This window comes from Molossus molossus, unplaced genomic scaffold, assembly GCF_014108415.1.
Source record: "Molossus molossus isolate mMolMol1 unplaced genomic scaffold, mMolMol1.p scaffold_m16_p_13, whole genome shotgun sequence".
NCBI classification, from domain to species: domain Eukaryota; kingdom Metazoa; phylum Chordata; class Mammalia; order Chiroptera; family Molossidae; genus Molossus; species Molossus molossus.
In genome coordinates, this window is record NW_023425348.1 from 6,837,351 (window position 1) to 6,906,770 (window position 69,420).

General features: G+C 50.3%; 1 protein-coding gene across 1 annotated transcript; it reads right to left on the reverse strand.

Moving 5' to 3' along the window:
• Positions 1-7,121: 7,121 nt before the first annotated feature.
• Positions 7,122-40,926, reverse strand: TMPRSS5 (transmembrane serine protease 5). Its single transcript, XM_036258194.1, has 13 exons — positions 40,809-40,926; positions 40,360-40,458; positions 39,952-40,071; positions 38,764-38,899; positions 38,353-38,466; positions 37,111-37,154; positions 36,292-36,454; positions 34,707-34,885; positions 33,055-33,153; positions 32,470-32,612; positions 32,129-32,281; positions 7,917-8,042; positions 7,122-7,193 (listed from the first exon to the last, which is right to left on the reverse strand). Exons 1-13 carry the CDS (start codon positions 40,924-40,926, stop codon positions 7,122-7,124), a joined length of 1,566 nt encoding a protein of 521 aa, XP_036114087.1.
• Between the last annotated feature and the right edge of the window lie 28,494 nt (positions 40,927-69,420).

Consider the following 69,420-nt stretch of genomic DNA (forward strand, 5'->3'; position numbering starts at 1 on the left):
TCACTTAGTAAGTAAGTGAAGTAATACCCTCTAGGTCCATTCATGCTGTGAAAAGTGGTAAGATTCCATTCCTTTTTATGGCCGAGTAATATTCTATTATATGTATGTATTGCTTCTTCTTTATCCAGTTGTCCATTGATGGGCATTTATGTTGCTTATCTTGACTGTTATAAATAATGCTGCAACAAACATAGAAGTACATATATTTTTTGAATTTGTGTCTTGGATTTTTTTGAATAAATACCCAGAAGTGGAATTACTTGGTCATAAAGTAGTTCTCTTTTTAATTTTTTGAGGAAACTCCATACAGTTTTCCATAGGGTCTGCCCCAGTTTGCAATCTCACCAACAATGCATGAGGGTTCCCTTTTCTCCTCAGCCTCACCAACACTTGTTGTTTGTTGATTTATTGATGATAGCCATTCTGACAGGTATGAGGTGATATCTCATTGTGGTTTTCATTTGAATTCTCTGATGATTAGTGACCTTGGACATCTTTTCATATGTCTATTGGCCAACTGGATTTCCTTTTTGGAGAAATGCCTATTCAGGTCCTCAGTCCATTTTTAATCAGATTGTTTGGGGCCCCCTGAGGCCAACCACCATCTTGCCTGGGGCCTGTGGAGCGCTGGGAGTTTCTAAGGAAGACTGCAGTGTGGGCTGTGGCCAGCTGCCTGCTGCTGAAAGACTCTGGTGGTGCACAAGTTGGGTGAGGCGCGGTCTTGAGGAATTGCCAGGTGGGGGGAAGTAGTGTTCACCAGGTTAATGCAAGTTTAGCTTTGGCTGAGTGGACAAAGGCTCAACACAGGAGCAATGGCAGCTGTCCTTCTAGCCCTTGCCTTGAAGCCACACAATTAAGTTTCTACCTATATGTCTCTGGAGTTCCTGACCTGCTTTTCCTTCACTGAAACCCAGGATAAGTGTCTATGACCAAGTGAGTCTGTACATGAGCCCTTTAAGAGGATGCCTTGGTTCCCAGAAGTCTTCACTCTCATTCAAACAGACAAATACCTGCTGATTTTCACAACCAGATTTGTCAGAGTTCCTCTTCTTAGCATTGACGCTCTTGGCTCGGGAGTCCAGTGTGGAGCTTGGACCCTCACTCTTCACTGGGGACCTCTGTAGCTGAGATAGACCTCTGGATTTTTATTCATAGCACATGGGTGTGGGGCCAACCCATGCTGCATTTCTACCCCTCCTACTAGTCTCGACATGGCTTCTCCCTTACATCCTTAGTTGTAAGATTTCTGTTCAGTTAGTCTTCAGATTGTTCTCAGGTAGACTGGTCTATAATTTAGTTGTAATTTTAATGTGGTCATGGGAGAAGACAAGCACAGTATTAACCTACTCTGCCATTTTGACCAGAACCCAGAAATGTGAATTTTAATCCCAGCTATTCTGCTTCAAAATTGGTGACATTGGATACATCACCTTTTTGAGTTATAGTTTTTTAAACTGTAAAATATAGATAATAATATTGTTTTCATTTACAAGATTAAAAGAGAAAGTGATTTGTAAACAATATAGATCAATGATGGCCAGACTTGTGTGAATATTAGAACTACCTAGATTAAAAGTCATATAGATTTCTGGAAGGAAGTAGATGTACAAGTCCAGGAACCACAGAGTCCCAAACAAGACGGACCAAGAGGCCCACACCAAGACACATCATAATGAAAATGGCAAAGGTTAAAGAGCGAATCTTAAGAGCTGCAAGAGAAAATCTGTCCGTTATCTACAGGGGAGCTCCCAAAAGACTGTCAGCTGATTTTTCAACAAAAACTTTGCAGATCAGAGGGATTGGCACAAAACATTCAAAGTGATGAAAAGGAAGGACCTACAACCAAGATTACTCTACCCAGCAAGGCTATCATTTAAAATGGAAAGAAATAAAGAGCTTCCCAGCAAGAAAAAGTTAAAGTAGTTTGTCAGCATAAAACCAGTATTGTAAGTAATGCTAAAGGGACTTTTTAAAGAAGGAAATAAATAAATAAATAAATAAATAAATAAATAAATAAATAACAAAACAAAACATAAATATAAATAATAAAATAGCAACAGTACCTATCAATAATCACTTTAAATATAAATGGATTAAATGCTCCAATAAAAGACATTGGGTGGCTGAATGGTTAAGAAAACAAGGCCTATACATATGCTGCCTACAAGAGACCCACCTCAGATTGAAAGATAGACACAGACTGAAAGTAAATGGATGGAAAAGATATTTTATGCAAATAGAGACAAAAATAAGCTAGAGTAGCAATATTTATATCAGGCAAAATAGACTTTAAAACAAGGACCCCGTAATTTCACTTCTTGGTATTATTCAGAGGAACACAAACCACTAATTAGAAAAGACATATGCATTCCTATGTTCATTGCAGCATTATTTACAATAGCCAGGATAAGGAAACAATCTAAGTGTCCACCAGTAGATAAATGGGTAAAGAAGATATGGTGTATATATATCTTGGGAAGTGATTAAGATGTACAAATTGCTAATTATAAAAAGTCATAGGGAGGTAAAATACAGCACAGAGAATATAGCCAATACTATTGTGCTTACTATGTGTGGTGTCAGATGGGCACTAGACTTAACAGGGTAATCACTTTGTAAGTTATATAAATATCTAATCACTATATTGTACACCTGAAACTAATGTAATATTGCATGTAAACTATAATTGAAACATAAAAAAATATTAAATTTCTGGAAAGACACAGCTGCAATTAGCAGGACGGAGCAGTGGAGTTGTTTGCTCTTCCGTTCAGATTCGCTGCCAGTGTCCCTGTATTGACTGAACCTAATCTGAAGCTGGCCAGCAAGGGATCTGGGTGATGCAACTTGAGGGATTCCTTCTCCTGGCGCATACAAACAAGACAGAGAACAATTAGCACTTCAAAAATGTCCAGTGGCTCTCTCCACTGCCTCCTTAATAAAGCCTAATCTCCCTAGATGGCCACGTGAGCTTCTTCCAGACTCGCCCTCCCTTCCTGCTCACATACTTAAGCCTGAATGGCCCCACTTGTATTCTAGCCCAGGTGTCTCCCAGGTCATTCCACCTGCTGCTGTGTTCCCCAGCCCCGCCTCTGTCAGGAGATCCTCCTCAGCCTCCATCCAAGGACTGCCTTAAGCTGTCTTCCACGACTGCATCTCTGATCACCACTGACCGGAAGAATCCATCCTTCTGCTGCTACCGATTTCATTTGTACCACTTTCCTGATTCGTTGCTCACCATCTCAGACCATCCCCACCATTCCTCGTGGGGATGTTATCTATGCCTGTGGAAGCTCCCGAGGGTAGAAATCATGCTCTATATGTCTTTGTGTTCCCCAGTTCCCAACATTAACCAGCTCAAGATCCCTCTCCTACCTTTCCCCAGCTCACAGACCCCTATGTCTCCTTTAAGATCCAGATCAAGCCCAGCTGGTGTGGCTCAGTGGTTGGGCGTCGACACAGCACCAAGAGGTTGCCGGTTTGATTCCCAGTCAGGGCACATGCCCAGGTGGTGGGCCAAATCCCCAATGGGGGCATGCTGGAGGCGGCCAGTCGATGTTTTCTCTCATCAGTGTTTCTATCTCTCTCTTCCTCTCCCTTCCTCTCTCTCTAAAACCAATAAAGAAAAAATATTTTTTAAAAATATCCAGATCAAATGCCAACTCCTATATCTCCCAGAGAAAGAGCCAGTTCATCTCTTTCTCCTCCCAAAAAAGCTGTGTAACATTGAGAAATTTAGTTAACCTCTCTATGCCTGTTTCTTCGTGGTACCTATGTTAGCAAAAGAGTTAATATATGTAAAGCATTTAGCTGAGCAGATACATTAAATGCTAAACGAATGTTAGCTATTAATATTGTTACTTGATTCTAAGCTCCTTGAAAGTAGGATTTGTGTCTTGATCTTTGTACATGTTTGTGGATTGCATGAATAAATAGGATTTAATATTCAATCTATATTGGTTGGATGGATGGATGGATGGATGGATGGATGGATGGATGCATGATCAGTCAAACAGTAGGTACTTTGTTGTCCGTTGGATGCATGAATACGTGAATTAGCAGGTATTCAATATATATTGGCTGGTTAGTTCATTGCTTAAAACAAATGAGTGAATGAGGAAATGAATGAATAATAGGCATTTAATAAGAAGGTTGGTTGTTTGCACAGCTGAATTAACAAGCAGATTTTCCACAAACAACAGATGTTCCATAAATGTTGACTGGTTGAGTGAATGAACAAATATCCCTAATACATAACAATAGCCTGGAGCCAAAGCCAGAGAGGACACAGCTAGAGCATTGGTGGGGGGGGGGGGGGATGAAAGAGCCTGCACCCCAATAACTATCTCAGAGACAGTTTTCTTGTCTCTACTATTTCTGAAGCTCTCTCCCCACACCCAACTTCTGCTTCTACTTATTACCTGGGGCTACAATATGGGGGATATGGGAACCTGGGGTGGGGAGAGGCCTGGAGATGAGCTAGCCCCACCCTCTTCTCTCCACTCGGCTTTGGACCAGTCCCTCCTGCCCTGTGGCCCCAGTGCTGGCCCAGCCCTGGTGAGGAGGGGCCTGCACCTCAGAGCACGTAAGGAGCAGATGCTGTGCTCTCTCCATCCCCGGGGACAGGCATGAACTAATGGTTCCCACATCCTTGCTCCCACTCCCTGGCCCTGCTTTTCCCCTGAGACAGTCCCAGCCACACACATTTCTAGTTAATGAATTATTTTGCAACACGTTTGGAAATGCATTAAGTAGAAATCTTACACATGTTGGAGGAGCTTGCCATCTCCATTACATATGCCATTCATTTGGTGGGTGATTAAATGCAATAATGGGCTCTCATTTCCATCTTAAATGACTTCCCATGAGCAGCAGAAAGGGAGCTGCAGGGTATAATTTTCTGGAACAGCCTTTCCCCCTAAAGCTTTTGAGCACATAGAAGAAGGAGGAATTGAGTAAAATACAGTTGTTTTTGTGTCTATCTGCAATTATCCCCGTTGGGATAACTGTAACGCAACGGCAGAGTCCTGGGGCTGTTTGGCACCTGAGCTTGGCGGGGAGGAGACAGGTTGGGCTGCAAAGGAGCTGGTGGTGTGGGGGGGAGGCGGCCTCGCGTGACCCCACAGACCCCACATTTTTGCAGAGACCCTAAGTCTGAGGCTCAGAAGCTTTCCTTCTCCTCTCCATCCTTCCCACATCATACATGTGTGTTGTATGTGAACACACACACACACACGCAAAGGATTCACCTTCTAGCTCTAGAAGCGCCAGTGTGAGCCAGCGGCAGGGAGGCCGCCAGGAAGCAGGAGGGAAGTAGAGGGGACCCTGGACCCTGCCACCCAAGGAATGGAAACACCAGGCGTGACACGCCCCCTCCTGAGGGAGCCACATGGGCTCAGAAGTAGGACACATCTAGGTTCAAACCCAGCTTCACCACGTGCTGCGAGCATAGGGTTTGGTTACGTAGCCTCTCGGAGCCTCAGTTTCCTCATCTGTCAGACGGAAGTACTCAAACCCGACTCAGAAGATTGCAGTCGAAGGCCTCGGCAGCGCCCTGGCACATGGTAGCAAGCGCTCACTAGGGCAGATTCCCGCCTGCTCCTCTGCCTGGTTGGCACGGAGAACGAGGCTGGCCTGGGTCAATGTCAATCAGGGCCCTGTGAATCGTGCCCCGATTCCTCCGCACCCCGCAGCCTCTCCCTCGGAGCGGCTCATGCTCCCCTCTCTTCATCCGGCCGTAGGACGCCTCTGCCCCTCGGTGGGGTGAGTCTCTTGGGCTTTCCTGAGGCGCGGCTGAGACGGGAGGCTGCAGAGGCCGAGAGAGCAGGCTCCCGGCACACGGGCAGCACAATGAGGGGACAGACGTCCAGGGCCGTCCTCACTTCTGCTGAGCTCCTGGACCTCCCGGTCAGGGCCTCACTCACATTAATTTGGAAGAGGAACATCCATCGGCCACTGAGCCACACCGGCCAAGCTGATTTATTCTCTCAAAAACATTCTTCAATCAATTTCTCAGCCAGTATTTCTGGATTGTCAACTGGACAGGAAGCAGACTATTCATATGCTAAACTCGTGGGTTTCAGAGGAGGCAGACTGCTTTGAGTCTCTTCTGTCCCTGCTGGTTACATGACTTTGGCGGAGCACTTGAGATCTCTGGGCCTCAGTTTCCACATTCTAGAATAGGATTGCCGTGGAAACTAATTGAGAAAATACCTACGAAGCGCTTAGCATGATGACTAGCACATAGTTTTGCATTAACTAAAAAATCAGTCTCCGCTGTTCTGATGAAGGCAACGTGCTAAGACTTAAGGTGCTCAGACATACAGCTGTCCCCTTGGGCCATCGGCGCATAAAATGCACTTAATAGATGCCCTGGCCAGTTGGGCTCAGTGGTTAGAGTGTCAGCCGGTGAACCAAAGGGTTGCGGGTTCGATTCTGGTCAAGGGCACCTACCTCGCGGTTTAGTCTCCGGCCCTGGTTGGGTTGTGTGGGAGGCAACCAATCGATGTGTCTCTCTCACACCAATATGTATCTTTCTCTCTCTCCCCTCCGACTCTATCTGAAGATAAATGGAAAAATATCTTCGGATGAGGATTAAAAAATAATACTCCTAAGGGAAAATTATGTCCCCCAGGAAGAGAACATTCTGTTCTTTTTGTTGCTCTAACATCCACGATTGTTTCACCCATGATAAGAGGGGTAGGTACTCGATAAATGGAGTTAAATTCCTTAATGACCAAGGATGAGCATCTCAGCGATAACTGATAGAGGACACTATTACCAGTAGTTGGAGCTTGGGCATGAACACAGACCCAAATTCAAACCATCCTGACATCTGGGAGTGGACAGTCCTCAAAGTTCACCTTGCTGGTGTGCATTTGACTGTTTCCTAGAGAAATGGGACATGAAGCGTTGCATGTAGGCTGTTAGGAGTTAGTAGCCAGCATCCATCTCTTATCTCTGCAATACTGGCAGGACGATCGCAGCTCGTGAGGGGAAGGGGGCCGTACTGAGGGGAGCCCGCAGGACTCTCAAAGTCAAGGGTCTACAACAGGCTTGGCAGCTCCTCCTGTAATCCCAGAGCGTGAGGGCAGGAAGGGACTGTGGAGGTCACCCTTGTCTCACACCTGAGAACACAGGTTCTCGGAGACTCTGTCGTGGCCTTCGTCACGCTTGTCCTTGCCCTGGCTTCCCTAGGCCAGGGCCGCGGCAACGGGCGTGGTCCCGACGCCACCCCGAAGGTCTCTGCTGCACCGGCTGCCATCTGTTCTGAACAAGGGCTCATCAGAGGCCAGCAGGAAGCTGCTTTCCTCCCCAGTCTGGCCAGAGGGACCCCAAGAGCATCACTTAGCAAGGGAGGGCCCAACACCTCCCGCCTCCGGCACTGCTTGTGTGGGTGTGTTGGGGACATGCATGGGGGACTCTGCTGCCCCCAGACCTGCTGCACAGATGACCCCTTCTCTGTCCGAAGCCACTGATGGAGTGTCCCTGGAATCGTCCGCCAAACTCCCCGGCCGAGTCCAAGGGTCCAAGACCATTTCGGCCGAGCGCACATTCCCTTTCCCGTGGGAACCTCCTTGTTTTTGACCAGCGTCACGTGCTCCAGAGGCCGCGCCCACCTCCCTCCCGTGGGGTGTTACAGGTTGTGGTTCCCCGTCCGGCCTTGGCTCCCTGCGACAGAACCTTGTATGTGCTTTGTGTGCCTTAGAGTCTAGGTTGTCAGGACGTCCCCTGCAAAATGAAAACAATGAACTAAACTGTAAATTTGATTGTTTTAACGTGAATGCATGATTAGTAACGTTTACATTTTGAAATAAAATTTGTGATTCATTAAAAAAAAGAGAGACCGAGAGAGGGCCAAACACAGGTTCTTTTTGTTTTTTTTTCAATTACAGTTTACATCTAACAGTGTGTACTGGGCTCAGGTCTACGAACAGCACTTCTTTCTGGAAGCCCACCAGGGAGCGGCAGCCCCGGACGGCCCCGCACCCGCAGGCGGCTTTGAGCAGGGCTGTGAGGTGTTTCATCTGCAGCTGGGCCAGCTGCACGGAACCGGAACCGGTCCTGGAGACGGCTAGAGCTTCGCCTGCTTCCAATGACAAGACAATGGCGGGTATTTGAGTCACAGTTCAGCTGCTACATTTATAAAAGGAAAAGGGGGTGGGACTGAGGGACGCCCCGGGGACTGCTGGGACAAGGCTCTCCAAGGGCCTCCTCCACAGGAAGCCAGCGCGGAGGAACCCACAGACCCCGTCTGCCCTCTCAGTGTGCCCAGCCCGGCGGGAGGACACCGCCAGCAGCGCTGCCCCAGAGGGGAGACTGCTCGGAGGTCCTTCGGGGCACGCAGAAACGGAGGTTGACGGACTTAGGGAGCCGCCTGTGGACTGGCCCCATCCTCTGTGGTTACTTTCAGGCTCTGAGTGTGCAAAGCTGCCACGCGGGCCTTCCCTGAGCTTGTCAGGTTAGCACGTGGCCCCTTTCCATCCACACGGGCTCCAGGCCCTACTGCGGGCCATGCACGGAGTAGGAGCCCATGAGCCGAGCCAAGACGCCGACGTGGAGGTATTTGAGCTTGAAAGCTTTCTCCACGGGGGCTGGGCAGGTGGGGGGGGGTGCTGTTGGTGGAGGACAGTGTAGCAGGATCGGTGGTGGCGACAGAAACAGCGGGAAAACAACACTGACCAAGGCGGTTTCGGACAGTGATGGAGCCGCGAGGATTGTACAGCTGGAGACTCTCGGGGGAAACAGGACGAAACGCACCCGTGGCGCCGAGGGCTAGTCTGCAGGAGTCAGAGCTGAGATTCCAGAGGGAGGAGCTCGGGGAGATGGTGTCTGAGACGCTCCGTGGCAGTGGAGCCTCCCTTGGGCCTGAGGAAGGTCAGGCCTGGGTGAGATGCAGGGCACAGGGTCTGGGTCTTCGCATGGGAACTCTAGGACAGGGCACTGGAGGCAAGGACCACTCACGGAGCCACTGTGCTGTGCCCAGCCAGGCCAGCCCACAGCCGTCAGCCCACAGCCGTCCACCCACAGAAGGGAGCACGCGCATGGGGGGAAGGAGCCCAGACAACCCCAGAGGTGAAGTAGGAGGGGCTGAGTGAGGAATGGGGGACCGGTCAGGGAGAATCCGGGTTAAGCAGACCCTAAACACCAGGTAGGAAGCCGCTCCTGCTCCCCGTGTGCCTGGAGGGCATCGTTTCAGGACTGCCTAGTCCTCACGCCAGGCGGGAGCAGGGCAGCTGCCCGTCACCACCATGGCCCCCAGACCTCCGGGAGGCTGATGAAAACACCCTGCAGGGCACGGCCTCCAGGGTGTCTATCAACAGGTCAGGGTCAGGCCTGCGACTTTGCATGTCTGATGTGTGACCTTGTGATTTCTTGCTTCCTGCTCAACTCCTGGTGGGTTTCCCCCTACATTGAACAGAGCTGACTTGCGTGACCCATAGAGTGTTGTGGACGTGATGGTGTGTGACTTCCAAAACGCAGTTATAAACGAGATGGCAGCTTGCCGCTACTGTCCTGGGTGGTTCGCTCAGGGGAAGCGGGCACCATGTGGTGAGAACGGTCAAGCAGCTGCGTGGAGAGACGTCCGTGACAGACACTAAGGCCTCCCACCAACAACCAGCACCGACCCGCCAGCCAGGTGACAGGGCCACCTTGGAAACAGGTCCCCCAGTCCCAATCAGACTTCAGGTGCCTGGCATCAGCCAATATGTCAACTGCCATTTCACAGCAGACCTTAATCCAGAACCTACAAACTATGAGGGGTCAAATGGTTGTAGTTTTAGGCCACTATGCTGGGGGGAGGGGGGCTTGTTAGGCAGTCATAGATCATTAGCATGCCAGGTGATGCTGTGGTTGGTCCCGAGACCCCACTTTCAGAATGACCACACTGTTTTAACCTTGTACCTAGAATGTGCCCCGCATATTGAATGCACTCAACATGTGTGTGTTTTTTAATTAATTAATGAGTATGTAGATGGGAGACTGAGTGAATGAAGGTGACACTTAAAGCTACAAATATTGGTTTGAAAAATGACATGACATCAGAGATGTTTGGGGGCATTCGCTCAGAAGGGTCTAGAGAACCATCATGTGCTGAGTGACCCTGCCAGCAAACCGCCAGGTCAGAGAGCAGTCTCCACGCCAGTCTCCAATGCCTAAGCCTAGGAACCGCTGTGTCCGGTTCCCGTTCCAGCCGGCCAGGGCACCCTTCTGCCCCCTGCCTTCTGATGTCCCTCAGGGGTCGTCCACCCCTCTGCTGTCCTCTGTCAGCCCTTATCCCCCATGCTATCTAGTTCTCCTCCCTCCCTTTACCCCTCTGACACCCCTCCTCCCACGAGCCCTGGGGAGCGTCCAGCCTCCTGTGCCGCTGGCCCGTGAAGACGTCCCCTCCCCCACCTGGGATGTTCGGTCTCCTCCACGTTTTTCCCACGAAGCAGTTTACAGCACCAGCCCGGCCAGCACTGGGCTGCGATAGAGGGACAAGGATGACCCATTACACACGCAAGGTTCCATTAAAGACTTCAAAGTGCCCTGGACCAGCATCTCTGTCTCAGCCAAAACCCCTCCGTGCCACACTCCAGACCTCCTCAGAATCCCACACACGGGCACGCACACCCTTGCCTTCTCTTTGGGGCTGGTGTGGCTTTGCACCCACCGGCCTGAGCTGTGCCCCCTCCCCAGTGGCAGAAACACGTCGAAAAGGTTGCAATGCCTCCACCAGCGGACTTTCGATCACAACCCAGCCCAGGACAAACTCTCCGCTCCTCCGGATGCTGGATGACTGTGCCTGGAACTAGGCCCAGAGTCTCGGGAGACGGGCTTCACTTTGGCGTTTGGCCAGCTCTCTTGTTCTGTTGTCCAGCCCCCCGAGCTCGCGATGTGTGTGGCAGTACCGAGGCTCCAGCTGGGATTCTGAACAGCACAGTATCTGATCTCTACAGAAGACCGGGGTGTCTCCCACGTCTAACCAGAGCTGGGGATGCTGACCCACTTATTCTGAGCATCGTTATGGTTAGGTTTGGTGGGTCCACCCAAGGTCCCTCCTCCTCTCTGGGTCTCAGAGGTCATCTTCCGGGATGCCCAGAGCCTCCTGGGGGAGGAGCTGAGACCGGCCTCAGTGGGCAGCCCCTCCCACAGCCTTCCCCACCGTAGCTCTGGAGTCGCTGCTAGAGAAACTCTCGGTCCACACTGTCCCACAGGGAACAGACCACCCGTGTCTACTCGAGCAGTGTCCACCCCATTCCAGGAACATCTCGGCTTGATGTGTTCGGACTCCCAGAGGCTGCTTCTAAACCCCTCAAGCCCCTCAAGTCCAGACGGAACGCTGGACCCCCTCTGCCTGCTCCACCGTCTTTCCATCGCACCAACGTGGCCGCGTTCTCCAGGTGCTCAAGCCAGAAACCAGGATACGGCTCAGGCACCTTCTCCCTCCCTGCTCCCTCCGCCCCTTCATCCATTCTTTCACAAGCCCAGAATGCTCTGCCTCCAAACCACATCTCAGTTCATCGCTCCTCAGCCTTTGGCTGATTCCAAGTACAAAATACAGCTCAGTCCATGTATATATACAGGGTCATGGCGATAAAGGAGCGAGCTGTCCTCCCTTTCATTCCTCTGACATCTCGGGGAAATACCATCTCTCAAGTGGACCCGATCTAGTCTCTCAGCTCCCACACTTGTCCTTTTACCCTATTTCCGAGCGACCCCCTCCCCCCAGTAACTAGAATGAACCGTCCAAACCCAACCTGCTCATGTCGTTCCTTCCCGAAACATCCCACCGTCACTGAGAGAAGGACACATGTCCCCTCCCTCACAGCCCAGCAGACCCCCTCCCAGGCCACATCGCCCTGCTGTTGCTCCTTGCCAGGCACAGTCCCGTTCCCAGTCCTCCGGGCTGTGCTGTCCCTGTGCCTAGGGGAGGAAACTGGCCCAGGGCCACCAGGGCCCATCCCTTGCCTGGCTAACTGGCTGTCCCTCCGGTCTTGGCTTGAAGAGATCACACCATCAGAGGCCTTCCCTGACCCTACTCCAAATTCCGTCATTTTGCTTTATTCTCTCGTGTCAGCCTGTGCTTTTCCTTCACTGCTCACAGTTAGGTCACTGTGCTGCACACTGTTTAACATCCCTCACCAGATGGCACGGTCCAGGAGGGCGGGGCCTGCGTGTTGCTCTGTCCCTGTTCTCCCGGCTCGGGGGCTCAGTGTGAACAGGCCCTGCCCTGGGGGAGCTCACGCTGTCCCGGAGAGGACATCCGTGTTCCCGCCGGAGCTCTAAGCGTCGGCTTTGCGCTTGGACAGGGTGCTGGGAGCCGAGCAAGTCGGCCCAGCCCTCCGGCCTCACGAGGCGGCGCAGCCACAGGAAGGCTGGTCACGTGCCTGCTCTGCCTACAACTCCCGAGGGACAGCGGCCCGCCCGTGACCCGCTGCATGGGGCCCACGACCACGACTGCCCCCGGCTCCCCTGCTCGGCTGACCACAGCCAGGCGCGGACAGGCCACCCCCGGCCCTCCAGCCAGAGCTGCTCAGGATTTCTCCACGTGTTTACAATTGACAGCGGCCGCAGAAAATAATAAAAACCACAGAAAACTTTTGTTTATGTGGCATATAGATTTATTAGATTTTCTAATTCTAAAAATATTAATTCACTTGAAAATAACAACAGGAAATCCATTCTATCCTCATATAAACAGCGTGTTTTATGAAAAACAATGACATTTTCCAAAGCTTTTGGTGAGAATGGCACCGTCTGACAGTTTGACTCGTCTCCCAGGCTCCACAGAAGACGGCTTCTCACACTGCTCTGCCCCGAGCTGCTGGGATACGCTGTTCGCGTTGCCACAGATGCAGAAAACCCAGCCTCACACACACGTGGTTGGAAGGATGGGGGTACAGGAATAGCCTCTCAGATCATTGTGGATACTCTGTTTTGATACTTCCCCAAAACTCAAGAAGACACAGTCTTAAAGGTTAGTTGCACAGTAGAGCCTGAAACTGCATCCGTGAACTTTTCGTGCCGTTACTCCAAGTCCCTCGGTCCGTCAGTTCTCTGCTGGGTCTTGTACCCGCCCATGATTATGTAACATCGCGTCTTGGTCATTAGGAACGTAAGTTTACTGAATAATGTAGATTTTTCAAATAACATATTTTATTACTTAATATTTTAAAAGCCACACTCATTAATATCACCGCCAATCAGAAAAATCTTTAACTATTGGGTCAGAGAGGTCAGATGCCAAAACATCAGAAAATACAAAGTCGTGGTTACACAAGTGCCGGCTCATTCACTCCCCTCCTCCCGCCTTCGGGTGCGGGCGCACCGCACGTGCTCAGTGGTGGTGGCAGGAAAGGCGAGAGAAGAGCACAGGAAGAGCGGGGGGCGGGGGGGGGGTGATCTCCGAGGGTCCCAGCGGACGGTGGCAGGCAGAGGACTGGCCTAAGGGCAGTACAGGAAGGGCTGGGCTGACAAAGGAGGGCCTTTCCAAGCAGGAAGTGTTTTAAGAGGGGCCGTATCCGTGCGACCCTTCCCCCCACGAGGAGAGAAACGGACAGCTGGGGACCCAGGAGGGCTCCGAAGCCATCCGGCCTCCTTGGCTGCAGTGCTGAGCTGAGCCCGCAGTGACTTCCCAGGGCCTACCCAGGCCCATCACGCCCTCCCACAGTGCCAACACCACCCTCCGTCCCGTCCGGCCCTGCAGTGATGTGAAGTGACCGGAAAGGTCTGGATTCCAGCGGGCTGTCCCCTCCAGGGAAGGACTCTTGCCTGCTGTCCCTGCGCCTGGGCACCTTCCATTGTTCCCTGGAGCTTGGCTGGCTGCCCAGGCCTTGAATAAGACATTTCTTTCTTTCTTTCGTGTGCTGGCACACAAAAATGTTTGGCCTGTTACATGGTTTTCCCCGTTCTTCCCACGACGACCAGACCCCGCGAGGAAGCGTAAACGACTTCCCTCTTGGCTGAGTGGTGAGATCTCCATCCGTCCAAGCCCAGGATGTTTGGGGTCAGGGTTCTGGAGAGGCCCCCAGTGTGCGCATGGGGAGGACACCTCAGCGCAGGTAAGGCTGGTTGTTCTACCCCCAGGGGCGGCCTCGACGGTGCCGGTGACAAGTGCTATGCACGTTGGCTTTCGCCTCAGTTCACAGCCCTGCACGGGAAGGAGCGTGTGCTGGTCCCGCGTCATCCACCCTGCAGGCCGAGGCTCAGAAGGGTCAGATGGCCTGCCTGAGGTCAGTGCAGGGACTCCCTGAGGCACATTTTGGCCTGGGTCCCACTGGGACACTGTGGCGCCTGCTCCTCGGGTCGGGGAAGAGCCAGCCCTTCTCTGCCCAGGAGGCAGGAGTGCAGAGGGCACAGGCTTTGGAACCTGAGAAAACATGTACTTGGGCCCTATCTCTCCCCCTCACTAGTTGGGTGAACCTGGGCATATCACTTAACCTCTCTGAGCCTCAGTTTCCCCATTTGCATAGAGGAGAACAGCCTACTCCTTCGTAGTGTTTTTGTAAAGATTCGGGGAACCAACGTGGCAAACACCCGTGGCTCAGTGTCTGATACAAAGGACGTGTCCCGAAACACTGGCTGCCCCTGCTCCTCTGAGTAGGGACAACGGTTTGGCCACAGGAAAGTTCCCAAACACCCACCCCCAGAGCTCAGGTGAGGTCGGGACAAGTCCTTGCTCGTGGACTGGACTGAGCTGGGCAGGATCTGGGACGCTGGTGGTTTGAGGCTTCTGAGCGCTAAGGCAGGGGTTCAGAGCTTGGGGCACAATGCACGAAGCTTGGGCAGAGCATCCGGAACCTGAGCAGAAGCCCTGCAGGGTGACTTGGCAAATGGCATGCGCTCAGCTGGCTGCGCAGCGGCACGGGGGTCAGGGAGGCTTCCCAGTGGTGAGTCCATGGGCGAGGCAGCCCCCCTGCACCTCCCGACTCCCCTTTCGCTCGTCACTCTCCGGGAACTCCTACATGCTTCCTTGATATTTTCATTCTCTGCTGTGACCACCGAAGGTAACACGCTCATAGAACTGCTCCCAGCAGGATTCCTTCTGTCAATCCCGAAATAAACTCTTTCTATCTTCAAGCGGTGGCCACTCTGAGACCAGCAAACGGGTCAGCTGCCACCTGACCCTGACCTGCCTCTAGAGAGGGCTGCTCCTGCCAACCCAGGAGTGGCATTTGGTTCTTAGGACAGTCCGGCCTGGCCTGTCGGGACCTTCATTCCCAGGCGGTTCGCAGCGACCCCGCCCTGCTGCTTCCTGTCCGTGTAGCTGTTCTGCCCAATCACTTTCGGCCCAGCCTCCTCACACTGCAACCTCCTGCCTGCCCGGTGCTGACCGAGCTGCGTTGCTCACTGGGAGGGACCGAAGCCAGAGAACGGTGGGTCTGAGGAGGGTTCGGGAGCCAGGGAACCGCGGCCCAGCCCAGCCTCCCCGCCCTTTTGGTACCAGGTCAGCCCCACCCTCTCTGTCCTTTCTGGCTCACAGACCCCAGGACAGTTTGCTGACTTGATACCTGATGGCATCGTGAATCCAGACCATGGATGGCTCAAGCCCAGCTCCAAAGAGTACATTTCAAAAAAGTGCACATGGAGAGAAAAATGGCGGCGGAGGGGATGGAGCGACACAGACCATCTCCCAGGACCAAACTGGATTCACAAGGAAAATAAAGGCAAATCGTCAGGAAGCGGCAACCGAACGGCAGCCTGGAGGCACATAACCAGGGACACCGACTCAATCCTGGTAGGCTTGCGAGGATGCGAGAGGGGTCAGGGAGCCCACGGTCTGCAGTGGCCTGGGCTGGGACCAGGGGACTCGGCTGGGACCAGGGGGCTCGGCGGGAAGCTGCTGCCGCCTTGGCTGCGTGCTAAGCCCTTGGCTGGTGCCGCACAGACCCAGATGGGACCAGGGGACTCAGCGGGAAGCTGCTGCTGCCTCAGCTGCGACCAGGCTAAGTCCTGCGAACTCGGCTGAGTGCTACGCCCTTGGCTGGTGCCACAGACTCGCAGACTCGGCCGCCCTTAGTTGGGAGCAGTGCCCTTGGGTTAAAGTCCCAGGCGGCTCCACGACACAGAGTCTGGACAGAGGCTAAACTGGCAGCAGCCACTCACATTGGGCTCCGGCAGAGGGAAGGCAGACTGGACTGGAACTGTGTGGGGACACTCGGATTTGGAGGGTGCTCAGAGCTTTTGCTGAGTGCAGCCACACAAGACTGTGGTCATCTTACTCCTTCCCAGGGCCCTGGAGAGAGGTGGCGGCCCTTCCCTGGGAGATTCAACCCCACCTGGTGGCCATTGAAACGCTAATTGAGGCCCATTAACAACCAGCATCTGCCCCACCCTCGGAAAATCCTCTTACACTGAGCACCTGAGGAAGTTTTTCAGGCAACTCAGAAACCAAGGGTCTTCAGGTGACCTCTAGTAAGAGCCTCCAGGCAAAAAAAAAAAAAAGCTAGAGGAAAGCTAAGACGTGACAGTGGTGGTTAAAGTGGGTCCTCCCTGCCTCATCCAAACCCAGGAGAGGGAGCCACAAACAGCAGAACACCAACACCCACAGGGAAAATTTGGCAGACTCCAAAGCCCACTGTGATAGCCAAAATGGTGAAAAACAGAAAGAAAAGCGAAATGAAAGAACAAGAGACCTCTACCGAGATGAGATAAATGAGGTGCAGTTAACCAAGTTAACAGAACTAGAATTCAGAGCCATAATCTTGAGGAAGCTCAACATCATGTGTAAGGACATGAGCACCATGAGTAAAGACATAGAAATGTTGAAAATAAACCAGTTGGAAATTAAAAACGACATATCACAAATGAAAAACACATTGGAAAGTCTAAAAAGCAGAGTAAAGGAAGCTGAGGACCGGATCAGTGAATTAGAAGATAGGGTAGAAAAAAATCAACCAATCAGAAAACCAAAAGGAAAAAAACGACTAAAAAACAGGAAGACAGTTTAAGAGAACTGTGGGACAACTGGAAACGGAATAACATTCGCATCATAGGAGTCTCCGAAGAAGAAGAAAATGAGCAACGGTTAGAGAATATATTCAAAGAAATAGTGACAGAAAACTTTCCTAATTTGATGAAGGAAGAAGGCATTCAAGTTCAAGAAGCACAGAGAGCCCCAAGTAAGAAGAACCCAAACAGGCCCACACCAAGACATATAGTAATCAAACTGCCAAAAATTAAACACAAAGAGAGAATCCTAAAAGCAGTAAGAGATAAGCAACAGGTTACCTACAAAGGAAACTCCATAAGGCTCTCAGTTGACTTCTCACAAGAAACACTACAGGCCAGAAGAGAATGGCATGAAGTAATCAAGGTCATGAAAATCAAGGATCTGAATCCAAGACTACTCTACCCAGCAAGGCTATATTTCAAAATGGAAGGTCAAATAAAGAGCTTTCCAGACAAAAAAAGGCTAAGGAAATACATTAGCACCAAACCAGCACTGTAAGAAATGTTAAAAGGACTGCTGTAATTACCAGGAGAATTGGAAGAAAAATAGAACCTCACTAAACAAAAATGGCAATAAATAAGTACATATCAATAATCACCTTAAATGTAAATGGAATGAATGCCCCATAAAAAGACACAGAGTACCTGATTGGATAAGAAAGCATGACTCATCTATATGTTGTTTACAAGAGACCTACCACACAACAAAAGACTCACATAGGTTGAAAGTGAAGGGATGGAAAAAAATCTTCCAAGCAAACGGAAAGGAAAAAAAAGCTGGGGTAGCAATACTCATATCTGATAAAATAAACTTCAAAATGAAGGCCATAACTAGAGACAAAGAAGGCCACTACATAATATTGAAAGGATCTATCCAATGGGAAGATATAACCTTGATAAACATATATGCACCAAATATAGGCGCACCAAAATATATTAAAAATCTTCTGGAGGACTTCAAAGGAAAAATCGATAGCAATACAATCATAGCAGGGAACTTCAACACCCGAGGACAGCACTGGATAGATCCTCTAGACAAAAAATTAGCAAGGAAACAGAGACTCTAAATGAAGCACTAGAGCAAATGGATTTAATAGATATCTACAGAGAATTACACCCCATTCACATTCTTCTCAAGTGCACATGGGACCTTCTCAAAGATAGACCACATGTTAGGGCACAAACTAAGTCTCTACAAGTCCAAGAAGACTGAAATCATATCAAGCATCTTCTCAGATCACAATGGCATGAAACTAGAAATCAATTGCAAGAAGAACATACAAAGACATTTGAACACATGGAAGCTAAATAGCATGTTATTAAGCAATGAATGGGTCACCGAGGAGATCAAGGAAGAAATCAAAAACTTCATGGAAACCAATGAAAATGAACACACAACAACACAAAGTCTATGGGATGCAGTGAAAGCAGTTCTGAGAGGGAAGTTCATAGCACTACAGGCCTACCTCAAAAAACAAGAAAAATCTCTAATAGACTACCTAACCTCACAACTTAAAGAACTGGAGAGCAAACAAAAAGAAAACCCCAGAGCGCCCTGGCCGGTTTGGCTCAGCGGTTGGAGTGTCCGCCTGTGGTCCGGAGAGACCTGGATTCGGTTCCCGCAAAGGGCATGTACCTCGGTTGCAGTTTGTCCCTGGCCCTGGTTGGTCGTGCGAGTGGCAGCCACTCGATGTGTCCCTTTCACATTGATGTTTCTCTCTCTCTATCTTCCTCTCTCTCCCTCCCGCTCTATCTGAACAAAAAATGTCCTCGGGTGAGGATAAAAAAAATAATAACAATAAATAGAAAACCCCAGAGCAAGTAGAAGGAAGGAAATAGTAAAGATAAGAGCAGAAATAAACGACATAGAGACCAAAAAAACAATTCAAAGGATCAATGAAACAAAGAGCTGGTTTTTCGAAAAGATAAACAAGATTAATGGACCCTTAGCTAGACTCATCAAGAAACAAAGAGAGAGAACCCAAATACACAAAATCAGAAATGAAAGAGGAGAAGTAACAACTGACACCACAGAAATACAAAAGAGCGTTAACAACTACTATGAACAATTATATTGCAACAAATTCGACAATCTAAGAGAAATGGACAAATTTCTAGAAACACATAGTCTCCCAAAACTGGACCAGGAAGAGATAGAAAACTTGAACAGACCAATATCAACAGAAGATATTGAACATGTAATCAAGACTCTCCAGCAAACAAAAGCCCACGCCCGGATGGCTTCACTGGGGAGTTTTACCGAACATTCAAAGAAGAACTAACACCCATTCTCCTCAAACTATTTCAAAAAATTCAAGAAGGAAGACTTCCAAACTCGTTTTATGAAGCCAGCATAATTCAAATTCCAAAACCAGAAAAAAGACACTACAAAGAAAGAAAACTGCAGGCCAATATCCCTGATGAACATAGATGCCAAAATCCTGAACAAAATATTAGCAAATCGGCTCCAGCAATACACCAAAAAAATTATCCACCATGACCAAGTGGGATTCATCCCAGGGATGCAAGGATGGTACAATATTCGCAAATCAATAAACGTGATACACCACATAAATAAAATGAAGAATAAAAACCACATGATCATATCAATACATGCCGAAAAAGCCTTCGACAAAATCCAGCATCCCTTTCTGATAAAAACGCTCAGCAATGTGGGAATAGAGTGATCATATCTCGACATAAGAAAGGCCATATATGACAGACCTACAGCCAACATCATACTCAATGGGCAAAAATTAAAAGCATTTCCCTTAAGAACAGGAACAAGGCAAGGATGCCCACTTTCACCACTCTTATTTAACATAGTACTGGAAGTCTTAGTCACAGCAATCAGACAGGAAGAAAAAATAAAAGGGATCCAAATTGGAAAGGAGGAAGTGAAATTGTCATTATTCGCAGATGACATGATACTATACGTAGAAAACCCCAAAGGCTCCATCAAAAATTTACTAGACTTAATAAATGAATTTGGCAAAGTAGCAGGATACAAAATTAACATCAAGAAATCGATGGCATTCTTATACACCAAGGATGAACTCACAGAAAGAGAAATAAGAAAACAATCCCATTTATTATCGCGCCAAAAAAATTAAGATACCTAGGAATAAACTTAACCAAAAAAATAAAGGACCTATTTGCAGAAAACTACAGGTCATTGAAAAAAGAAATAGAGGAAGATATAAAAAAGTGGAAGTACATACCCTGTTCATGGATTGGGAGAATTAACATCATTAAAATGTCCATACTACCCAAAGCAATCTATAGATTCAATGCAATCCCCATCAAAATACCAATGGCATACTTCAAAGAATTAGAACAAGTACTTCAAAAGTTCATATGGAACCAAAAAAGACCTCGAATAGCCACAGCAATCTTGAAAAGGAAGAACAAAGTTAGAGGAATCACATTACCAGATTTCAGCTTATACTACAAAGCCACCGTAATCAAAATAGCCTGGTACTGGCACAAGGACAGGCATATAGACCAGTGGAACAGAACAGAGAACCCAGAAATGGACCCAAGGCAATATACTCAATATTTGACAAAGGTGGGAAGAGCATACAGTGGAGTAAGGACAGCCTCTTTAATAAATGGTGTTGGGAAAATTGGACAGCTACATGCAAAAAAAATGAAACTAGACCATCAACTTACACCCTACACAAGAATAAACTCAAAATGGATAAAAGACTTAAATGTGGCTCACGAATCCATAAAAATCCTAGAAGAAACTGTAGGCAACAAAATTTCAGACATCATACGCAGCAGAATTTTCACTGATACATCACCTCAGGCAATAGGAACAAAGGAGAAAATGAACACATGGGACTACATCAAACTCAAAAGGTGCACAGTGAAAGATAAAATCATCAAAACGGAAAGGCTACCCACTGTATGGGAGAGCATAATTGCCAATGGTATATCAGATAAGGGGTTAATTTCCAATATGTATAGAGTGCTCATACAACTCCACAAAGTGAAGACAAAGAACACAATTAAAAAATGGGCAGAGGAACTAAATAGACACCTCTCCAAACAGGACATACAAATGGCTAAGAGACATATGAAGAAATGCTCATCATCACTAATCATCAGAGAGATGCAAATTAAAACAACAATGAGGTATCACCTCACACCTGCCAGAATGGCCGCCATGAACAAATCATCAAAGAACAAGTGTTGGCGAGGGTGTGGAGAAAAGGAGACTCTAATACACTGCTGGTGGGAATGCAGACTGGTGCAGCCACTATGGAAAACAATATGGTGTTACCTCAAAAAATTAAAAATTGAACTTCCATTTGACCCAGTGATCCCACTTCTTGGAATCTACCCTAAGAAGCTTGAAACACCAATCAGAAAGAATATATGTACCTCCATGTTCATAGCAGCACTATTTACAATAGCTAAGATCTGGAAACAGCCCAAGTGTCCATCAGTAGACGAATGGATAAAAATGCAGTGGTACATATACACAATGGAGTACTACACAGCTGTAAGAAAGAAAGATCTCTTATCCTTTGAGACGACATGGAGGGACCTAGAAAGTATTATCCTAAGTGAAACAAGCCAAACAGAGAAAGACAAGTATCATATGACCTCACTTATTTGTGGAATATAATGAACATAACAGTCTGAGGAATGGGGTAGTCCCAGAGACGTGGAAGTGGGGTACAGACTGACAATCCCCAGAAGAGGGGCCGGTGGGGGAGAGATAAACCACAGAACTTATATGCATGTATGCATGAACAGTGGACATGGACAACAAACTGAGGACAGGACAGGGATGTAGGGGGAGGGGTGAATCAGTGGGGGGGAAAGGAAAAACATCTGTAACAAAAATTAATTAATAAAAAATAAATTAATTCAAAAAATAAAAAAAAGTGCACATGTATGTTCAGTGCCACCCCCACCTGCACAGCCTACTGCACAATTGTTACTGAACCCCCATTCCCAGCATCACAAGAAGACCCCCATTCTGCGAGTAGCACTGGGGGTGTTATTCTAAAGGGACAGATGCAGCATGCATTCCCAGTGCGCGGTACTTGGTCCCAGGGGTCTAATGTGAGTTCTTACCTGGAAGAGGCGCAGTGAGCAGGCGTGCAGGTCCTGGAGCCAGACTGTGGGTTCAAGTCCCAGCTCTGCAACTGTGTGATTTGGGACAAGATGCTTAAACAGTTTGTGTCTCGACTTTCTCTTTTTTTAATTTTTTTATTGATTGTAAGAGAGAGGAAGGGAGAGGGAGAGAGAATAGAAACATCAATGAGAGAGAACACTGATTGGCTGCCTCCTGAGTGCCCCCCACTGAGGATTTAGCCCACAACCTGGGCAAGTGCCCTGACCGGGAATCGAACCGTCGACCTCTTGATGCATGGGTCAATGCTCAACCACTGTGCCACACCGGCAGGGAAATTTTCTCATCTTTAAAATGGAGAAAATAGTAGCAATCGACTCGTAAGGTTGCTGCAAAGATGAAAAGGTGCTGGCACATGCCAAGTATGGAAGGCAGTGCCCAGCTCCCCGAGTGCTCAGTTGTACCAGCTGCTACCAGCCTCCCTGGGGCGGCCTCTGCACCTTGTGGAAGCCATCGAGCACAGGCAGGAAGGAGTTTCCGAAGGATGCGAGGTCTCGCTATTCTGGCATTTTGCTTGGGTTTTCCCACAACGCCCACAGGTCAGAGATAACACAGGTTCCAAGATTATACAAATGCCACCGGCTGTCACACGAGAGGTGAGCCCGTGCAGCGCCCATCCCCCACTCCTGCCAGTTTAGAAAGAAGCCCCTCTCAAGGTCCACACTGCGGCAGTGAGCACCAATGACCCTAACTGTCCCACTTTGGCCATGCTGGGGGCCAACTGCTGCCCCCAGTGAATGACCAACACAAAAATCACACAGTACCCTTCACGTTCAGCGTAGCAATAACTTCGTACATATTCAGTGTCCATGTGTGGCTTGGGGCTGCTGAAATATTTTATTAAAATGTTTTTGAAACATATTTTAATCTCCTAAACATAATGAGAATGTGTCATATACTTAATCTGGGCCCATGGAGACCACTGCCTGCCTACTTTGGATGCCAAAACAACATTCTATAAAGGCCCCTGAGTCTAGTTTTTCCTTGAGGGAGTATCCTGGGACTAAAGTCAAGCTATGAGGATGTATTGCTATTTGCCACTGACCTTTAAAAATCAAGATTTCTTGGTGTTCTGCAACTGTCATAAACTGAATATCTGTGTCCCCCCAGAATCCACAGGTTGGAGCCCCGGCCCCCAGGGTGGCGGTATTTGGAAAGAGGCCTTTGGGAGGTAGGGTAGCCAGGCTTAGATGTGGGCGGCTCTGCTACGAAGAGGAACAGACCAGAGCTCTGTCCCCTCTGTGGACACAGCGAGAAGGCGGCCGTCTGCAAGCCAGGCAGAGAGGTCTCCCCAGTGACCAAACCACGCTGGACCTTGACCTTGGGCCTTTCCAGACTCCAGAACTCAACTCAATCAATTCTTGTTGTTTAAACCACCTACTGTACAGTATTTTGTTAGGGTACCCCGAGCTAAGGCATTTTAACCATGTAAACCTAATGAAAATGTATTATCTACCCACTGTTGGTGCATGGGGACCACTCACTCATAAACTTAGAATAGGAAATTAACTCATCTTTAGGCCTCTGAATGAAGCTTTCCCTTTTAAATTAAAGAGTGTCCTGAGACCAAACATCAAGCTGTGAGGAGCCATCACTATTACCAACTACTTAACTGTATTTGTCAGATTTCTTAGCTCTGTGCAACCTGGACACAAACCAGGTGCTGACGCTGGTACAACTCTGCAGGTTGGTGCACGGCCCCTGACCTCAGCTTCCTCCGCTCATCTAACGACATTGTGGCAAGCACTGGCTTTGTACCAAGTAGGCATCACCACTTTGAAATGAGAGTCAATGCATACTGATCAAACATTGCTTTTATCTCATATGTCTAAAGGTTCCAAATACATTTTTTTGTTTTTTCATCCTCACCCGAGGACATTTTTGTATTTATCTTCAGATAGAGCGGGAGGGAAAGAGAGACAGAAACATTGATGTGAGAGAGAGAGAGACATTGACTGGTTGCCACCCACATGACCCCCACCGGGGCCGAGGACAAACTGCAACACAGGTACGTGGCCTTAGTGGGCACCGAACCCGGGTCTCTCTGGACTGCAGGCCGACGCTCTAAGCACTGAGCCAAACCGGCCAGGGCCAAATGCAGACTTCATGGTGCAAAGGAGTCTGAAGCCCTGCGGGTGGTGTGGCCGCGCCCGGAGCCTCTGGAGAGCACTCTCGTTCTTCCCTCAGATATTCTCATTAACTATGACGGGGACTCCCCTGCTCCAGCGCTTCCCGTGGCTCCTCCCTGTTTCCCTGAGACAAAGTGAGACTCTGCTTGGCCCCCACATATGCCCTGGGGGTGGGGGAGTCGGACCCTCCAGGTCCACAATCACCAAACTACCTGCATACAACCGCTCGTATTTTCCTGGAAACGTTAGATATTTCATGCTGTTCCCTTGGCCCCAAATGCCCTTGTTCTCCATCCCCCTCCCAGCTCAACCCCTGCCCTGCCTCCAGCTCAGTTCTGACATTCATCAGTCAGGGCCCAAGGAAGCAGAACCTCCTTAACCAGCCCAGCCTTATTCCTGCCCCTGTACTGCAATGATCGGGGTGCGTGTCCCCACACGGCTGAGCGAGAGGTCTGTCTCTACTCCGGTGTTCAGTTACGCAGAAGCAAAGTCCGGTGGGGCGGGCAGAGGGAAGAAGAACGGGAAGGAGTAAGAAGGGGGTGGAGAAGCAGGGTCAGAGGCTAGTGGACAGACCCCACAGGCTGGGTCCCGGGTGGCTGTTCTGAAAAGGTGGGCACGAAGCCCGGCACAGCCTCTGGCCCAAGCATGGGAAACGCTTTTCCACGTTAAGCTATGCTCTGGCCTGACGGTGTAACTGCTCCGTTCTTGCTCTTTTGAGATTATACCTTTGATCTCATTTCAGTCTCCTGACAATAAAACTTATGAGGCAGTAGTATTACTCCTGTGATACAGAGAAGGAATCTGAGACCCAGAAACATAAAATGAGGACGGGCCGAGGTTAGAACCCAGGAGTCCAGAGAGAGCCTGATGTGACCGCTCAGAGGGCTCCAGGCAACTTCCCTCGCTGTGCCTGTGTGTGTGCGTGTGCACTGTGTGCATGTGTGTGCACATGTGTGCTGTATGTGCGCACTGTGTGTGCATGTGCGTGCACTGTGTGTGCATGTGCATGCGCTGTGTGTGCATGTGCGTGCACTGTGTGCGCACATGCACATTGGTGTGTGTGTGCGTGTGCGTGCACGTGTGTGCATGCATGTGCACTGTGTGCACCTGTGTGCAAGGAGTCAAGGACTCTGAATTTGACTCTGAACATCCACATCCTCAAGAGGGAATGTTGGCCACGGCAAGAGTAGAGGACATTTTTAATTTCACATTTTGCTGGTTGGATGTGTTACTTATAACCATGCAGACGTATGGCGTGTGGCCTCCCACCCACCCGCCTGCCCCAGGCTCCCCAGTGTTAAAGAGGGCTCGGGGGAAGCAGTCTTCAGAGGGTGACTTCACATTCAGACGTCCCGTAAACAATGGCCTCGTACACACACCTGCACACGCATGCGCACACACTACTCCAGGTCTGCATTGCTCACGTGTGACCGTCATGATGCACTCTCTCTCGGCGTTGGTTGTGTCTGCTCTCCGCACTGAGCGGGGTGTGAGCATGAGCGTAGAGGGGTCAGGGTCAGCGAGGCGGCCTCAACAGACAAGGACATTTTTGAAGAGAGCAGTGCAGTACTCCGGTGGGATTCCTGACATTGTCCCTGCAGGGCAGCTAACCGCGGTGGGGGCCTGTGCGTGGAAACCAGCTGCATCTGCACCAGGCTGCCTCTTCGGGGTCAGGGGAGAAGTTCTGTAGTCTTACCCCAGACCCCTCACGCTTCTCCTCTTCCCTCAGGCCCTTCCAGTTTCCCACAGAACACATGCCCATGTACACACACACACACACATACACACACACGGATCATGTGACCCCGGGGGCAGCCCCAGCCCCTCTTCAGGGCGTGGCTTCCTCTCCTTCTACCTCCCACGGCCAGTTTTGAGCCAATAGGATTAACTGTACAAAGAGGGGCCTTTCTCAGTGGCCCCAGGAGTCAAATGATGTCATCATGGCCTTGGGCGCGCATGCGGAGTTAACACGGGACCCTGGCCAAGGGCACTTTGGGCTGGAAGGTTCCAAATCCTAGCCCCAGCCCAGGCTAGGCCATGATAAACATCATTTCTCAACTGTGCCCATTGTTAGGACCAGGAGAGACAGACAAGCCCAGTGGGGGCCCTTTCTTTTGGGGGACCCACTGGCAGCACACTGTCAGGCCCACCACATGCCCCTGGGTTTGTGGGGCCCGGACTGCCTGCTAATGACTTATGCAAGGGGGAGGAGGGGTAGTGGAGGGGACAGCTGGTCCCTGGTGGTTGGAGACCTGGCCTAATGTACCTCCCAGCCTGACCGTCAGCTCCGCCCCGGAGTCCTTGCAGGAAGAATGTCCAGGGTCTGCCTTTCTCCCTGAGCCCAACATGGCCTTCACCTGCTCCAGCCTCCCCCCACCCCACCCCCCATCCCCCCCCACCCCCCGTGCTGCAGGGACCCAGGGCTGCTGGAGCCGGAGTGAGAATCCTCACACCTCCATTCACCTGTTCTCCTCGGCAGATGGCGCTGAGGAAAAGAAAGACAGTAATCCCTGTGGGCTCCAGCAGCCTGGCCGGCTCGTGGGTGCCCCCCTCTGACCCCCTCGAAGGCAGAGGCAGGAGAAGAGATGGGCCCCGCTCCATGAGGAGCCTGTACCAGGCCTGGGGACCAGACCCAGTGAGACCCAGGAAATCAATATTCAGGGAGCAGCAATGCTGAAAAGGGCCTGGGAGGAAGCCCCCTCCCCCTCCCCTACCCCTTTCTCCTCTCCCCCTCCCCCTCCTGGCAGCCTCCCCCAAGTGCAGGATTGCTTGCAGGCCTGGGAGGGCCAGAGCAGTTTATTTAAACACTAGGCAAGGTCAGGTGTGTCTGCCCTGAGGCGCCCGAGGGAAAGGAGGGATCTCAAGGCTCGGGGTCTGGGGTGCCCAGCGGACTGGAGGAGGACTGGGGAGACAGGAGGACTGGGAAGGCCGTGGGCACTGGGGTCTGCAGATCTCCTTTATACAGGGAGGCCGGGGACTTGGCATGGCGCACTGTCCCGGTCTGCCTGGGACCGCAGGCTTCCCGGACGTGGGGCCTTCTGTGTTCGAAGCAGGACAGTCCCGGCCAAACGGGGAAGGTGGAGTCACCTGAAGGGGTGCGGGGAGGACTCCTTCCCGGAGGCTGGCACAGGGCTAGGGACAAAGGGCGGCTTGGACCAAGTTGCCTGTTAATGGCCCTGCTGGCCGAGACTCCTCGCTGTTCGGCCTCAGGCCTGGGGAAAGGCCGGCGAGCAGGGGTCCTGCGGCCAGCTGGGGAGCTGTCAGGGGAAAACAGTCAAAACGACAGCTCATGGGCTCCGCAGAGGAAGGAGGGGAAATTCCCCCCGGTTTAAGGAGGCTGAGGCTGACCAGGCCCACCCCGGGCCTGGGGTGTGGGGAAGGAGCTCGGGGGCACCTGAGAACAGTGGCAGGTCAAGGGTTTGCCTTGTCCTTGACCCCTTCCCAGGGCACAAACACTGGGCAGAAGGACACAAGGGGAACCAGCTTTGAAATCTTGTGCCCGGAGCTCGGGCTCCCAGGCCCCGGGGACCCAGAGTGCAGGCCTGCAGGGAGAGCGGCCAGTGCTGCCCGGTGTGGGCCTGACCCGGCTCCTGACCCGGCTCCTGACCCCTGCCGGCGCAGCAAGCTTGTTCCTTTATCTGTCCAGGGAATAGGCTCCCCTCCTCAGGTCCCGCCTGGAAGTTGTGGGCAGACAACTGTCCCCAGACGCAGCGGAGGTTTCAGTGAGACTGGCCGGCAGGGCAGGTCCCATGGAGATGGCCTGAGCCCTTACTGACGGGCGGAGACAGGACTCCCGGGAGGCGGAGTCGTGGCCCGGGCAGCGCATCCGCCAGCGGTTAGAGCTCCAGATGGGACTCGGCACCATCAGGTGCCACAGCCAGGGGTCCGAGGAAGGGGGGGAGGGGGGAAGCCCAGCCCTCCTGGAGCCCCTGCACCCTTCGGAGGCAGACCCCTCCATCCCGTGGGAGTCCCCAGCTTGGTCCGCTCCAGCACCAGCTCCTGGAACTGTCCGGCAGGTCCCCCTGGCCGGCAGGTCCCCCTGGCTGGCTCTGCCTGGGGCCTCCGGGCACTGGAAATCTGGGCGCTGTGCCTGCCTGCTCCCCTCTCCGCCTCCCAGCCTCAGGATGTGTGCGAAAGCCCAGCCTCACCCTCAGGAGTGGGCGGCTACTCCCCACCGAGCATGGAAACCTTCCCAGAGGTGGGAGCTAAGGGGCAGTTCACAGGAAGCAGAGGCCGGACCACTGCAGACAGCCTGGTGTCGGAGGGGTCCCCTGGGGAAGCTCCCAGACCCAGGACGCTGAGGGGGCTGAAGAGTGAGAGCAGGCCGAGGTGGGCCCTCATCTGAGCTGTCAGGAGGGTCCTAAGTGTAGGGCCAGGAGGGGGCAGAGGAGAGAGGAAAACAAGGGAACTGGGAAACCGCATCCTGGCAGCTCCTGCACCGGCCCCGTTAGCATTCACAGCTCCAGTTCTGCGCTGCTGTGGGGAGCCTGGCACTTCCCAGCAACGGGCCAGAGGACTGTCCAGACGGCCCTCCTGGTAAAGCAAGACTACACCGAGGGCTACACCCCACTGCACCCTCCGGACCCCACAGGCACTGAGGCGCAGAGAGCCAGGCTCTGCCCAGGTCAGGGCAGCCAGGAGCCACCTTCCTGGGAAGTCTCAGGAGGCTTGCAAGCTGTGCCCAGGCAGGTGAGACGCTGAGTCGGGGGGGGGGGGGCAGGTCTCCTGCACACAGACACACCCTGATTTACGCAGCAACAGGCCCTGGGAGCTCCCTTAGCCTTTACTGCCCCACCACGAAGCTTCCTGCCCAGCTGGCCACTAGTAATTTATTGCAAATAAGTCCCTTTGCTCCAAAAAGGCAATTGATCACTCTACCTCTGGATTCCCTACAGAGCATAACACAGCTGGGCACCCAGCTGGTCCTCACTGAAACCCTTCTGGACCTGAATCTCCCCACCTTTCCCTGCCCTCCTCTCCACCCCTGCATGCCACAGCCCCCAAGAATGCACTCACTTCTCACTTTCCTAAGGGCTGGGTAGGCAGGTGCCAAGTCTGCCAATCACTAGTCTCCTGGCAGGAGCTCCTACAGGTAAACAGGGAGTCACTATCAGCAAACTGTCTGGTTGCGGTTCTCTTCATCCTCCTCTGGAAGATGCTCATTGGTAACATTTAAGTCACTCCCTGAATCTCATGGAGACCTGGACATCTGTAAGAACATTCCCTGAGGGTCTCCGGCCGGAGCCACTAACTTCCCAGGGTTCGGTTACCTCGCCTATAAAAAGTATCACTGTAGGCAGGCGACCAAGCCAGGTGATCAGATTCCTTCCAATTTTGCACTTCTGTGCAATATCGGACCATCTCATTACTTCATGTGCAAAGCGGTGTGTGGGTGTGGAGTGAAAAGCCCCAGGGTCTACATTCGGGCCCTGGCCCTTACTCGCTGGCTGGCCTTGGAAGTCACTTAATCTTTCCGAACTAATGGCCTTGCCTGTGAAATGGGCACAGTGATACTATCTTCACCACACAGATGCTGTGAGATTTCAATGATACCACATGTGAGCAGCACTGATAAAATGTAAAGTAGTATTCAGGTGTTACTAATTATCAAGAGGTCATAATGACTGCAACACATCAAAACTTCCCTTTCGAGAAGCAAATACTTATAGTGACATCAGAATACAAAAAAGATCGTGGCTGATGGAGCTGCTGGTACCTCCTCCCTGCCTGGGAGGTGGGCATGGACCAGAGTGGGGTGGTGAGTGCTGATCTCAGGGTGGAGGGTGGAGGTCTGGCTCTGTGAACATGGCCAGTGGCCAGGCCTCTCCCTTGCTGCTCTGCCATCTGACAGCAGCCCCCCCGGAGGCTTCCGTGTCCTGCTGTTCAGACACTTCATGCAAAGGAAGCAGACCCTCCAGGATGAGTATTCATTTCCCTACCCCTTTAAAAGTGCTGAGAGACTCAAGAAAAGTTGTGTGCCTGCCACGCTAGTCCTTGGGGAAGAGCTGTAAAGTCCACTGCCGATTTTAGAAGCAAGGTGCCAGCTGCAGTCCAGCGGTCTGAGAGGGGAGCGGGAGTGAAGCAGGAGAGGGGCGCAGCCTCAGCTCCTCCCCCGCCCGCAGGCTCAGCCTGAGAGCCCAGAGCTGGGGGCGGAGGGAGGCAGAGACCCCGAGACAGGCTCTCCAGTGCTCCAGACAGCGCCTCAGTTAAGGCGGCTGGGCTTTGGTTGTAGATCTCAACATGCAGATTTAACAAATGTAAAGAATTAAGCAAAGACATGCCAAAGGTCTAGAGAGCTGGGCAGGAGTCAGTTCTAGAGCTTTAAGAAACATGTATGAAAGGAAATTGTAAATCTACCTGTCAATGTGAGTGTGTGCGTGTAAGAGAGAGACTGGACCATGACCATACATTACTTTGCTTTAATAAAAGAACTCCTGGGACTAGTTCACAGAACTGTCATTTAAAACCAACACCCTATCCCAACACCAACCAGAGTCCTTCCAGTGTCCCCCTCCTACCCCGCCCAGCAGGGCCAGCCTGAGCCAGATGAGAACAAGATGTAGATGAGACCAACCGTGGAGAACGGAGGATCCTGACTCCATGGGCTTCATCTTGGCTGGCTCAGCCTTGACCCCATCTTCCCAGGGGCTCCTCTAGAGAGACACTGTGCCCACCACCACCCTCCTGAGAGCACAGGGAGAAGGCAGGCCCAGGGTCTCCTGAGCGTCCTCCCAAATGATGGCACAGGGGCTGGGGGGTGGGGGGGGGCGGGCAGAAGGCAGCCTCCCAGCTGCCTCTAGCAGCCTCTTCCTCTTCAGCCCCCCCCCCCCCATCAGCTCCCCCATGGCCCCAGCCTTCCTCCTGTCATTTGGGCTGGCTGCCGAGATAGAGGGTCTAGAAATCAGGGCCCAAGGGGAGAGGCCCTGCGGCCGGAGGCTGGCAGACAGGTGGCGACGGTCTCTCGTGCAGTGGTGGGGGTCTAGGCCTTCTGTGTCAGGTCTGCTGCCTCTGCTCCATCTAGTGGACCTGCTGGAGACCCGGACACATGAGGCTGCGCAGTGAGGAGGACACGGCAGGACTGGGGGAAGGGGGCGTCCTGAGCTGACAGAGGAGGGAGCTGGACCCACCATGTGGCTCCGCTCCCTAGCCAAGTAACTTCCATTGTAATAAATCACTTAACCATTCAGAACCTTCCTTTCTACTTCTATCAAATGGAGCTAAACATACTCGCTCGTCTAGGTTTTCTATAGACTTTGAAGGAGGAGACATGCCTGTGTCCCCTGTAATCCACAATTATCTAATTAGCTACCACCCACCCCATGCCCAACTGGCAGAAAGATGCTTCCCTAACCACTCCCTGCATTTGTAAAGTACTGGATGATACAAATAATGTGTTTCATACACAGTATCTCCCGGGGCCCGCCCCCTGCACAGACGAGGGGCGTGGCTCCCGTGTCACACAGAGCTCATTGGGTGCCGAGCCCGGGCTAACTGCCAGCCCTCCCCGTGTGCAGGGAGGCGGGCACTAGTGAGGGCCTCAGAAAGCAGGGCGAGTGTGGCACGTGCACCTGTGACACGAGGACCCCTCACTAACCTTGCTCTGTGCCCCCTGTGCAGGTCTTCTGTCTGTAACCATCACAGTAGCATGTAAAGTAGCCACGATGGTTACCAGGCAACAGAGGTTCACCGAGTTAGGAACTTGCCAAAGGCCACACGGTGACTGGCAGATCTGGGCTCCATACACACTCAGGTCTGCTCTCCCCCCGCTAGTGCCCAGCCGGGTGGAGTCCGAGGGACCCGAGGTCCGTGCATCACTCCCGTTCCCTCCGCCCTCCCCGTTCTCCTGCCAGGCCCAGGCCCAGGGTCACGGTTCATTACAAACCTCCCTTCCCCACCGTGGCCCCACACTCACCCACGCGGTGTCATGGATCCAGTCCAGAAACTCAGCAACCTTGGCATAGACGCCGGGGTGCTTTGGCTCTGCACAGCCTTGGCCCCAGCTGACCACCCCAACAAGGCGCCATGTGCCTCCATCTGGGCACACCAGGGGGCCCCCGCTGTCCCCCTGTGGGGTCCAGGCACAGAGCCCAGAGAAACAGGTGGTCAGTTCTAGGTGGAGGGGCACCAGACCTTCCCTCCTGCTTCCAGCACGGGCCCCGTCTTGTCTCGCCCCACCTAGGGAGGCTGTGCAGGTCAGGGACCAAGCCCCTCAGGACCCCGGCCCACTCGCCACTGGGCCCCTTGCCGCCGCACCTGGCAGGCGTCAGCCCCCCCGTCCAGGTAGCCAGCGCACAGCATGCGGGGGGTGAGGGCCCCGCTGTACATGCAAGAGCTGTTGCAGAGCTGGGAGCTCAGCAGCCGCACCACCGTGTCCTGCAGCGTGTCCGAGCTGTGGGCTGCGGAGACAGACAGGAGCTGACGGGACACAGAGCAGGCCCAGGAAGAAGGGCAGCGGGAGGGGGTGGGGAGAGGCCTCTGCCTGGCAGAGCCCCAAAGAGGAGAGCCCAGGCTGGGAGCTGGGGACTCCGGCAAGGAGGCAAGGGGTGTCAGACTTGGGGGCTGGGAGTAAAGAGGAAAACATGCTCACACCTACACCCCGAATACTGAGGCCCTGGCACTGCGGGGAGCAAACGTAAAGGCCTGAGTTTAGGAGAAACTCAAGGGTTGTCCTCTCAGAAAGACCCAGACAGGGGAGAATGGGGCCCCTAGGCCTGGCCGAGGGTGATGCCAGAGGAAATCGGGGCTGGCAGGGCCATGTGGCCACGGGGAGGCGCCTCACCTTGGAAAGGATGTGTCCCCCCACCTCCCCCCACCCCGAGGGCCCTGGGGCTGACTCACTGTGGCTGGGGTCGGTGTGGCCCCAGCCAGACACCCAGCACTGGGAGCCCCTCGGAAAATCCTGCCCCTCTGCTGGCAGGCACACGGCACCCACGGCGTCTGTGGAGAGGCCCTGTCATGGGCCCCACTCAGGCTCGGCTCCCTCCCCAAGCCTAGGTGCCGGCAGGGCTGGCAGACCCTCCCCCTTCTCTTGGTCTCCACCAGCCAGGCCTCCTGCACGCTCGGTGGGCTCTGCACTGCACGGCCCTGAGGGTCCCCCGCACGCAGAGGACAGGGAGTGGAGTCCCCCTCACGCAGAGGACAGGGAGCGGGGTCCCCCTCACGCAGAGGGCAGGGAGCGGGGTCCCCCTCAGGCAGAGGGCAGGGAGCGGGGTCCCCCTCAGGCAGAGGGCAGGGAGCGGGGTCCCCCTCAGGCAGAGGGCAGGGTGTAGAGTGCAGTGTGCATGGCGCCCTCTAGGGGGCTTCACACCCGGACCTGGGCACTACGGAAGAATGGAAATTCTCCTGGGCATTTATAGCCAACCTGTCCTAATGTGGACTCATTTTGGATTTCCCCCTGGGTGTTTGTGCTTCTTGGGATATTGTTTCCAAAAGCGTGCGACAGGGTGGACAGGTGGGGCCCACGCATGTTCTCAGGTCGTATGCAGGCGTGCCGTTAACTAAACTCAGGTCACGTGGAGAGGGTAGTTCCCTTTGTTCCCAGTGCCTCTAACAGCTTCAAGGAGAGTCTCCCTCCGGTGCTCTCTGCGCCTGTCCCAGCGCCTGGCGCCCTCCACCGAACAGAGGGGCCGGGCCGCGACTCTGCAGGAAGCACCTGGCTGGGACTAGAACGCCCTAGTTTTCCCTCGTGCGCCTCGTGGTCACCTGGGCACTGTCAGTAACTTCAGTTCTCCAGGTAGGTAGTAACTTGAGGTTCCCTTCTCAAATATATTTAGGTCAGTTTAGGAATATTAACTGTCGAACAGTTCAGAGAGCACCCATATATAATCAAATGTGTGAAAGGCATAGAGTAATAACTGTTGCCCAGGAAACCCAAGGGTACAGGTAGCAATGGGAGGAGAGCTGAGCATGTGTCAGTGTGTGCACATGACTATGGCGTGAGCGTATGTGCATGGGTGTGGTGTGCATGTGTGTGTGCATGCGAGTGTGTATTGTACTTGTGTGAGCACTGCACATGAGTGTGTGCGTGTCTGTGTGTGCATTGCGGGCGAGTGTGCATGGGCATGCCGGGGACCTGTCCTCCTAGGACAGATGCTCTGGAGGAGAAGCCCTGGCCCGGAGTCACCTCCCTACTACACTCGGCATCCTCATCTGTATACACCTGCCTCCTCTACTCGTCAGGGTTGTTATGAGGAACGAGGGAAGGAATATTTGGGAAAATAAAAGAGATCGTATTGACTGTGGCATGCCCCAAGGTGGCTGGGACCTGGGACCAGCTGGGGACTGGGGTAGAGTGGCTGTCGGTGGCGGGAGCAACCAGAAAGCTCTGTGGGACCTCGAGGCCAATCCCGCCAGCAGCCCAGGCGGGGAAGCATGTGGAAGAGTCACCAGTCCCCGGGTGAACTAGTGCGCGAGGGTTTACAGCGCTGGCGGGAACCTGGGACGTCAGCCCCGCCCGGGTCTCCACAGCCGCACCTGCGCCCCAGCCGCACCTGAGAAGTTGAGGGGTGTCCGGAGCCGCAGGAGGGCGACGTCGTAGTCGTGATTCTGGGCGCTGTAGAGAGGGTGGGGGATGATCCTCTCCACCACAGCGCCCTCGTGTGGCCTGGCCATGCTGTGGCGGACCAGCCCCGCGTGGACCCGCCAGCTGGACAGGCGGGACAGCCTGAAACTGCACACAGGAGCCCGGCTGAGCCCAGGAAGGGAGGGGCGGAGAGGGTGACATGAGAGGTGGTGGGTGGAGGGAGGCGGCCAGAGAGGCTCTTAGTGGGGGCCGTCTCCAGCCTGCAAGCTCCCAGGACCACGCTTCTTAGTATTGCCACGTGGCGGGCAAGACACTGGGCATGCAGTGGGTGCTTAATAAGTGCGCAAGTGCTGATGGATAGGGAAGTGAGTCATCTGCAGTCACCACCCCTCGCTCCTGCATAGCTCTCCCCCAAGTTTCACAAGAAACATCGAAGGGCCAAGTCAGAGAAACATCCATCAGCCTTGTTTCTCCACTTGCGACATGCAGTCATCGGGAGTCAGTCACTTGCCCTGTCCCCACAGCAGTCTCCTCGGTGTGACATGAGAGTTACACCATCTGCCCTGCGTACCACCCAGAGAAGGGGCCTAAGCCCATTCTCTCAACCACCCCTGTTGCACCCACCAGGGTTCACTAGGCACCGCTCTGCCCCAGGACTGCTCCAGGCCACGGGACAGGCAGCAGGCAGACGGACAAAGGGGTGCAGTGGTCCCCAGGATTCACTAGGCACCGTTCTGCCCCAGGACTGCTCCAGGGCATGGGACAGGCAGTGGGCAGACGGACAAAGGGGTTCAGCGGTCCCCAGGATTCACTAGGCACCGCTCTGCCCCAGGCCACGGGACAGGCAGTGGGCAGACAGACAAAGGGGTGCAGTGGTCCCCAGGATTCACTAGGCACCACTCTGCCCCAGGCCACGGGGACAGGCAGCGGGCAGATGGACAAAGGGGTGCAGTGGTCCCCAGGATTCACTAGGCACCGCTCTGCCCCAGGACTGCTCCAGGCCACGGGACAGGCAGCGGGCAGACAGACAAAGGGGTTCAGTGGTCCCCAGGATTCACTAGGCACCGCTCTGCCCCAGGCCACAGGACAGGCAGTGGGCAGACGGACAAAGGGGTGCAGTGGTCCCCAGGATTCACTAGGCACCGCTCTGCCCCAGGACTGCTCCAGGCCACGGGACAGGCAGCGGGCAGACGGACAAAGGGGTGCAGTGGTCAACAAGCCTAAGGGCCCTGCCCCTGTGGAGCTGCCAGTCTAAAGGGGAAGAAAGACCTTAAACAAGTAATTACCTGGAAAGCGACTTAATCACAGTGTGAGAAACACTGAGCAGCTCAGTGCCGAGAGTGGAAAGCATTTTAAAGACCTAAACACTGGACCCACAAAGAGCCGGTGTGTGTAGTATCCCCGCCAGCCAGCAGAGCTGTTCTTGGCACTGAATGGGGAATTTCACAGACACCATGTGCCCACTCAGAGTGGACACGGGGAGGCTCCCGGGCCCCAGACTTGCCCGTGGCACTCAGAGCGGACACGGGGAGGCTCCCGGGCCCCAGACTTGCCTGTGCGTGCAGTGCGCGGCGGTCAGCACCCAGTGCGGCGCCAGCACGGAGCCCCCACACGTGTGCCGCGAGCCCAGGGCCACACTGGCCTGCCAGGGCCAGCGCCCGGGGGCCGCAGCCTGCCCACCGACTATCCGGGAAGCGGGGGGCCGCGCCCCACACTCTGCAAACAGAAGCCCTGGTGAGCTGCAAAGAGCTGGGTGTCTGCATGGCCCTGCTGCTCAGGGAGTGGGGCCCAGTGTGGGTGGCTTGCGGGTGCTGTTCCTGGTCCTGAGGATGGGGAACTGGAGAGCAGCCGTACTGGCGAGCACCTGCTGCCCGCCAGGCCGTGAGCTCGCGAGAGCAGGACAGGCTGCGCGAGCTGTGGAGCCCCAGGCCCGACAGATGCCTGCCAGTGCCGGGGTGTGGGCGGATGCGTGGAAGGACCAGTGAAGAGATGGAGAGGCAGGGGAGACAGGTAGAGAAACGCACAGGCTGCCTCCCATGGTTCCCTCGTCCACTACGCTCCTGCCTCCTGGAGCTGCTCCGGGGCCACAGCCAGGACTGCCGCCCCCTTCGGGAGTGAGTATCAGAGGCTAAGGCAGGTGAATCAGGGAGAGGCCCCCCAGACCAGCGGCTGGTGGGGGACACGGCAGAGACCCAGGCAGGGCTGTGTGGGCGGAACTGTGTCTTCGAGAAGGGGCCCAGCAGGCAGGTGGACAAGAAGCCCCACCCCAGACCAGCTGAGCCTCTCTTCCACATGCCGGGTCGGGGTGGGGTGGGGTGGGCAGAGGCTCCTTCCTCCCACCACCACCTTCCTGGATCCAGGACATGACTCACCGGAGCACCTGAGGGAAACGATTTGGCCAGAAGTGCAGTTGTCCCTGCAAAACAGAGGCGCCAGCAAGACACCGGGCAGGGACCCTTGAGGCTGAGCACCACCCAAGGGCATGGAGGGAGGGGAGGGTCACAGGGGGCTCCCATGTAGCCCCACCCAAGACCCCAGGCCTTCTCACGACTGTCCCCAGGATGTGGGCAGGGTCACTTCCAAGCCAAGGATTCTAAATGAGGAAGCTGCGGCCCACCTCGGGGCTCTAAGCAAACGCGTCTGGTGGTGAGTGAGCAGCGCACCCTCACGCACACCCCTTCCTGGGCTCACTGAGTCTCCCCCAGGCCTTCTCCTGCCTTACATGTCCCCACCCTTGCTCTCCTCTTCCCTCCTCTTCCTCAGCACAAACGCAGTTCCTGTCGGACCCAGACCCTCCTCTCTCTCTTCACGCAGCCCTCGCCCCCGCAGCCCGGTGCCCGGACCTAGTCTCTGGCTTCCCGAACCTCCAGCGCCCGCTCTCCTGGTGCCCGCCCGGGCGTCTAAGAGCAGGGAGCCTTCGGGAGGGGCGCAGGGCGCAAGGCTTCGGGGCAGGGACGGGCTTGGGAAGGGCCGCTGCATCGCAGAGCCCTCTTCGCTGCCGGCCGTCCAGGCCCCTGGCACTTCTCAGCCAGAGCAAGGCGGCCACCTGCTTCCTGGGCACCAGGACCCCAGGAAACTCAGACGGAAGGCGGGGGCCTGGTTTCAAGACTTGGTTTGGCCCCGGCTGGTTGCTCAGTGGTTGGAGCATTAGCCCATGGACCAATGAGTCGCAGGTTCAATTCTGATGAGGGGCACGTGCCTCGGTTGCTGGTCATCCCTGGCCCTGGTCGGGTCATGCGGGAGGCTGCCAGTCGATGTGTCTCTCTCACATCGATGTTTCTCTCTCTCTTCCTTTCTTCCTCTCTCCCTCCCACTCTATCTGAACAAAAAGTGGAAAAACATCCTTGGGTGAGAATTAAAAAAAGACTTGGTTTGGCTGCTTATTAGTTCTGTGACCTTGGATAAGGCCCTTCACCTCATGAAGCCTCAGTTTCCCCACCTGGAAAGTGTGGACTCCTGTAACGACAGCCCGTCCTGCGTGCTCTCGATGGGCAGGCTCCTGGGACTGCGCCCATCGTTTCTGATCGGGAAGGTTCCTCGTCCTATCTGACAAGTCCTCGCCACCAGGCTCCCCAGGACACAAGGCCCCCTGTCAAGCTCCTCGGAAGCCCTACCTGGGCTGCCACCCCTCTTCCAGGGGGCTCCCCTGTCGAGGAGAAAGCCGAGCAAACTCCTGCGAGCTGTTGAGCTTGACGTCGGACAGGTTCACTCCCTTGTGGTCAGTGAATCTTGGCAGAAGAGGATAGAACAGGGGGCACAGCTTTAAACCACAGCGTTAGAGGTGGGGGGCACGGGACCGGGCACGAGCACCGCACCAGGATGGTGACGGAGCGAGGCTGTGGCAACGACCTCTGGGATTTATGTTTGTTCGAAAGCAGAGATCCTCAAGGGAGAGACGTGGCCAGGGGGTGACCAAAATGATCTCCGGCCATTCCCTGAGCACTCTGAACACCACAGACAGACAGACAGATCTCCAGCTGCCGGCCAGCTCCACCCCGCCCAGGCGCGGGTCTGGCCCCAGTTACCTGAGATGCCCAAGGCTCCGGCAGATCCGCACACCCAGGGCCGGGCCCCAGCCCTCGTGGCAGACCAGGAGCCAGCCTGGCCGGGCCCTCACCTGCACCTCCAGCAGGAAGTCCTCCGAGTTTATCCTGAAAGACACTGAAACGGGGCACAACAGCCACGTCCTGCCTGCCTCGGGGGAGAGGCCTGGGGTGGGCAGGGGCAGCTGGGTCTGGCCACTGCTGATCTGAAGTGGCCTTAATGATAGAGCCGGGGTCACCCAGGGTCAGGCTCCTGCTCCCCAGGGCATCAGGTCGGTTCTCAGGGCAAGTAATCCTGCTTGCGCAGCATCTCAGCCTTGTGCTTTAATCAAGTGCTTTTAAATGTGTTCCAGCCCTTGGTGTCCTGCAGCCCTGTGGGGTGAGTATCACCATCCTCCCCCTCTGCACAGGGAAAACGAAGGCCTGGATGGATCTGAAGCGACCTGCCCAAGGTCACAGAATCTGTGAGTGATGGATCCAGGACCAAGTCCATGTCTTCTGATTTGAAGTCCTGTGACAACACCAGTGATGGTCCCATCTCCTAAGCATGCTCTCTCCAGGCTCTGTGCTAAGCCCTTACATATTCGCTCGCATCATCTCCCAGCTGCCTGCAGTAAGTATCTGCATCTCCATTTCATAGAGAAGGGACCGGCAGCTCGAAGAAGCCCAAGGTCACACAGCTACCAGAAGGCAGGCTCCCAGCTGATTCGAAGCCCAGCCTCAGCAGCACGACACCTGGTCCTCAGCTCTTGCCCAGCGAGGAGAAGACAGTGTTGGGGAGGGGACACAACGTAGCGATGTTCCAAGCCCACCAGGTGGCCCCTGGGCAAAGACCCTGCCTGTTCCACGCTGTCTGCCCACACGCCTGGCTCCTCTTCCCTCCAGTCCTGGCTCACTCTGCCCCAAACATCAAGTTGCCATCCCTCCAGCAGCCTGGGCTCCTGGCCATGCCCCAGCCAGAGATCAAGACAGTCCCCGGGGAGGGCTGAAAGCCCAACTCAGCGCTCAGCTCTGCACGCAGGACCGCGTCATCACCCTCACACCCCAGGAGAGACACGGATGGGGGGCAGAAAAGTCAGGGCCCTGAATTTTGGTCCTCTTGCCCCCAGCCAGAAGGAGGGTCCCGGAGCTGTGAAGGGACCCAGGGCTGGCCTTGGGGGTATGGCCCACCTGCTCTGGGAAGTGAAGGGGGCGGGGCTTCCTCATCGGCCTCTGAGCAGCTCAAAGTCATCTCCTCATCCTGCAAGGTCCCAGGAACGCGCTGAGAGGCCGCGGGCCACAGATACAGCACTTTAGAGCACAAGGACAGGAGAGGGTCACAGAGAGAGGCTGGGGCAGGCAGGGATGCCCAGAGGAGCCACAGGGCATAACAAGACACTTGTGTCAGAGCAAGGCACAGCAGCTGCCCGGGGACTCCCCACCAACCACCCTGCCTTGGGCAGGACCCCACCCCACACACACAGCAGATGAGAAAGAGCTTGTCTATCTGCCTTAGCACCTGCTCACACCTGCTCCTCCCTCCCCGCATCCCCCAGACCCTGCACCTGGCCCCAGACCACTGCCGTGTCCAGCACTGACCTAGAAGCCACGAGCCGACACTCACACCAGCCAGCAGCCCCAGGGCTCCCAGCACCGCACAGCCGCACCGCCGGGAACACCAGCGCCCTGCCCGAGAGACTGGGGGCCGCAGAGCAGGGTCTGGTGCCCCGCTCCTGCCTGCCGACCTCACCCCACTCTAGGGCACCACGAGGGACCAGACAGTGCTGAGCTGCAGCGGGAGCTTGTCCCTGCACCTGTCCACCACCCCCCACCCCCGCCCCATCGCCCCCGAAGCCCACGGAGCCCAATCAATCCCCCACATGGAAACAGCAAAATCAGGTCTGAGACAAACAGCAAGATGGCCTCTCCCTATGGATCCTTTGGGGCTGACCCAAGGGGGATCTAGGGAAGAAGAATCTGGGGGTGTAGGAAGACAATCCCTTCACTGTCCCCACCCAGTCATTCCCCTACCACCCAGTCTGGCCTACTGGGCTGCTGCTGGGCCTCGGGCCTCTGCAAGGAGTCTCCCAGCTCTGCTCCGAAGGTCCTGGGTCCTGGGCCCTCCTCTGCATACCGCGCCTCCACGGGGGCCTGGCCGCCCAGCATCGGGCCCTGGGGAGACAGCTGAGCTACTCAGGGCCCCACGAGGCCGCCAGCTCACCTCGCTAGGCCTGCAGGGCCCTGGCAAGGCCGTTGTCATGTTGAGGACTTCCCGTGGGTCCCCGCAGCCACCCTCCCGGCCCCTGCTGAGCTCGAACCCCAGCCCGCCCACTTCCTCTCAGCCAGTGTCAGACAGTTTGGACCGGGCTGGCACCGAAGCTACACTCTTCACCCCCAGCCTTGCCTCCCACCAGCACGGAGGGCATCTGCTGAATCCCTCAACATCCCTGCTCAGGCCAGATCCACCCCCGCTCGCTCCCCCGTGTCTCGGGAAGGAGTGCCCCTCCCCATGCCCTGTCCACCCATTGGGTCAGGAGGGCATTCGGCCCAAGCGAGCAGGCCGGGAGGGGGTATGAGGAGCTCCAGACACGTCCGCAGGGCCTCCAGCACCACTGCCAGCACATGCGCCCCAGTCCTGCAGGTGAGCCTGTGGCCGGAGCGCCCCCTGCAGGAGGCAGAGGTGAGCGCCACTGCTTCAGAAGAGCCCGCTTCTCACTGGGGAGACCAAAAAAGACCTCCCAGAAGAGGCGCCTCCAGACAGGCCCTCTCGGTGTGACCTGAGCTGTGGAGGCACCGGGTCGAGGGTAAGAGGGTAAGAGGCAAAGGCACGGGGCTGAGAGGCACAGAGCAGAGACAGGTGTGATGCGCCTGCAGTCCGTGTGCCATGACGAAGAGCAATGGAAGCTAAGATCTTGGAAGACACTGGACCAGCAGCTCCAAGGTCCACAGCCAACATGTGAACTTGACTACTCACCACCTCTAACTTCAGTTTCCTCACGGGGAATAGAAGTGATAACCCTGCTCCCCAGTGAGCGGTCTCCCCTCCTGGTGCGGTGTCTCCCTCTGCTTATTCTCCAAGCCTTGCAAATGGGAGCAAGTGAGCCCCTTCGCTCAAGGAGATGAGTCTTTGCAGGCTCAGGATAAACGCGAAGCTCGGTCGCATGGCTTGCCACGCCCTGTGACCCTGCCTTCCTCCCCTCCCCGCCTCACCGGCCAGCGCTCACAGCAGAACCCGGGTCACACCGAGCCAGTCTCCACACTCTCGCCCTTCCCGGACGCTGCCCTTGCTACCCTCTCCCACAGAGCAGTCTCCGCCTAAATGTCATGTTTCCGTGGCGCTTCGTCAACCTGTAGCGCAACTCGCGTGGCCCCTACTATGCTCATCTACTTCGCCCTCCTTCCCTCCTCACTGGTCCAGGCATCCCACGGCCTCGCTCAGGGCCCAGCATAAAGTGGGAGTTAGGTTACTGCACAGTGAAGGGGAGGAAGGGAGGGAGGTTAAACAAGATATGTGATTAAAAGGACTCTATAAATGCAATACAAATATTACGTATAAGAAGAAGAAGAAATATGTAAAAGTTATGGACCCTTTCTTCAAGAAACTTATAATCTAGTAAGGTAGACAAAGTCCCTTAAAGTTGAAGTAACTGGCCCTGGCCAGTTTGGCTCAGCGGTTAGAGCTTTGGCCTGCGGTCCAGAGAGACCCGGGTTCGGTTCCCGCTAAGGGCACGTACCTCGGTTGCAGTTTGTCCCCGGCCCTGGTTGGTCGTGCGGGTGGCAGCCACTCGATGTGTCCCTTTCACATCGATGTTTCTCTCTCTCTCTCTCTCTCTCCCTCCCGCTCTATCTGAACCAAAAATGGAAAAATGTCCTCGGGTGAGGATTGGAAAAAATAAAAATAAAAATAAAAAGTTGAAGTAACTGGCATGTCACCTCCCCTGCAGACCACCCTTCCCTGTCCACAGGGCTTGGTCTCGAGAGAACCCCGAGGCGTGCCCAGTCTTTCCTCCTGTCTCGGCATTGAGGGGCTTGCTTTCAGTCAGCCTCTGGATAGCTGGCCTCAACTCGCCTGCTCCTCTGCTCAGAAATGCACCTGCCCAGGCTCGTGTGTAGCCTAGGAAATGGTCCTCTGCAGGAGTTCAGTTAACATGAGTTCTAAGCTCTGCCCGTGTGCAAAGTGCTCTGTTAGGCATATGGGGGCAGGAAGTGGGCCACACAGGCCCCTTGGAATGGAGCCCCTGCACCAGCCACAGACCCCAAGGGCGCAGACAGGGCAGAACAAGAGAGGCCAGACCAGATGGTGCAAAGGTACAGCCTTACCATACGTGTCAGTGGTAAAGATGCAAAGCCTCAGGTTCTGCTAGGAAGGCTTCTGCTCCTGTTCTTGGATCAGCATTGATTAAATAGCTCGCCAGCTGGGCTGGAGGGTGAGGTCTCCCTAGTTCACACAATGGCCCCTCCCTTTATCCCCCTCCACACACGCACACAGACACAGCCAGAGAGACAATGAACTCTGCTCAGAAACCATGAATAGACCCCTTGTTGCAGGAAAGGGGGCCAAGGGCTGGCCTGGACTGCCTCAGCCCCTCCCGTCTGCTAACTAAAAGCTTTAAAACAGAGAAAAAGGTTGCAGGGAGGAGGGGAGGTCAGCTACTGTTGCTTAGCAACCAGGTCCCTGTGCCAAAAAGTGTGCCCCATGCATGCTAGCACAGTTCCCTTCCTGCTGACAGGGCTGTACTGGAGAGACTGATATTAGCATCTGTTGAAAAGTTTCTGAGCCCTCTGGATTACATCTCGCCTCTGTGTGGGTTGGCTTTCCCAGCAGTCTGGGGTTGTCACCAAGCTGGAATCGGGATGATGATAGAGATCTTTGTCACCTCTCTCCTCGGGCTGCACCTGTCACCCCAATGCCAGGGAGAGAGGGCCTCTCGGCCAGCTGCCCTAAGGGCCACTTACTCTAGAAGCCCTCAGTGCTGCCTTGCTTCAAAGGACCAGGTGGCTCACCTGAGCCCAGGGTGGGCTGAGCACACCTGGGAGCTACATCTCCTTAGTGAAGGAGGCAGAACAGGTCCCAGGGAAGGAAAGGGCTGGTGTGGCTCCCCCTTCTTCAAATGCCCCTCACAGAGCTCTCCGATGCGACAGTTGAAAATATGGCTTCGGAGTCAGGCCTTCACCCAACCCCAGATCTGCCGCATCCCTTACTAGGCCTCGCCCGTAAAGTCAGGGTGACAGTATCACTCATAAGGTTGGTACTGGGAATAAATGAGATATTGAATATGAAGCTCTTAGTCTTGGGGTAATTATTTCATAAAATACCTAAATGTCTAATCACATGTTGTACATCTAAAACTAATGTAATATTGTATATCAACTGTAATTAAAAATATATTAATTTTTAAAATAATAAGTACATAATGCTATATACTTAAACATAAATAAATACATACATAAATGCATAAATAAATAAAGCTCTCAGTCTGGCATGTAGCACAGGTTCTATTCAGTAAATTTGGCTGCTGCTATTATTATTATTATTATTAAACCTTACCCACACATACTTTATTTTTACTTTTTTTCTCTCTATTGTCCTCATATACTCAGTGTTCCAACTCTGAGCTTACGATCATCACACAGAACTCTCCACACACAATCCAATGAAGAGACAGAGGTTGGCTGTGAATCACAGAAGTAGGAGGGCAGAAATGGTGGCTGGAACTGAGAAACCCCTGGCTGGGCTCTGAGGTCTTCTGGCACAATATTCTCCAACCTATAAATTAAAATACTTACTTACTGGGTGTTGGGAGCTAGTCTGGACATGGGTAATGAATAAGTCATAGGCTAGGAGCTTGCAGGCTGGGAGGAGAGACAAGAACAGATATAAATAATTGTTATTTGTGGGAAGTGAAGTAACGGAGGCATGAACACAGAGGTCTCTGAGAATAAAGAGCTGGTTCTTTCGCCCAGATGACTCAAAGAAGACTTCACAATGTAGGAGGCATTTGATAAGTTTTAAGAAATGAGAAAGCAATCACATAGAAGGGCATTTCAAATATATTATAGGTGAGATCAGTAAAAATGACAGAGTAAAGACCTCTGAAAATTCTCTCCTCCATAAAAACAATGAGAAAACAGGCAAAATACATTGTCAGAATTAACTTTTTTAGAACTCAGAAAGTTAATAAAAGGCTTAAAGCAATATGGGAAGTGTTTACTCAAGAAAAATGTTTGACTATAGGTAGCATCATACTCAACAGTGAAAAGCTGCATGCTTCTCCTCTAAGATTAGGAACAAGACAAAGACGGCCATTTTTACTCACCACTTTTACTCAACATAGTATTGGAAGTCCTAGCCATAACAATTAGACAAGAAAAAGAAATTACAAAGAAGTAAAACTGTGACTATTTATAGATGACATGATACTATACAGTGATACCTCAGTTCTCGAACATAATTCGTTCCAGGAGGACGGTCGAGAACCAAATTGTTCGAGAACCGAAGCAATGAAACCCAATAGGAAATAATGGAAACTGGATTAATTCGTTCCAAGCCCCAGAAAATGCCTATTTACTGGCCTAATTTGTATATAATATGTAGAAAAACATAAGTCTCAACAAGAAATAAAAGTGTACAGTATGTCTAAGGGTTAAATTCAGTGTAAAGCGTGACTCTCTCCACAAAGCGTGACTCTCTCTCTGCACTCACACTGATGACGCGAGCAAGGCGCGCTGGGCCGAATGAACGCCATTCGGCTCAACTCGGCTCATCTCGGAAGTTCGAGTTCCAAATATTTGTTCGGATTCCAAGACAAAAGTTTCTCGAATCTCCTGGTCGAATACCGATTTGGTCGAAATCCAAGGCGTTCGAGAACCGAGGTATCACTGTATATAGAAAACCCTAGACTCCACCAAAAAAACTGTTAGAACTAATAAAGTTGCAGGATTCAAAATCAACATACAAAAATCCATTTTGTTTTTACATACTAATAATAAACTATGATAAAGAGAAATTAAGATAATCTTATTTACCATTGCATCCAAAAGAATAAAATACCTAGGAACAAATTTAACCAAGAAGGTGAAAGACCTGTCCGTTGAAAACCATAAGGCACTGATGAAAGAAACTGAAGAATAGACAACTAAATGGAATTATATTCTGTGTTTATGAATTGGAACAATTAATATTGTTAAAATGTCCATCCTACCCAAAGCAATTTACAGAGTCAATGTAATCCCTATCAAAATTCCAATGGCATTTTTCATAGAAATAGAACAAACAATCCTAAAATTTGTATGGAACCAAAAAAAACCAAATAGCCAAAGCAAACTTGAGAAAGAAGAACAAAGCTGAAGGTTTCACATTCCCTGACTTCAAACTATGTTACAAAACAGTAGTAATCAAAGCAGTATGATATTGGCACAAAGAAATACACTTAGATCAGTGAAACAGAATAGACCCTAGAAGTAAACCTATGGTCAAGTAATTTATGACAAAGGAGCCAAGAATATACAGTGAAGGAAAGGACAGTCTCTTTAATAACTGGTGCTGGGCAAACTAGACAGTACATATAGAAGAATGAAACTGGACTCCTACTTTACACCATACACAAAAGTCAACTTACATTTAAGACCTGAAACTAAAAAACTCCTAGAAGAAAACATAGGGGTAAGAACCTTCACATCAATTTTGGAATCAAAAGCAAAGGCAACAAAAGCGAAAGTAAGTGAGCTCTGCACAGCAAAGGAAACCATCAACAACATGAAAAGGTAACGTATGGAATGGGAGAAAATATCTGCAAATTATATATCTGATAAGAGGTTAATATACAAAATATGTAAAGAACTCATATAACTCAATAGCCAAAAAAACCCCATATAATGTAATTAAAAATTGGCAGAGTATCTGAATAGGCATTTTTCCAAAGGAGATGTACAGATGACCAACATGTACATGAAAAGGTGCTCAGTGCCACTACTCCTCAGGGAAATGCAAATTGAAACCACATTGAGATATAACTTCACATCTGTTAGAATAACAGTCATCATAAAGACATGAGATAACAAGTCTTGGCCAGAATGTGTAATAAAGAGAATCTTTGTGCACTGTTGGATGTAAATTGGTATACCCACTGTGGAAATCAGTATAGAGGTTCCTCAAAATAATTAAAAATAGAACTACTATATGATCTAGCAATCTCTTCTCACATATTTTAAGAAAATGAAAATAGGATATTGAAGAGATATCTATACTCCCATGTTCATTGCAGCATTTTTCACAGTAGCCAAGACATAGTAGCATTAAATTAGCTACAGCCACTCACCTCGGGCTCCAGCAGAGGGAGGGCAGACTGGACTGGAACAGTGTGGAGAGACTCAGGATTTGGAGGGTACTGTGAACATTCTCAGTGAGTATGCATCGGCTGACTGATGGACTCGAGTAACTAATAGTTCAAGGGGAAAGGCATTTCAAGAATAGGAATGGCGTGAACTAAGGTATGGTCTCTTCCAGCATATTCTAGGAACAGTTAGTGACTGACCTATGGGAGAGGGGTTAAAAGGGAGGGGAGAAGATGAGGCTAGAAAAGCATGCTGGGTAAACTTGGAAAGACCCTTCTGTGCCAGGCTCAGGACACCCTGGGTGCAAGTTGGAGCTCCCATCGCACCCTGCTCTTCCCAGCAGAGTCTGCACTCCTAATTGTTGGCTTGGCCGAGATGGACTATAAGCCCCTCGAGGCCGGAGCCTCTGCCTGACTCATTCATTCCTGTAATTCCAGAATCCAGATCAGCGCCTCGCATTTGGTAGGAACCAGCGAACACTCGAGCCATTGAATAAATGCTTTCATTTCGGAGCTATGGGGATGCATGGAAGGTTTTTGATACATTTAGATTTGCTCTAGAAAATGTTACTTTGGCAGCAGGGTCAAAAAGAAAAAGGTCCATTTTCATCCTTCTATACTGATGGTTGAGTGTCTGGATTTGCTTGAAAGTGAAGGTACAGACTGACTAGAATGGAGTGACTGGAGGCAGATGGGTGTGGTGCCGCCGCAGTCATTCTGGGGAGATGCCGAGGGTGGCTACAGTGTTGGCAGTAGGGCTAACAGACGGGGTAGATTAGAGAGAGATCCAATTTGCACGACCGGATAGAAGGTGAGGATGTGGGCGCAGGCAAAGACGCCTTCACCGTAGTCAAGATTTCTGTTTGCTAAGGAAAGGTCTAAACGTCTTGCCAGTGGGGCCTTGCTGGGAGGAGAGTGGGAGTGAGGGGAGAAGACCGCGTGGGAGCCAGCTGCAGGCCCTGCCGGCCCCGTGGGGAGGCTGCTTCAGACTTGCTCTGGCCTCTCCTGTGCTAGACTTCGCTCAACTAACCAGACAGGAGAGCGTGGCCAGAGGCAACATGCTAAGGAATAAGCGATTACCCTGTGAGACCACACAGCTTTCCTTTTTCTTCTAAATACACCTTTATCCTTTTCTTTGTATTTAAAGCAAGCAAATGGCTATAGACACTTGAGGTTTCTTCACTGCCTACTGGTCTGAAGTAAGTTCACCAGATTTAGCATTTCTCCAGTTTCACTCATTAAATCTTCTCTCTTATTAGACTTAAGACTCATTCATTTTTATTTTTATTTTTGGATACAAATTTTGTTTGGGAAGAGTTTCTAGTTGCTAAAGCTGGAGACAAGTTCCTTTGTTCATTGAGAAAACCGCTCTCCAGAGGGCTGGATGGGAAGGTTTGTGGTTGGGCTAATGAGAGCACGCCACAGAGATAGGCCGATCTGACTCGGCTGGGATCTGGGGGTGGGGGCAGGGCTCTCCCGGCAAAGGCAGCAGGCTAATGTTCTGTGGCAGGCAGTGTGGTGCCTCTGAGGGACTGAAATAACCGGAGCAGGAGAGCTAAGATGATGTGAGCCGAGGCCGGGGCAACGGTGGCCAGATTAGGCAGAGCCTTAGAGCCAAGGTAAAGGCCAGTGCCTGTCCCCAGAGCAATGGGACACACTCGGCTAGCCACCATCCTTCCCCAGCACCCCTGGCAGCCTCGGAACCCAAGAGGCCCCTCTCGCCTCCTCACATGGGACACAGTGAGAGCTAATCGGCGATCAGTCGTCAAGAGCAGGGACGCTGTCCTCTTCATCTTTGCACTCTCAGCTGCACAGTGTTTGCAGGTGGATAGTGCCAAGTGAAGGTTGGTGCCATTAATCAACATGTGCCGCTGCCAGTCTAATTTCCTCCCTCTACTGTCCTCCAGCCAGGGAAGTGACCCTCTGCCTTAGTTCAGACGCCCAGCATCCGTGACTCCTAAAATCATCCCCGCCTTGAGCCCACAGCAGCACAGAGCTGGATTAGCGGTGTGCACTTCCCGCTGAGAAAGCAGGGGTTTTGAAGACAAATCATCAGGATTCCAAAATGGTAGCACAGCGAATGGAAGCTACACAGTCCACCTCCCAGGACCAAACTGGAATTACAAATTAAATAAAAACAAATTGTCAGGAAAAACCAACAGAAAAGTAGCTGGAGAGGACCTATATGACCAGGGACAGAAAAGGGACACCAAATCGAGCCTGGTAGGAACTTGGAGGCACAAGAGGGAGGGCTGGGTGCCCACGGACAGCAGCTGTTTTAGCTATGAGCAGCTCCCTCAGGGTTAAAATCCCAAGGTGGTTCCACAGCACAGGAGCCGGGACAGAGCATTATGTGTGTGTGTGTGTGTGTATTTCTGTTTGGGTGGAGGAGAAAGACAACAGTGGGATCTGTCTGAAGATATATATATATATTCCACATATTATTATCCATTCATCCATTGATAGACAAGTTGCTGAATCACTCATAAGACAGTAGCCATATTACTCACAGAGCCACAGAGCCCCAGAGCCCCAGGGAGAAGCAACAGCTCCTCCCTCAGGTACTTAACACCACCAGGCCAGAAAAATGCAAATTGAGGCTCATTAACAGCCAGGAAGCATCTGCCTCACCCACTGGAAATCCTCTTACCCTGAACACCTGAGGGATTTTTTCATTCGGGTGAGGGCTACAACACAAGGCTCATCAAGCAACTGAGACTAATAGCCTCCAGGCAAAAAGCTAGAGAATAACTGAACCTTTCTGGGCTTGCAAATCTACCCAGGAAAGTAAGACTTGACAGTAGTAATTAACATGGGTCCTCTGACACTCATCCAAACCCAGTAGAGAGAGCCACAGATGGCAGAACACCAAAACCCACAAGGAAAATTTGGCAGGCTCCAAAACTCACTGAGATAGCCAAAATGGTGAAACAAAGAAACAAAGCTCAAATGAAAGAACAAAATAATTCGACAGAAGATGAAATAAATGAAAGGGAATTGAGCAAGATATCAGAGAGAGAGAGAGTTCAGAGTAATAATCATGAGGAATCTCAACAGCATGAGTAAAGATATAGAAGCATTAAAAACCAACCAATTTGAAATGAAAAATGACATAGCAGAAATAAAGAACACATTGGAAGGAATAACCAGTAGAGTAGAAACGGCTGAGGATCAGATCAGTGAATTAGAAGACAAGGTAGAAAAAATCGCCCAATGACAAAGGTAGCAAAAGCATACAGTGGAGTAAAGACAGCCTCTTTAAGAAAAGGTGCTGGGAAAATTGGACAGGTACATGCAAAAAAAAAAATGTAACTAGACCATCAACTTACACCATACACAAGAATAAACTCAAAATGGATAAAAGACTTAATTGTGACTCATGAATCCATAAAAATTGTAGAAGAAAATGTAGGCAACAAAATTTCAGACATCATATGCAGCAGAATTTTCACTGATACATCACCTAAGGCAACAGAAAAAAAGGAGAATATGAACACATGGGACTACATCAAACTCAAAAGCTTCTGCACAGGGAGAGATACAATCATCAAAACAAAAAGGCTACCCACTCTATGGGAGAGCATAATTGCCAATGATATATCAGATGAGGGGTTAATTTCCAATATATATAGAGTGCTCATACAACTCAACAAAAGGAAGACAAAGAACCCAATTAAAAAATGGGCAGAGGAACTAAAGAGACTCCTCTCCAAACAGGACATACAAATGGCTAAGAGACATATAAAGAAATGCTCTACATCACTAATCATCAGAGAGATGCAAATTAAAACAACGAGGTATTACCTCACACCTGTCAGAATGGCCGCCATCAACAAATCATCAAATAAGTGTTGGAGAGGGTGTGGAGAAAAGGGGACTCTAGGGCACTGCTGGTGGGAATGCAGACTGGTGCAGCCACTATGGAAAACAATATGGTGTTATCTCAAAAAATTAAAAATTGAACTGCCATTTGACCCAGTGATCCCACTTCTAGGAATATACCCTAAGAAGCTTGAAACACCAATCAGAAAGAATATATGTACCCCCATGTTCATAGCAGCACTGTTTAGAATAGGTAAGATCTGGAAACAGCCCAAGTGTCCATCAGTAGATGAATGGATAAAAAAGCTGTTGTACATATACACACAAACAGAGAAAGACAAGTATCATGTGATCTCACTTATTTGTGGAATATAATGAACATAACAGTCTGAGGAATGGGGTAGTCCCAGAGACGTGAAAGTGGGGTACAGACTGACAATCCCCCGAAGAGGGAATGGGGGGAGAGATAAACCACAGAACTTATATGCATGTATGCATGAACAATGGACATGGACAACAAAGCTGGGGACAGGGCAGGAAGGGAGGAGGAGGGGGAAATCAGTGGGGGGGGAGGAGAAACATCTGTAACAAAAATTAATTAATTAAAAATAGAAAAAAGGCCCTGGCTGGTTTTGCTCAGCGGTTAGAGCTTCGGCCTGCGGTCCAGAGAGACCCGGATTCGGTTCCCGCTAAGGGCATGTACCTCAGTTGCGGTTTGTCCCCGGCCCTGGTTGGGTCATGCGGTGGCAACCACTCGATGTGTCCCTTTCACGTCAATGTTTCTACACCCCCCCCCCCCGCACTCTATCTGAATAACAACAACAACAACAAAAATTAAAAAAAGAAAAAATCACCCAATCAGAAAACCAAAAAAACAATTAAAAAACAGGAAGACAGCCAAAGAGAACTGTGGGACAATATAAAATGTAACAATATCCGCATCAGAGAAGTTCCAGAAGTAGAAGAAAATGAGCAAGGGTTAGAATGAGCAAGGGTTAGAGAATATATATATATTTATCCTCACCTGAGGATATTTTTGCATTTATCCTCAGATAGAGCAGGAGGGAGAGAGGGAGGAAGAGAGAGAGAGAGAAACATTGGCATGAGAGAGACACATCAAATGGTTGCCACCCACACCACCCCAAAGGGGGCCGGGGACAAACTGCAACCGAGGTATGTGCCCTTAGCAGGAACCAAATCCAGGACTCTCTGGTCCACGGGCCAATGATCTCACTGCTGAGCCAAAATGGCTAGGGCAGAGAGAATATATTTGAAGAAATAGTGACAGAAAACTTCCCTAACGTGGTGAAGGAAAAATGCATACAAGTACAGGAAGCATACAAGTACAAGTAAGAAGAACCCAAAGAGGCCCACACCAAGACACATAATAATTTAAATACCAAAAATGAAAGACATAGAGAGAATCCTAAAGGCAGCAAGAGATAAGCAACAGCTTACCTACAAAGCAACCCCATAAGGCTATCAGCTTACTTCTCAACAGAAAAACTACAGGCTATAAAGAAATGGCATGAAGTGAAGTCGAAAAAATGGCGGCAGAGTGAATGGAAGCTACACAGACCATCTCCCAGGACCAAACTGGAATTACAACGAAAATAAAGACAAATCATCAGAAAGGGGCAACCGAAAGGCAGCTTGGAGGACCACATAACCAGGGACACTGACTCAATTCTGGTAGGCTTGCAAGGATGCGAGAGGGGGCCGGGAGCCCTTGGTCCACAGCCGCCTGAACTGGAACCTGCTACGGCCTCAGCTCAGACCTGCGGCCCTGTCTGGGACCTGCTGCGGCCTCGACTGGGACCTGCGGGCCACCTCGGCTGGGTCCTGCGACCTCGGCTGGGTGCTACACCCTCTGCTGGGAGCTGCCACACCCTCGGCCGCCCTTAGCTGGGAGCAGCGCATTCAGGTTAAAGTCCCAGGCGGCTCCACAGCACAGAGCCTGGACAAAGACTAAACTGGCAGCAGCCACTCACCTTGGGCTCCGGCAGAGGGAGGGCAGACTGGACTGGAACTGTGTGGAAACACTAGGGATTTGGAGGGTGCTCAGAGCTTTTGCTGAGTGCAGCCACGCAGAAGTGTGGTCATCTTACTCCTTCCCGAGGCCCTGGGGAGAGGCAGCGGCCCCTCCCTCAGAGATTCAACCAAACCCAGTGGCCATTGAAATGCTAATTGAAGTCCATTAACAACCAGCACCTGCCCCACCCTCTGGAAATCCTCTTACACTGAGCACCTGAGGGAGTTTTTCAGTCAACTCAGAAACCAAGGTTCTTCAGGTGACCGCTACTAATATCCTCCAGGCAAAACAGCTGGAAGATAACTACCATTCCCTGGGCTAGCAACTCTAACCAGGAAAGTTAAGACTTGACAGTGGTGTTTAAAGTGGGTCTTCCGCCCTGGCCGGTTTGGCTCAGCGGTTAGAGCGTCGGCCTGCGGTCCTGAGAGACCTGGGTTCGGTTCCGCTAAGGGCGCGTACCTCGGTTGCAGTTTGTCCCCGGCCCTGGTCGGTTGTGCGGGTGGCAGCCACTCGATGTGTCCCTTTCACATCGATGTTTCTCTCTCTCTCTCTGTTCCTCTCTCTCCCTCCCACTCTACCTGAACAAAAAATGGAAAAAATGTCCTCTGGTGAGGATAAAGTGGGTCTTCCCTGCCTCACCCAAACCCAGGAGAGGGAGCCACAAACAGCAGAACACCAAAACACACAGGGAAAATTTGGCAAGTTCCAAAGCCCACTGTGATAGCCAAAATGGTGGAAAACAGAAACAAAAGCCAAATGAAAGAACAAGAGACCTCTACCGAAGATAAGATAAATGAGGTGCAGTTAAGCAAGTTAACAGAACTAGAATTCAGAACCATGATCTTGAGGAAGCTGAACAGCATTTGTAAGGACATGAGCACCATGAGTAAAGACATAGAAATGTTGAAAATCAACCAGTTGGAAATTAAAAACAACCAAAAAGAAATGAAGAATAACATATCAGAAATAAAAAACACATAGGAAAGTCTATATAGCCGAGTAGAGGAAGCTGAGGACGGGATCAGTGAATTTGAAGACAGGGTAAAAAAAATCAACCAATCATAAAACCAAAAGGAAAAAAATCATTAAAAAACAGGAAAACAGCTTAAGAGAACTGTGGGACAACTGAAAACGTAGTAACATTCGCATCATAGGTGTCCCCAAAGAAAAAGAAAATGAGCAAGGGTTAGAGAATATATTTGAAGAAATAGTGACAGAAAACTTCCCTAATTTGGTGAAGGAAGAAGTCATTCAAGTTCAAGAAGCACAGAGAGCCCCAAGTAAGAAGAACCCAAACAGGCCCACACCAAGACACATAGTAATCAAAGTTCCAAAAATTCAAAACAAAGAGAGAATCCTAAAAGCAGCAAGAGAGAAGCAACAGGTTACCTACAAAGGAAACCCCATAGGGCTCTCAGCTGACTTCTCACAAGAAACACTACAGGCCAGAAGGGAATGGCATGAAGTAATCAAGGTCATGAAAAACAAGAATCTGAATCCAAGACGACTCTACCCAGCAAGGCTATCATTCAAAATAGAAGGTCAAATAAAGAGCTTCCCAGACAAAAAAAAGGCTAAGGGAATACATTAGCACCAAACCAGCACTGCAAGAAATGTTAAAAGGACTGCTGTAATTAGCAGGAGAAATGGGAAGAAAGATAGAACCACACTAAACAAAAATGGCAATAAATAAGTACATATCAATAATCACCTTAAATGTAAATGGATTGAATGCTCCCATAAAAAGACACAGAGTAGCTGACTGGATAAGAAAACATGACTCAATCATGTTGTTTACAAGAGACCCACCTCACAACAAAAGACTCACATAGGTTGAAAGTGAAGGGATGGAAAAAAATCTTCCAAGCAAACAGAAAGGAAAAAAAAGCTGGGGTAGCAATACTCATATCTGATAAAATAGACTTCAAAATGAAGGCCATAACTAGAGACAAAGAAGGCCACTACATAATATTGAAAGGATTTATCCAACAGAAAGATATAACCTTGATAAACATATATGCACCCAATATAGGAGCACCAAAATATATTAAAAATCTTCTGGAGGACTTCAGAGGAGAAAATGATAGCAATACAATCATAGGAGGGGACTTCAACACCCTGCTGATATCACTGGATAGATCCTCTAGACAAAAAATTAGCGAGGAAACAGAACTCTAAATGAAGCACTAGACCAAATGGATTTAATAAATATCTACAGAGAATTACACCCCAAAACTACAGAATTCACATTCTTCTCAAATGCACATGGGACATTCTCAAAGATGGACCACATGTTTGGGCACAAACTAAGTCTCTACAAGTTCAAGAAGACTGAAATCATATCAAGCATCTTCTCAGATCACAATGGCATGAAAGTGGAAATCAATTGCAAGAACATTCAAAGACATTTGAACACATGGAAATTAAATAGCATGTTATTAAACAATGAATGGGTTACCGAGGAGATCAAGGAAGAAATTAAAAACTTCCTGGAAACCAATGAAAATGAACACACAACAACACAAAATCTATGGGATGCAGCAAAAGCACTTCTGAGAGCGAAGTTCATAGCACTACAGGCCTACCTCAAAAAACAAGAAAAATCTCTAATAGACTATCTAACGTCACAACTTAAAGAACTAGAGAGCAAACAAACAAACAAACAAACAAAAAACCCAGAGCAAGTAGAAGGAAGGAAAGAGTAAATATCAGAGCAGAAATAAATGACATAGAGTCCAAAAAAAACAATTCAAAGAATCAATGAAACAAAGAGCTGGTTTTTCGAAAAGATAAACAAGATTAATAGACCCTTAGCTAGACTCACCAAGAAACAAAGAGAGAGAACCCAAATACACAAAATCAGAAATGAAAGAGGAAAAGTAACAACCGACACCACCACAGAAATACAAAAGATCGTTAACAACTACTATGAACAATTATATGTCAACAAATTTGACAATCTAAGTGAAATGGACAAATTTCGAGAAACACATAGTCTCCCAAAATTGGACCAGGAAGAAATAGAAAACTTGAACAGACCAATAACAATAGAAGAAATTGAAGATGTAATCAAGACTCTCCCAGCAAACAAAAGCCCGGGCCCAGATGGCTTCAAGGGGGAGTTTTACCGAACATTCAAAGAAGAACTAACACTCATTCTCCTCAAACTATTTCAAAAAATTCAAACAGAAGGAAGACTTCCAAACTCGTTTTATGAAGCCAGCATAATTCAAATTCCAAAACCAGAAAAAGACACTACAAAGAAAGAAAACTACAGGCCAATATCCCTGATGAACATAGACGCCAAAATCCTGAACAAAATACTAGCAAATCGAATCCAGCAATATACCAAAAAAATTATCCACCATGACCAAGTGGGATTTATCCCAGGGATGCAAGGCTGTAACAATATTTGCAAATCAATAAACGTGATACACCACGTAAACACAATAAAAGATAAAAACCCCATGATCATATCAATAGATGCCGGAAAAGCCTTCGACAAAATCCAGCATCCCTTTCTGATAAAAACGCTCATCAATGTGGGAAGAGAGGGATCATGTCTCGACATAATAAAGGCCATATATGAAAGACCTTCAGCGAACATCATACTCAATGGGCAAAAACTAAAAGCATTTCCCTTAAGAACAGGAACAAGGCAAGGATGCCCACTTTCACCACTCTTATTTAACATAGTACTGGAAGACTTAGCCATAGCAATCAGACAGGAAGAAAAAATACAAGGGATCCAAATTGGAAAAAAGGAAGTGAAACTGTCATTATTTACAGATGACATGATACTATACGTAGAAAACCCCAAAGACCCCATCAAAAATTTACTAGACTTAATAAATAAATTTGGAAATGTAGCAGAATACAAAATTAACATCAAAAAATCGATGGCATTCTTATACTCCAATGATGAACTCACAGAAAGAGAAACTAAAAAACCAATCCCATTTATAATTGCGGCAAAAAAATTAAGATACCTAGGAATAAACTTAACCAAAGAAATAAAGGACCTATTTGCAGAAAACTACAGGACATTGAAAAAAGAAATAGAGGAAGATATAAAAAAGTGGAAGCACATACCCTGTTCATGGATTGGAAGAATTAACATCATTAAAATGTCCATACTACCCAAAGCAATCTATAGATTCAATGCAATCGCCATCAAAATACCAACGGCATACTTCACAGAATTAGAACAAGTACTTCAAAAGTTCATATGGAACCAAAAAAGACCTCGAATAGCCACAGCAATCTTGAAAAAGAAGAACAAAGTTGGAGGGATCACATTACCAGATTTCAGGTTATACTACAAAGCCACTGTAATCAAAACAGCCTTGGCACAAGAACAGGCATATAGACCAGTAGAACAGAACAGAGAACCCAGAAATGAACTCAAGGCAATATGCTCAATTAATATTTAACAAAGGTGACAAGAGCATACAGTGGAGTAAGGACAGCCTCTTTAATAAATGGTGTTGGGAAAATTGGACAGGTACATGCAAAAAAATGAAGCTAGACCATCAACTTACTCCCTACAGAAGAATAAACTCAAAATAAATGAAAGACTTAAATGTGACTCATGAATCCATAAAAATCCTAGAAGAAACTGTAGGTAACAAAATTTCAGACACCATACGCAGCTGAATTTTCACTGATCCATCACCTAAGGCAATAGAAACAAAGGAGAAAATGAACACATGAGACTATATCAAACTCAAAAGCTTCTGCACAGGGAGAGATACAATCATCAAAACAAAAAGGCTACCCAGTGTATGGGAGAGCATAATTGCCAATGATATATCAGATGAGGGGTTAATTTCCAATATATAGAGAGTGCTCATACAACTCAACAAAAGGAAGACAAAGAACCCAATTAAAAAATGGGCAGAGGAACTAAAGAGACTCCTCTCCAAACAGGACTTACAAATGGCTAAGAGACATATAAAGAAATGCGCTACATCATTAATCATCAGAGACATTCAAATTAAAACAACAATGAGGTATCACCTCACACCTGTCAGAATGGCCGCCATCAACAAATCATCAACAAGTGCTGGCGAGGGTGTGAAGAAAAGGGGACTCTAGTACACTGCTGGTGAGAATGCAGACTGGTGCAGCCACTATGGAAAACAATATGGTGTTACCACAAAAAATTAAAAATTGAACTGCCATTTGAGCCAGTGATCCCACTTCTAGGAATCTACCCTAAGAAGCCTGAAACACCAACCAGAAAGAATATATGTACCCCCATGTTTGTAACAGCACTATTTACAATAGCTAAGATCTGGAAACAGCCCAAGTGTCCATCCGTAGATGAATGGATAAAAAAGCTGTGATACATATACACAATGGAGTACTACGCAGCTGTAAGAAAGAAAGATCTCTTATTCTTTGAGACGACATGGAGGGACCTGGATAGGATCATCCTAAGTGAAACAAGCCAAACAGAGAAAGACAAGTATCATGTGATCTCACTTATTTGTGGAATATAATGAACATAACAGTCTGAGGAATGGGGTAGTCCCAGAGACGTGGAAGTGGGGTACAGACTGACAATACCCAGAAGAGGGGCTGGTGGGGGAGAGATAAACCACAGAACTTATATGCATGTATGCATGAACAATGGACATGGACAACAAAGCTGGGGACAGGGCAGGGAGGGATGGGGAGAGGGGAATCAGTGGGGGGAAAAGGAGAAACATCTGTAAAAAAAATTAATTAATAAAAAAAATTAAAAAAAAAAATGGCATGAAGTAAGCAAGGTAATGAAAAGCAAGGATATGAATCGAAGACTACTCTCTCCAGCTAGGCTATTATTCAAAATAGAAGATGAAATAAAGAACTTCCCAGACCAAAAAAAAAAAAATCTAAGGGAATATATTAGCACCAAACCAGCACTGCAAGAAATGTTAAAAGGACTGTTGTAATTAGTAGAATGAATAGGAAGAAAAATATAACCACAATAAACAAAAATGGCAATAATAAGTACATATCAATAATAACCTTAAATGTAAATGGATTAAATGATCTGATCAAAAGACAGAGTAGCTGATCGGATAAGAAAGCATGACTCAAATATGTGTTGTTTACAAGAGACCCACCTCACAACAGAAGACTCACACACGTTGAAAGTGAAAGGACAGAAAAGATCTTCCAAGCCAATGGAAAGATAAAAAGAGCTGGGGTAGCAATATTTATATCCAATATAATAGACTTCAAAATGAAGCCTATAACTAGAGACAAAGAAAGCCACTACGTAATATTGAAAGGATCTATTCACCAGGAAGATATAACCTTGGTAAACAGATATGCACCCAATATAGGAGCACCAGAATATATTTTAAAACTTCTGGGAATTTCAAAGGAGAAATCAACAGCAGTACAATCATAGCAGAGGACTTCAATACCCCGCTGACATCTCTGGATAGATCCTCTAGACAAAAAATTCACAATAATAGAGACTCTAAGTAATGCTCTAGACCAAATGGATTTAACAGATGTCTACAAAGAATTACACCCCAAAACTGCAGGCCAATATCCCTGATGAACACAGATGTCAAAATCCTTAACAAAATCTTAGCAAATCGGATCCGTCAATATATTTAAAAAATTACTCCCCATGACCAAGTGGGATTCATCCCAGGAATACAAGGCTGGTACAATATTTGCAAATCAATAAATGTGATACACCACATAAACAAAATGAAAGATAAAAACCACATGATCATATCAATAGACACTGAAAAAGCATTAGACAATATCCAACACCCATTTCTGATAAAAACACTCAGCAATGTGGGAATAGAGAGACCCTATCTTGATATAATAAAGGCCATATATGAAAGACCTACAGCCAACATCATACTCAATGGGCAAAAACTTAAAGCATTTCCCTTAAGAACAGGAACAAGACAGGGATGCCCATTTGCAACTCTCTTATTTATCATAGTACTGGACGTCTCAGTCACAGCAATCAGACATGAAGAAAAAAAAAAGGGATCCAAATTGGAAAAGAGGAAGTGAAACGATCATTATTTGCAGATGACATGATATTGTACATAGAAATCCTAAGGACTCCATCAAAAATCTACTAGATTTAATAAATGAATTTGGCAAGGTAGCGGGATTCAAAATTAACATCAAGAAATCCCCGGCATTTGTATACACCAACAATGAGCTCACAGAAAGCGAAACTATAAAAAATGAGCTCACAGAAAGAGAAACTATATACCATTGCAATAAAAAAACCTAAGATACCTAGGAAAAAACTTAATCAAAGAAGTAAAAGACCTGTTCTCAGAAAACTATAGGACATTGGAAAAAGAAATAGAGGAAGATATAAAAGAGTGGAAGCATTAACTTGGTTCATGGATTGGAAGAATTAACATCATTAAAATGTCCATACTACCCAAAGCAATCTATAGATTCAATGCAATCCCCATTAAAATACCAACAACATATTTCACAGAACTAGAACAAAAACTTCAAAAGTATCCATCAGTAGACGGAAGAGATAGACCACAGAAATTAAATGGATGTGTGTGTAACCAATGGACATAGACAACAATGCTGGGGGGAGGGGGGAGGATTGGGAGGAAGGTGTCAATGGGGGAAAAAGGAGAAACATCTGTAACAAAAATGAATAAATAAAAGTAAATAAATAAATCCCAGCCTCCCTTCTCTCCTCCACACAATCCATCCTCCCTGTGGCTACCAGGGTTGCTTCCTAAACCAAGGTCAGATCGGGGCACCCTGCTCTTTCTGTACATCTTCACTAACTCCCTATTGCCCACAGGATCAAATTCAAGTTCTTTAAGCTAATTAATTACTCAATGCACTTCATAATCCACCCTCAAGCTAATTGTTTTGGCCTCATGTGTCACTGCACCCTCCTCTTCCCTGTACCTACATGCCAACTACAATCAGAGTCCTAGTGGAGAAGACCACCACCCCACCTCCATGCCTGTGCCACGCTGTGCTCTCAGCCTAGAATGTTCTTCATCTTTTCCTGATCAGAAAAGGTCTGGTGCTTCAAGATACCCACCCAGCACAGAACTGCTCCAATTCCTCAAATCCAGAATTGGTGGCTTCTTTTGGTATAGAATTCTTCCCAGCACCTTGCCCAGTAACCAGCACATCACAGTCCTCAAAAAAAATTAGTCCCCACCCTGGGCCCTGCCCTGTGCTCTCCTGCAGCAGCCCCCCCCACCCCCTGTGGGGGTATGGAAACAGTCCCCCTCCCTCCTGGGCACATGCACCCGCAGTAGGAAAGGGAAACAAGGCCTCTCTTGTTCAACTAGTCAGACAGGAAAATGACCCAAGTCGTACTCTAGGAAACAATTTCTGAGCCTACTAAGAACCATCCATGTTTCCAAAGTTTCTCAAACTCAGAGCTAAAACATGGCGTTTATAATTGACATACTATAAATAAAAGTGACCCCCTCCAAATTGCTCATTTTGTTAAGCAACCACTTTTTTTTTTCCACTTTATTTTAAGTGTCATTTATTTTGGGAGCCACTCAAATTTATAACTAAAGACTTAAACTTACGAACTACTCGGCCGCACATGGCCCGGGAGAGCCTTCGCACGTGGTGGGACCGTGATGTCACTGTTGGACACGGGGCACTTGTCATCGGCTTCAGTTAAGAGGCAAAGGAGTAGCAGAAACTACCTATCATGTGGCTGATTAAAAATAACTTCCTCAACATCTGCTCTAGGTCGGCAACAGCTGCCTAACACTAAATCAATGTTTAAGGACTGACGGGACTGTAAAACCTGGTGACTCAGAGAAAACAAGTCACTCTCCACGGAAGCCTCCTTTGATCCCCAGCGGTCTCTCCTTTCTTCTCCAGACTGGCTTTCGTCAGTCACGGACGCCCAGTGACGCCTCGTTGCACAGAGTGCAGGGCCGGGCCCTGGACAAAGTTCTTGCTCTCTTGGAATTCACAGTCCGACTCAAACATGCACATGCAGAGTCAGAAAATGACCCCAAGAATATGTCATATGGGAAACACAACACAAACAGAATTTCCCGTTTTCCCAATGGCTGTGTGGAGACAGCTCCTGGGAAGTTTTTCTGTCCTCACCGTCACCCTGGGAGGTAAGCCTGGCAGGGGTTTTCTCTCCAGTGGATTGGTGGGCACACCGAGAGCAGAGGGGCTGGATGGTTTGCCCACGTTCACTGGTGGGCCGAGTGACGGGCAAAAAGAAAAGCCAGGTTTTCTGACTTTAAGCCCAGAGACCTCCCCCGTCTCCAGGTGCACCCAGACCAGGGAGGGGCTTGTGGGGTCAGCACCATGGGGCAAGGCCTGGCGATTAGAGGGAGACAGAGGTCTGAGTCACCACGCCAGCTTGGCCAGAAGCAGCTGGGAGACAAACCTGGACCAAGCAATGAGGTTTTGTAGTGAAGATCTTCAAGACTTTAATTATGGACGAGAAATGACTTACTATGTGGCAAGATGAGGACAGATGAGAATGACACTTCAGGGCCTTGACTTTTATTCTGGTTCCCATTAATTTTATAAATTTTTAAATGTTTTTATTTATGTTTTTAGGGCAAGAGTAGAAACATCCAGGTGAGAGCTACATCAGTCAGCTGCCCCCTGCACGCCCCCTGCTGGGGATCGAGCCCGATACCCGGCTGGTGCATTGACTGGGAATATAACGGGGACCTCTCAGCACAAGGGACGATGCGCAATCCATGGAGCCACACTGCTGGGCATGGCTCCCATTGACTTTGAATGGCACATCCCGGGTAGAAAATCCCAAATGCCACTTCGGCTTCCCTCAGTTTCCTGCCAGAACAGGAGCAACGTTCCCAGGGGCGGGCGCAGCAGGATGTCTGGAACCAACAGTGCGCTGGGCCAGCTCCCGCGCCCCGCCTGTCTGCGAGCAGGGTTACACAGCAGCCATGGCAGTGACCTGGCTGATTAAACTGCAGCCCACTGAATGCTTTGCTGACCTGGAGCTCACTCCAGTGAGCAGGCCCACTTGGAAGGTGGCTATGTTCATGGCTTAGTTAACAGACGAACCAAATGGACAGAGAAACTAAGGGGCAATAGGAAAAGTCCCGTCACTGTAAACCAAGTGTGTAAAGCACAGCTTTATGTAGATTTACCTGATGCTACAGATTGAGTTGTGTCCCCTCCCCACTCTAATTTTATATTGTTAAAGTCCTAACTCCAGTACCCTAGAATGTGACCTTGTTTGGAGATAGGGTCATTACCGAAGTAATCAAATTAAAAGAAGCTCTTTAGGATAGGCCCTAATTCAAGATGACTGGTGTCCTTTAACAAGGGGGAACTTGGACAGAGACACACACAGGGAAGACAACCTACAGAGACGGAGAAGACGGCCATCTATCAGCCAAGGAGAAAGGCCTGGAACAGACCCTTCCCTCGGAAGGCACCAACCCTCCCAACACCTCGATCTGGATTTCTCGCCTGCAGACTCGTCTCAGCCCATGGCTGGTGCTGTTACAGCAGCCCTGGCCAACTACGCACCTGCAGACAGATGAGAGGCAGGAAGACCCCTGGAGTCAAAGAGGCAGGAAGACCCCTGGAGTCAAACAACCCAGGTTGGGGCCCTGACTTTGTAGGGCCCACTGTGTGTCCTTGGGTAAGACACTTAACTTCCCATTGTCTTGATTCCTCATCTGTCAAACAGGGACAATCATATTCTCCTCAATGTGAAGACATACAGCTTCCGTGTTCAGATCCAGGTGGCCGATGGCGCTCAGCAGCCAGGCATCGTCGCAATGTAAATTCTGACCACCGCCAAGTACTGATGATAAGGAGTCATCTTGTAAAGTAAGGACAGAGCGTGCGGTAGTCAGGTGCCACGCCCTCCGCAGGACTGTGAACGTGACGAGCACTCCCTCCCCAGTTCTGTCTGCCCGAGTCTCCCCACCGGCCCGGTCCGCTCTGACTGAAGACCTCAGCTTCATGCTCAGAAGCGCTCTCCTGTTTCTCCTGCCAGACCTGGGCCAGGAGGGCAAAATCCATGCAGCAGCCCCAGGGCCTGCCCCACCACTTCACTCTCAGGACAGCCATGTACACTCAGAAATAACCGCACCTTCGTTTGTTGGTGTCTGGTTACAAAATAATCGCTTGTGACTTAAACCTTCCCACCTCGGCCCCCAAATAATAATCATCACAATAAAATCAAATGAAAATCCACTTCCAATAACAAAAATAAGGAAGGTCATATAATGAAGACCTATTTGTCCAGAATCACTGAAGAACTGGCTGTCCGGTTAACCGCCTGTGCTATTCGAAAGTTACCCTGTCAAGGCTGAAGGCCGGCTTCCAGAGAATCAGAATGTACATCAAATACACTAAACAGCAAGTCCGCCGGGTGCTTTGGTCTTCCTGGCTCAGGAGCCTTGCAGAACCGAGCTGTGTTTCAGGGGCACTCTCAGGGTTGCAGTGCTAGAGCCCCAATAGCAGAACTGAAGGTGACGCGTGCCTGCAGGTGATAGAAATTCTCAACAAACAGCTTTTCTACATATACATAAACGCAAAGATCCACCCACAGCCAAGCAAAGCAGCTCTCCTGGGCCCTGAAATCAAACCCTGCCCAGGCGAGAGGTCTCATGGGTTACTTCCAAGGACACTCTAGCCCCTGCCACAAAGGTGCCCCCTGTTCTCCATTTGGGTCACGTTACCACACATTGTGTGGGGCTGACCTTGAATCAACCCGTTATTTGTTGCGCTTACTCTGCCCAACTCCCCGTCAGGAAAGGCAGTGGGCAGCGTCCCTGCCCTCGGAGCACTCGAGTGGCTGGAGAGCTGCCTGCCTAGTTCAAGTCTGACTGTGTGCTGAGTGCGAGGCGCTGAACACCGCGCTAACGCGTCTGTGCCAGGCCCTGTGCTCTGTCCGTGGATGATCTGTCTCCCTCCCCGCCGCCCCGCAAGGTCGGGCAGATTATCCCCTTGTTATAAAGCACGATTCTGAGTCTGAGAGAAAATGAACAACTTGTCCAAGGCCACAGAGCCAAGTAAACGCAGGCTCGAGAATGCACCTCACGTCCGTGAGAGCCCACAGCCCACCCTGCACTTCCCCTCAGCCTTCCTCCTCCCCCTCCTCACCCACGTCCGCTAGACCAGCTGGCAACGACCCCTAAACTGAAGATCCGGGACTACTCCCTCCGCCCTTTCTTCCCTTCTCTTCCCATCTCCGCGTACTGGCGCCCAGCCTGCCACTCTTCCCCAGGCTGAGACAGAAACAAAAACAGAACTGGGCTGAGGCTGCGTCAGCCCTTCTCCACTCTGAAGCAAACTCCGAGGGGAAATATGCTTCAGTGCGAATCATAACAGGGGTTGCTACCTCTGCTTCTTGAAGAGTAATATTCCTCTCTCAATGGGACTGCGACGGTCTGTGAGAAAGAGCTGCTACAAAGATCTGCTTCCCTCCCACTGGCCTAGGCTTTCGTTTTTACTGCGTTGTGGGCAGAGAGTCAAGAGTCCACTGAATTCTCAGCGAGGCAGGATAAGTGTTCACAGGTGGGTAAACGCTGACCCACCACACGCGGGGTGAAGAGGAACAAGAAAAGAACGGGCAGTGCTGCTCACGTGTGGGCACCACCCGGCCAGGTGGGCACTTCTTAGACAAACAAGAACCTGCCACAGCAGGGATTCAGCTCTCCCAGGCGGCTGGAGCTCCTCCTCTGCTAGCATCCAGAACACCCAGTGTGCCTTCTACTTGTCCTAGTAAATCATTGCTTCTCAGAAAGTCAAAGAAGCAAAGAGGGGACTTTTGTCCAAACATCAGTAGAGAACAATTCCGTGATGGGCCAAGAAGGGTTTGGCCTAGGCAGAGGCTGTGGCTTTAAGAAAGCACATTTCAACGAGCACAGAAAAATGCGAGAAATGATCTCACAGCAACAGAAAGAAAGACATCAGGGAACACAATTTAGGTTGCTCCCTGAATCTGTGTCTCCCGGGCTACAGCTCCTTTCTGCTCAAATAAATGCTTTCTAGCCTTTAAAAAAAGACATTGCCCTGGCTGGTTTGGCTCAGCGGTTAGAGCGTCAGCCTGCAGTTCAGAGAGACCGGGGTTCGGTTCCCACTAAGGGCACGTACCTTGGTTGCAGTTTGTCCCCAGCCCTGGTTGGTCGTGCGGGTGGCAGCCACTTGATGTGTCCCTTTCACATCAATGTTTCTCTCTCTCTCTCTCTATCTCATCCTCTTCTTCCCACTCTATCTGAACAAAAAATGGAAAATGTCCTCGGGTGAGGATTAAAAAAAAAAAATAGACATCATCATCCTACGAATGAAAGTAGGACAGTTCAAAACTGAAAATCTGAGCATATAATAAAATATGATACAATGCAACACAGGAGTGCGGCTACAAACAGAAACCAGCAACGAGTTCTACAAAACACCCAAACCAAAGCAAACAGGCCCTTCAGAAGCAAAAATATAAGAATGGCCTGGGCCCTGGCCAGTTTGGCTCAGTGGTTAGGGCATCGGCCTGCGGAGCAATGAATCGTGGGTTCAATTCTGATCAAGGGCACGTACCTTGGTTGCAGTTTGTCCCCGGCCCTGGTTGGGGTCGGGCGGGAGGCAGCCACTTGATGTGTCCCTTTCACATCAATGTTTCTCTTCCTCTCTCTCCCTCCCACTCTATCTGAACAAAAATGGAAAAAAACTCCTCGGGTGAGGATAAAAAATAAAAATAAAAAAGAATGGCTTGGACTTGGAAAAATGGGATCAGGAAAATCAAAGACCAGAATATGCTGACGTTTATGAAAAACATTTCAAGGGATTTGGGGGTCTGGAGGGAGTATGGTCAGTGGGAGAAAAGAAACAAGGAAGGGGCTACACTTGGAGTCGATAACATGAGGCTAATGTGAGAAAGAAGCCGGACAACTCGCTACTTCGCTTGCATGTTCCCTAGCAAGGGGGGTTCTCTTCAACCTGAACAGGAGCGAGCAGTCACCGTTGAGAGGAAAATGAAGCCTAAGACAGGTGAAAAAGTAGAAAAAGAAAACCTAGACTTGAAAAGAGTTCACAGTTCTAGACTAATATCCCTGGGACTTAAAAATAAAAGAAACTGTAGATGGAATCACAAAACCAGTTCCATAGTCCTTCAGATGAGCATGCATCCCAATTTTCAAAGAGGGGCAAAATAATCTACTGCTACTTCAGACCAGTACAACTGGTTACTTTTACTAGAACAGATTACTAAGCAGATGGATGGTGATCAAGAAGTCCTACATTTTTAGGTTTAAGTAATAATAATGTAGATACAGGTATCGCAAACTCAGACTCTGGATTTAGAAAGAGTTTAGGGTTGAAATTAGATGGACTTTATAGCAAAGTTAATTTGAAATTTAATGCTATGCATAACTTATCACACTGCATAGTAGTCAAGCATAAATGCAGCCCTTCATGAAATGACATTTTTTAAGGCAGCATTCTACGTCAGAGAATGTGGGAGGCGGGGCCACACTCCCCAACCCACTCCACCACAGTCCTTAGGGAAGGGGTTGCCCTGCCTTAAACCAAACTAGCCCACTCTCCAGCCAACAGCCAGTCTCAGGACCCAATAGCTAGAGCTAAGTTACCATGTTTACTGGGGTTCTCCGTGAAAGGAACCCAGGAGAATCTGGTCATTAGGGGGCAGAGATACTCACTCTATTGAAACAACCAGCAAGAGGAATGTCTTTTCTGGGCACCTGCTGAACAGCCAGAAACAAGGGGGTTGGTTAGCTGGACAATGGCAGGGGCTAAGGGAAGAAGCATCAAAGGGGACCTGATGGCCTGGCTGGTGTGGCTCAGTGCATTGAGCACCATCATCCCATACACCAAGAGGTCATCAGTTTGATTCCCAGTCAGGGCACATGCCCGGGTTGCAAGCTAGATCCCCAGTAGGAGGAGTGCAGGAAGCAGCTGATCAATGTTTCTCTCTCATCAATGTTTCTATCTCTCTCCCTCTTCCTTCCTTCCTTTCTAAAATATCAATAAAACCATATTTTTTAAAAATAACTTTCTAAAAAGAAGAGGGGGACGTGGTGGCATGAGTCAGCTGTCAACTGCATTTGAGATGTTTGTTACTTCATCCCCGGGTTCAGGAAAGGGGCGGAGTGGCTACAGGGTGAGCCTGAGTGGAGGACTGAGGTTGAAGAGGGAGGGAGGCCAGCGCGAGAGGACAGCTCTTGAGACAGAGGAGGGGGGAATGACGGGAGCTGGAAGAAGAATGCAAAGAGAAAGCTTCGAAACAAAATCGACTTTTCACAGGAATGAGCCAGGAGTTCGAACTGATATACTGTCCGGCACTGGCTTCAACATTCCAGTGTGTGTGTGTGTATGTGTGGGAACAAGGGCAGGGGGAGGGGGAGGGGAGGAGGGTACAGATGAAATAACATTGGCTAATAAAGATGGGTGATGAGCCCTGGCCGGTTTGGCTCTGCAGTTGGAGCGTCAGCCCACAGACCAGAGTCCCGGGTTCGGTTCCGCTAAGGGCACGTACCTCAGTTGCAGTTTATCCCAGCGCAGGTTGGGGTCCTGTGGGTGGCAACCACTCGATGTGTCTCTCTCACGTCGATGTTTCTGTCTCTCTCTTCCCTCCTCTCTCCCTCCCGCTCTATCTGCAGATGAATACAGAAATGTCCTCAGGTGAGGATAAAAAAAGAAAAAGAAAAGATGGGCGATGAGCCCTGGCCGGTTTGGCTCAGCGGTTAAAGCGTTACCCGCGGACAGAAGAGTTGGGGCTTGATTCCGGTCAAGGACATGTACCTCGGCTGCGGTTCATCCCCAGCCCTGGCTGGAGTTGTGTGGGAGGCAACCAGTTGATGTGTCCCTCACATCGATGTTTCTCTCTCCCTGTCTCCCCCTCCCACTCTATCTGAAGATAAACAGAAAAATATCCTCAGGTGAGGATTTTAAAAAAAAGATGGGTGATGAGTACCCATATGATAATTTTCTCTACTTTTGTATTCCCCCCTTTTTTGAAGCTGTTAGTTTCTCACTGTACTGAGTTATTTTTTAAATCCTTATAATCCTTAAATCCTACACAATCTTCCCCCTCCTCCTGCTACTTCCCAGCCTCCTTTCTCCTACTCTCTGCTATTCCTTCAGCTCACCAGGCACGCTCCTCCCGCGTTAAGGCTTTGCAAGGGCTGGGGTCTTGGCTCAGTTGTCTGCACCTGGATAGCCACGTGGCTTCCCACCTTCTCCAGGTGTATTCTGACCCTCCTATGCAGAACGGCAGCTCAGTCTGCCCCCATTTCTGGAACTCCAGTAGAGTTCACATTATCACATTTATTCTTTCCCATAGCACGTAAAATGTTCAAGCATACCATCTCATTTACTTATTTTACTACCTGTCTTTGTCACCACAATTTAAATCACAATAGGGACAGGGCATTTTTGTCTGGGTGGAGGGGTTGTTCAGTGACTGGATCCTGGCACCCAGTAAATGTAAGTGCAACGAACGTAGGAAGTTTTAAAAGCACT

Excerpts from the sequence above, each read along its gene's own strand:
- TMPRSS5 (XM_036258194.1), bottom strand. The coding sequence starts at position 40,926 with ATGCTGGGCGGCCAGGCCCCCGTGGAGGCGCGGTATGCAGAGGAGGGC. Across the intron at positions 38,467-38,763 it reads CGGAGCCTTGGGCATCTCAG|ATTCACTGACCACAAGGGAG; the intron begins GTAACTGGGGCC and ends TCTTCTGCCAAG. Across the intron at positions 37,155-38,352 it reads GAAGAGGGGTGGCAGCCCAG|GGACAACTGCACTTCTGGCC; the intron begins GTAGGGCTTCCG and ends TCTGTTTTGCAG.